This window comes from Platalea leucorodia (genome assembly GCF_965183815.1).
Source record: "Platalea leucorodia genome assembly, chromosome: 9".
NCBI lineage: Eukaryota > Metazoa > Chordata > Aves > Pelecaniformes > Threskiornithidae > Platalea > Platalea leucorodia.
The window spans coordinates 36,585,836-36,654,473 of NC_138831.1; the positions used below are offsets into that span (position 1 = coordinate 36,585,836).

The 68,638-nt window shown below is 43.1% G+C and overlaps 1 protein-coding gene across 2 annotated transcripts; it reads left to right on the forward strand.

Moving 5' to 3' along the window:
• The first annotated feature begins 3,914 nt into the window (after window positions 1–3,914).
• On the forward strand, window positions 3,915–57,915 carry RFX7 (regulatory factor X7). 2 transcript variants are annotated; one of them, XM_082322628.1, is made up of 9 exons: window positions 3,915–4,259; window positions 27,124–27,157; window positions 35,436–35,518; window positions 36,349–36,471; window positions 42,996–43,112; window positions 45,808–45,892; window positions 46,565–46,772; window positions 49,399–49,694; window positions 50,648–57,915. In XM_082322628.1, the coding sequence occupies exons 1-9, from the start codon at window positions 4,114–4,116 to the stop codon at window positions 53,957–53,959; spliced, it is 4,404 nt and encodes a 1,467-aa protein (XP_082178754.1). In that variant the 5' UTR covers window positions 3,915–4,113; the 3' UTR covers window positions 53,960–57,915. The 2 variants fall into 2 exon arrangements, with proteins under 2 accessions (XP_082178754.1, XP_082178753.1); XM_082322627.1 differs by lacking the exons at window positions 3,915–4,259; window positions 27,124–27,157; window positions 35,436–35,518; ... (1 more) ...; window positions 45,808–45,892; window positions 46,565–46,772 and having other exon boundaries at window positions 36,358–36,471.
• The last annotated feature ends 10,723 nt before the right edge of the window (window positions 57,916–68,638 follow it).

Sequence of the window (68,638 nt, forward strand, 5' to 3'; positions counted from 1 at the left end):
GCATAGCCCAGGATACACGGAGACAGACATCCCTAGGGAAGGAGAGTTGCAAAAAGGCATCAAAATGGAGTTCACTGAACCAGCATTGAAAGCTTTTGGAAAGTGTCTTTTTTTAGCAAGCCTTTAAAGTCAATTATCCTCACAGAATATGTTTTATGTTTGTCTTGAGGATAAAGATAGCGAGATTTCATTATTTATCTGCCTCATACCTCAGGTCAGTCTCTGAGCGCGCAGGTCTCCGGCCCTGTGCTAGACAAGAGGTGGCAGATCCCTCTCTATTGACAGGAGAGCGGGAAAAGTGCCTTCCCCTCGGTGTGGGCTGCTAGCTGGAGAAAGGGCAGCGAGGCATTCCTCCTTGAACACGAGACGCTATATTCCCCGACTGTCAGAGACAATTCGTAACAGGGGAGAAAAACCAAAACAAAGCCACACTAAAGTACAGTAGAGAAAATCCTGGAAAATAGGTTAGACAGTATTTAAGCACAACTTTTCCCCGCAGAGAGGGCTTGCATTAGATCCTAAGCTCCAGAAATGGAGGAAAAATAAACACAGCTTTTGGAATTAACCTGGCAAAATGGAGTTAGCTCCTGCCTGTCACAGGACCGCACGGTGGAGATTGTCTTCACGCAGACAGCCGGCTCTTTCTTTCCCCAAAATGGCTCTTTCATTCTCTGTTGAAGATCATCCTCTAATGAATATATCTGTCCAGCACAGCAGGCTTCAAGTGCTTTTGAGGTAGAAAAGACAGGAATTTTAGCACTAATACAGCAACATCAGTTTCTGGATGAGCAAAATCTGTCTGCAGAAAGGGAGAGGAGGACAGGAAGCCCCCAGCCTACCTGCTCTGAGCTCAGCTGCTGCGCTCTTCAATAAAAACAGACATCTGGAAAATGGGAAAGAACAAGTAAGATCCCAGTCCTGCAAACACTGGTCAGGTTTCTGACATGCTTAAACTTTCACACGTGCCTTTGTTTACAGCAATGGGACTTAAAATTAACTTCTTTTTATTACTTTTTGTGTGTTTTTTATACAGTGCTGACCAGGAGCTCAATCTCTGCATCAAACTAAGGTGTTCAGAGCCATTAGGTACAAGAACTCAGGCAGATGGTTGTAGTGTGCCTCAGTGGATATTCCCTGGAGGTCTCCAGTCAGTCCATCTGAGTTCAGGTTCGTCTCTTAGCTGTTAAATAGTTCCCCTCAGTGTCTTCAAGTTAATTCTGTCAGCACAAGCTCTTTGTTTACACAATTATTCTGGATCTATTTGTTCTTTTCTTTAGTTGTGTATAATCATGTAAACTGCATATAAGATGCTGCCATTTTTCTTTCACCCATTTTGCACAGGTGCAGACACCATATGAAACACAAGGCAAGTTCAGCTGGTTGTGTAGGAGTCAGCTAAAATGGCCTCCATTTATGGGCCTACCTACCGCATAAAGGAAAAAATTCCTCACTCGGTGTTAAAACAGGCGTGTAACGAACATGCACCAAACCCCGCACTCAGTCGCACTGAGGGAACGCGAGGAAAGCGCCGAGGGGGAATTACTCCTCATATGAAAAAGGCCCTTGGAGAGCAGAGTGTGGACCTCTCTGCTGTAGGTATGCACGAGGCAGCCCCATTTCTTTCAAGTATCATGCTGGGAAAAAATGTCAAATTCTTCTTTACTGCTAGGCCTGAGGAGGAAATCTCTTCTTGATACAAAATGGGACCTCAATCTCATTTTGGGCCTCTGTGCAATCTCATTTTGGGCCTACTACTCAAACCCAGCAATAGAAACTGGCTTGCAGTTGAAAGGCTTCACACCAAAAAAGCACAGAAAAAAAAAGTGGTTTTTTTAATAAAAGGTGAACTGATGGTGAGATATGGGAGAACAGACATAGCTTTTGAGGCCCACTGACCATTTCTACCACAGAAATGCAACCTGGGAGTCTGGCCCACTTATTTAATCTCTGTGCCAATTTAATCACATTCTGCCCTAAAACACCTGCTGTGATTACAGGGTGGCAGTGGCAGTCCTGGGGTACCAGCCTGTGCCCGGCGCGGCAGATTTTGTGGAAGAGATGTGACTAATTTATTTTTTTGGTCATATGATGCCCATAGAGCTGTACATAAGCGTGATTACAATTTGACATGGCTGGGAACTAAATTAAGGAGGAACTAAATAATAAATTTGTCTTCCAACTGCTGGTTTAGACTGAAAGCAACACTGAAATGATGTATATTTTTCCAGTTTATTGTAATAGTCTACGATCCTGCAAAGATGATGCACATCTCTTGAACTTTATTCTGATATGTAGGCCTATCGATTTCAATCTGGGACTGATGATAGACGTGCATTGGCCAGAACGTTTTTATGGCTGGGATCCCTGTGGGTTAAGCTCTGGACAGGCAGATGTCACAGGGTCCAAAAAAGATCTCAACAGAGGCAACCCTGGCTGTGTTGATACAATTGGCATTAAGTGGAAAGGGCCACAAAACTAGAAAATATCACCAAGGACATTCACCTTTGTCTTCCTGTGCCAGATTACATGCATATTGGTGTAGTTTTCCTGCAAAAAGCATAGCGGCTAGGGATTTTAAATTGATTACTTTTCTGTTTACTTCTGATTACAATTTTTACTTGTATTTTTCTCTTCTTTTTTTGGATGCCCTTCAGAAATTTCCAATTAAAGTTAAAAAAACTGCTTTTAATAAGAGGCAGGAACAAGAGAGCTTAGTTTTTGTGGTTCTGATGAGAGGTTTTATAAGGAAAAGAAAATCACCATTATTGTCATAGCCATTAATGTTCTGATTTTGGAGCAGTGGAAACGTAAGCGAAGATTTATTTTTGAAAAGTCTCGCTTTGGTTGGTGACATAGTAATTTACGAATACTCATCTCCTAAATTTAGCAATGCCATGTCTCCATGTGTGTATTTACATTATTAGTTGTCTTTAGGCCCACGTTTTCTGCGATCAGCGTAGGCTAGGAAGTCACTCCTTTATCCTTGCGTACCACCGTCAGAAAGGGTACCTGCGCGTCCGTCCTCCTGCCAAGCGCTGCCGCGGCGGGCCGAGCGTGAAAATTGTGAATTCCTGTCAGAACACTAGCACAATTGGAGTGGTTGGGAAAAGAGGGGCAACAGAGCGGCAGCCTGAGCCGTGTTTGCTGTTCATAGAAAGCTGGGGGTGAAGGCCCGTGGGGCTGATGGCCCCACGGCCCCACTTACGCCCAGGGGACACGCGAGAAGGCTGAGGGCGAGGGACGGCCCGGCCTGCCACCGCCCGGCGTCGATGGCCGGCTTCCACGGGGACGTGAGCAGCGAGGAATTTTGTTGTTTTTTTTTTTTTAACAAACGAGCGTTTCGGGAGCGCTGCCGGCGCGGGAAGGTGCGGGGCGCAGCGCGGGGAGCCGGGCGGCTGCGGTGCAGCCAGCTGATGTAATGCTGCCGCCGCCGCAGGAGCGGGCTTCACGTGTCTCCAGCGCGCAGCTATGCGCTCGGTGCACCCTATATAAATCAAGCACATCTACGTGTATTATATATATCTCTCTCTGTCTATAAAAAACATGCACACACACTTATGTGTTATTTTCGCCGCCGGCGCGCAGTGGGGGCCGCCCCCGCAGAGCCGGGCCGCTCCGGGAGGAGCCCACCACCCCGCGGCGGGGACCCGCAGGCCCCGGCCCGGGGCTACCGGAGCGGCCGCCCCCCGGCCCCGGCCCCGGCCCCGGCCCCGGCTCGCCGCCGCCGGCCGCGCCCCCGGCCCCCCTCCCCAGCGGCGGCGGCGGCGCGGGGCGGCCCGTCTGCTCGGGCAGCGCCGAGCCTGCGCACTCGGCGCCCGGGCGGGCACGGCGGCCGCGGGGCGAGGAGCGGCGGCGGCGGCGCGGGGCGGGCCGGGCCAGGTGCTGCGAGGCGGGGGAGCGCCGAGCGACCCTGCGCGGGGGTGGCGGCGGAGGCCGGGCCGCCATGCGCCGTGCCGCGGGCCGGGCTCGCCATCCTGCGGCGTAGCGGCGGGACGCGGCTCGGCTTTCCGCCCGTGATGTCCCCCGGGCAACAGGGGAAGGCAACTCACTCGAGGGCTGCGGCAGAGGCCTAGTGCGGCCAGCGCCGCTCCGCGTCCCCGCCGCCGCGCCCCCATGGCCGAGGAGCAGCAGCCGGAGGGGCAGCCGCCGCGGCGGCTCGCCGGCACCCCCGCGCCCGGCGGGGCCCTGCCGGCCCTGGTCCCGGGGCTGCAGGGCGGCGAGGCCAGCGCGCTGCAGCACAAGATCCGCAGCTCCATCTGGTAAGGGCCGGGCCCCGCCGCCGTCGCACCGCGCCGCCCGGGCCGGGCCGGCTGCGCCCGGGCCGCCGCTGGGGTACGCGGGGGGAGCGGGGTGGGGGGGCGCGGCCCCTTTGTGCCGGGGAGCGCGGAGCCGCGCGCGGAGCCGCCGGCCCCCCCCGGCCCCCTCCCCTCCGCGGGGCTGCGCCCCCGGGCGCGCAGGGCGGGCGGAAAACACGCGTGTCCGTGGGCAGGTGTGCCCGTTAGGCGGCCGGGAGGCTCGCGGCCGTTGCCGTGCCCGGTGCTTGTTATTTTGCAGGAACGAGGCAGCCTGCCGTGCGCCGGGGTGGGCTAGCGGTGCTGCCTGCCTGGCGCCGCGGTAAGGGTAGCTACGGAGCGGCTCTGTCCGGGCGGATGGGTGCAATCCCACCTGCTGAAGGCATTTTAATTAGTCGGCATCTTATACGGCCCTCTGTTTTTACGTCTGGCTTTTTTTTTTTTTTAACGTCCACATGAGACCCCCAGCACAGCGGGGTTGATGCAGCAGGGAATGCAGAGCGTTGCAGTAAGGGTGCATTTTTCCAGCCTCCCTGTAAACCTCTGTTCTTCTGAGTTTCCAGTCTGGCAATTAAAATGCAATTTTGGCTGAAACTTGTGATGATGGTTTGCAAGTTCCTGCACAGGAATCCAGGGGTTTTTTTCCTAAAAATAAAAACAAAATTCATAGTAGACCAACATTTTACTTAAGAATATTTATTTTGTGTGCATGTCAGGGAAAGAGATAAATTGAGTTTTGCTTGCCCTGCAAATAGAATATTCTGCTTTAAAAAAAAAAATCTGCAAGAGGCTGTCACTTGCAGCATTTATACTTTGTGTATGTTTTTGAAAGCTGCTTTTGGCTGAGGGGGCTGATAAAGTATCATGAAAGTTGGGAGCTGTAAATACAGGTTACTCATATATACTGTTTTTCTTTACATACGCACCATATATATACTTACATACATGTACTCATCCTAATAAAAACATACTGGTCTAGCTTGCATATTACTTCATATTATATTTAGATTTTATGGTTTGAATTGATGTAGCTGGAAAAGAAAGAGAATCTAAATATAATTTTTCCTTCACGTTTTTATTGTATGGCATACTGAAATTGCATTTATTGTTTGGTTTAAACAGTAAATAATAATTCATTGTCCTTAATCCACACTTGCTACCTTTTGTTTTGGTTTTCTCTGCAATGTGACCTAGAGAAGGAATACAAACTGCAGAATTTCCTGTCTGTTTAGATCACAAAATCTTCACACCCTTCTAATTTATTATGGTATTTAGTGATGGCCTTTTTATATTTTCTTCTCTTCCCATAAACGTGCTGTTTGGAAATGAGCCTCAGAGAGCATGTTTACATTGCATTCAGATTAGGTATCATGTCCAAGTAGAAGACAAAATGGCTACTAAGTAAAACCTCTGCTTTTATTATGGGTTTTCTTTTCAAGGAAAAAGAGCACATATGTTGGCCTTTTAAATGAAGGCTGCTTATTTGATTCAGGTAAACTTGATGAATAGCCTGAGCCCACATTTGGTACAAAGGAATGCAGTGTTTTGCCCAGTGTAAGTGGCTCGCCTGGTGCCAAGTGCCAGTGACCAGCAGAGGTTTTGCCAGGACCTCGCAGCCCTGTCTGCTGGTACTTTCACAGACGTTCCTCACCTGCAAGCAAGCGTTCCGCCCTGGCTACCTGCTTCCTGCACTGGGCTGGGACTTCCCTGCTGCTTTCAGGCAGTATCCATTCCCTGCGGGTTCTATGGTTGAAATGCAGTGTTTGAAGATAAGGTTATTTTTTTATAATAAAACCTTTTCTTTGATATCTTCAAATCTTTTGTCTGGGACTACTAGAAATTCTGTGTTTCTGTATTGTGATCAAGCAGTGTTCATTTGAGGCAGGAATTTGATGTTAATTTGCATCTTCATGTAGATGCGGTGGTTGTTTTTGAGCAGCAAGGATGAGGAGCATTGCCAGGGAAGTTGTGCACACCGCACTCGGAGTAAACAGTAGAAAGTCTCCTTCTGTAGTTGCAGACTCAGATCTTCTCTTCTGTTCAGTGGGTGCTGCGTGCTCGTGATGGATAAACAGTGGAGAGATTGTAGAAGGCTGCTTGTGAAAATGGCAGTGCTCTGTTGTAAACAGTACTAGGTGTAACGAGCAGAAGAGAGCTTCCTCTTTTCTGCCTTCCCTCCTCTTCCTCCCCTCTTCCTCTGCTGTGCCAGTTGTGTGTGCTGGCAGGTTGGCATGTTCAATTCCTCCTTTGCTTCCCAAAGGGTTTAGCACATCTAGATTAGTACTCTTCTGTATTGTTTCCCCCAGCCTCTTTTCCCCTACACATTTGTGCATAGTGGATGTTTTTAGTTGGCTGGTTGTTGTTGTTTTGGTTTTTTTTTTTTTTTTTTAAAGGGTTTCAGTCTTCAAGTTGTATTGTCAATGAAAATAGTAGTCTAGGAAAATATAGCAGCTACTGAAATACTGGACTTGAGGATCACAAACAAGTCTGTGCTTGTCTTTCCACTGTACAGACAAATATAAATATAGTGTGTGATGTAGGCCTCGAGCGGGACAATGAGTTATTCATTATTTCAACTCATACTTAATTTATTCTGTTTATTAAATTAAGATATAGTTCAACAAAAGTAGCTCAAGTAATTGTGAACACGTGGAGTCCCTTAAAAGGAAACAATAGGTTAAGTCCTGCTGATTAAAATTGTAGACATGGTCAATGTATGTACTGAAGACTTAAAAATGTACTTGCTAGAAGTGCAGTCTGTTGGTTTTTGGGTTTTTGTTGGTTTTTTTTTTTTTTTTTTTTTTTTTTTTTTTGCATATAAAGTGATCACTAGTTTGGACTGAGGAGGGGAAGATAAGAGTTACTTAGCTGTGCTTCAAAACAAATCAGGAAGTATTTATTTGCATTACAACATCACATACAGGTATTTAACTGCTGTTTGGTTACAATAATTAAAGTTCATCACTGTCTTAACTGTATTTTTTTCCTGTCTGCCCCACTTGAACACATCCAGCAAAGTGGTGTCCGTTTTTGTTTCGTGTTGCGTGTGTGAGTTGCTGAGGCAGTAGGATGTGTTCTTATGGTGTCGCTGAAACGGGCAGAAATAATATTAGATGTCTTTTCCCATTGACGGATTAGAAGTCTAGACAGGGAGAACACGTCTTTGGGAGCCCAGCCTGGCTGATTAGTGTCAGGTTGGGTGGGTTTGTAAATTGCCCTGGTCTTCGCTGGATACTGGGCCTTAATCTGCCTGGTTTTATTTCCCTTTAGATTCATTAAATCTTTCATATTTATTAATAGCTTTTTGTCCAGACGTTAGAGCCTGAGGCGGGAAAACCTCCCTAGTCAGCTGTCTGAGCATATAGACTAATGGGGTTTCAATTATTTTCTTTGGGTGAGGGTACTGTATTACCAAATGTGTGTTATTTGTATATGATGTTTCTGTATCCAAACATATGGTGGTGAAGACAGAGTCTACTCAATCTTACCTTAAGCTGCCAAAGAATATCCTATAGCTGAAGACAGCCAGCGATGTACGTATGTAAAAGCAGTGTGGCACAAGGATTGAGATGCGGAGATGACCAAGGGAGGAGGGTGTCAGCTGAGGGTCTGCTCTCACTGGCGTGAAAGAAAAAGACCAACAGTTTTAGGCAATTTAATCCCTCTGCTCACTGTATTAATCTAAAATCTACTCCGTAGCTGCGAACATTGAAAGAAGGGACGGGTTTGTTTTCTTGTTCACTGTTATGAATAACTGGTGATGATTCTTCAATGAGTACTTGTTTACTGTTGTAAATAGTAATCTGGTGCTTGCATCTGTGCATGGGTTGGCCCCAGCTTCTTTCACCTTGCCTACATCTCGGCTCTTTTTGTCCTAAAGGCATCTGTTAGGATTTGAATATAATAATTCTGCTCGAGAGATTAATTTCTCTCCTCCCCCTCCCCAGTATCTCATGTGTTAACGGAGCTGAGGACAAGGCAGCGTGGAATGGCAAACACAAAGCATTGCTTTTGCAGCCATTTCAGTTGGACATGGGTGTGGGTTTCAGATCCATAATTTTTGTCCTCAAATCACTCTTCTAGCTAGAAGTTGTATTGGAAAACCACATGAGCTAGGGCGGGCAGTGCCAAAATTATATGTCCTAAGGCCCAGTTTGTCTCATGTTGAAGGGGGAGTAGGAGGTGAATTGTGCCCTTGTTAGTTTTGGGCTCGTAGTATCGTGCTAGGAAATCAGATTAGCTGATTGTAACACCAATATTTTCTAATCTTTGGAAGGCTCCATTCTTTCTTATGACTTACATCATTCCTGCTCCCTCCTGCAGTTGCATCCATCACTCCTCATTAGGCATTGTCAGCAAGTGTGAATCGTCACTTAGCTGTTGGCAGAGCAAATCTTCTGCAATTTGGGAAATACCATTGAGATTTTTCATAATAGGAATTGCTACTTATTTGTATGGTTAGGTCAGCAGAAAAAATGATTGACAGTCTTGATACTTTTAATGAAATATCTGGCAATGAAGAGGGAAGCTCAAGGGGTATGCGTTTCAGGCTCTTTGCAAATGCAGGTGCAAACACCTTTTTGGCAGTTTCCTTCTGCAGTTGAAATTCCTGTAACACCCTTTATGTATTTTTTGTTTAAAACAGATTTATTGAGCCAGGTTGGATTAATTGGTAGACCAATCCATCTGCATTTACTCTTTTTCAATTTTCTGTAGCTCAGGAGAGGGAGGCACGGAATAAGGGGCGGGGAACAACCCTCTATGTTTTGTTAAATGATCTGTCAAAATTGAGTGGAGAACTTAAAATTTCCTGTAACTGGTTACAGAGTCTTTGTGGTTATTCTGTGCCCCCAGCCCAAAATGCACCAGCCACCATTCCCTCCTTCGTCCTGGTTAATTCATTGTTGGAGATGGGAAACAAAACTTATAATTCTTTAATAAAATATTAATGACTATTGTGAGGAAGAGCTAATAATTATCATTGATAGGCATACAGGCTGCACTCATTTCACTAAATCTATGTAACATCAGAAGTGTGTTTACCTCCTTTGAAAAAGTACTTTGAGCTCCTTGGCTAAGAGATGCTGTGTAAAACTGCAAAAATTTCTTGTGGCTAACCCAGTTTTCCCTGGCTTTATGGTTCCATTGTTCACAGGTGATGGTGAGACTTGCCTGTCCTGAATGTATTTCCTGATACGGTGTATAAACAGTCAAATACCTAGATGAAGATTGAGCTGTGGACCATATTTTAGAGTAGTTCTTGATGATTTCAGGGAAGGTCAGCCTTCCTTGGGCAAAGCATTTAGCAGCATGTCATTCTCCTTCACGCTCTGCTTCACCAAATGGGTAGGAACAGAAAGTGGAATTTGTTTAATTTGACTCCCATCTGTTTCTGTATGAGTTGGTCAAGGTAGCTGTACCTTTGTAGCTGTTGTGGAGAAGAATGCACTTCTGAGGTGTGGGCCATCTCCTAGGGAAGATGTTTCCATAAAACAATCCATCTGATCATGGCATGTGCCCATTTCTCTTTGACTGTAAACAAATTTTAAACTCTGTGCCAGAGTGTAACCATCTGTGGTGCAGATCTCTTGAATTGGGCGAAATAAATCCTACACCATTTGTCACTTTTTCAACTCTACTTCTTTTCCTGGAGGATGGCCGCTCCATCCCCTCCGTGGGTTGTTTTGGAGATCTTCGATTCCCTTGAACAAGGTCCAGGTACACCCTTTATCTATTACTACACATTCCTGTATGGAGGAAACCCTCCTTTTGGGGGGAAGCCCCCTTGGAAGAATTCCTTCTCACCAAAGTGGCTTAAAAAAGCATTTACTATTCTCTGCTGAAATGCATTCCCTTGCTATTGGGAAAGCCTTCCTACATGGCGCCGGGAGCGGGCAGGTCAGCAGCGCGCAGCAGTCAGTGCCAGATTGGCGTGGGAGGAGAAGCAACTTTCCAAAACGGAGCACAGCCACCACGGTGGTGGAGTTTCTAGGTCAGCAGGTGTGGAAGCCAATTTGGTCTGCAGGCATTTTTACAAGGTTAGAAAATAAACCTGAATAAAATGAATGCTGACCTTTATGTAACCTTTTGAGAATGGAGTTGAGGTTTTATTGAATATCCTGGCTCTAAGTTGGATGGAATAGCTTTGCAGAAAAAGATCTTTGTAAATCTGCTTTTAGGAAGAGTGGATTTTTCACTCTTGCTCGTGGGTTTTGTTTGTCTTTGTTTCTTGAAACAATAGGATCTAATAAAGTATATGGGGGAAAACAATATTCAAGTAATAAAAGATTTGGCTAAGTTTTACTGCTGTTCATTTAAAATGCATAGAAGTGCATTAAATTGTTGACTTCACAGCATCAAACATATGCAATTTGTTTTATCATAAACATTTTACTTTCCACCACAGGAGTTCTCTTCGTTGAAGCAAGTCAGATGGTGTGACATTGTGATTCAGAGCAGCATTTCTAATGAGTTCTTAATAAGCACAGAATTGCGGGATTGTCATCCCAGGCCTCTGTAGCTGGGTTGCTTGCCATTTGGGGCAGTTCTGTTTGATTTGCATGTGTCTGCATGCCATTGGTGAGTAGGAATCCAAATCTCTATCTGAAAAGAACACTTAGGACATTCCCCCCCCCCCCAATTTTCTGGATGCTGTATAAATTAATCAGAAAAAATACTGTAACTGGGTGAGATGACAGTACTGCTCAGGTTTGGGCAATCAGATTTATACTGAAGCACTGATTAATCTTTTAATTAATTGGGGCTTGGGGTAGTTTTGTTAGTCTTTTTGTGTGTATGTCTGTGTAGTTTTGAGAGCAGGGGTTGAGCTCAGTGTTTTTATACAGATCCCATAACTTATGTATGTTGCCTTCTCTTGTTACTCTACTCTGCCGCTTGCCAAACAGAAGTATTTGGAGAAGGGCCAGAGCTGCAAAATTCAGATCAGGATCCAAATTTGGATTTTTGGTTCAAGCCTTTCTAATATCTAATATTACAAAGCCTCATATAGAAATAAGGGACTCCTTATTTTTAAACTGGGAAGACGAGGAGATGGAGGTAGCTTTCTAGCTTGCCTCTGGAGCAGTCCAGGTAGAATGCTGCACTGTATGTTTGAAAAGTTATCAGCAGATGATTCAAAAGGTAAATTGAATAGATGAAAATGCGGTACTCCATCACCCAGAAAGAGCCCAACCAGAAGGCCTGCACAAATTGATACTTTCAAGCCAGTGAGAAGAGTCCCCTAAATACATCTAAAAATTCTGAAAGTGTTGGGGTGTTTCGTTGTGTTCCCTCAGATCTTGGGGAATTTTGAGGGTTTGGTTTGGTTTGTTCTAAATGGAGTTAGCCAATGTCTCAATTTTAATACTTTCTTGATTTAATGGAAAAAGGATTATCTGTCATCAAGTAGGATGCTCGTTATCGGCTGCTGTGCCATCAACAGGCTTTCAGTAAGCTGCCAAGTGTTTTCTGTTGTTGAATGTTTAATCATTAAGACAGTGGAAAAAACATTCAAAACTTCCCGAATATTTTCCCTGTTGCTTGTTTTTAATGGCTTGTGGTTGCTGCAGTGACATTGTACCAGTCAAAGGCTGGGGAGGCTGGGTGTTGCTGCAGGCGGGACTGGGGATGGTCTCTGTGGTTGGGACCTGCACCCTGGGAGTCTTGGCGGAGGGGCCTCCCGTGGGTGGCAGACCTGCCAGACTCTCCTTTCGGACCTGCTCTGTACCGCACCCAGTGAGTGGTGTAGTCTTTGTTGCTCAGGCTATGTGAGCTGCTATTTTTTTCTAACTATAAAACCTATAAACACACCGCGTGGTGCAGTGCGTGGTGTTTCAGAGGCAGGGGATGTGCCTACAGACATGGGTTTCTTGGGCGTACCTGGGCTCCTCCAGAGCGATGGGTCCTGTTTAGCTTTTCCCTGGAGCTGGCTGGAGATGGTACCACTTACTGATTGTCAGGTACTTCAAGTTTGGGAAGAAAATCTTGTTCCTGGGAAGAACTTGTTTATTAAATGGAGCATATTTGTATCTCCCCCTGAGAGGAAATTGGTGGTTAAATGTCACGGTCTGTGATTTATGGCTGTCCTTTTTGATGGATGGTCTCACAGGCATGGAGGCAATCCGTATTTCTTAGTCAAAGATTCCTAAGTGCCATTATAAGGTTGTTGGGACTCCTGCCAGTGAAAAAGTTGGATTGCACTGGACAGTGGGAATTACAGTTCATTACTTTGGTTGCCTATAAAGCAGTGAATTAAATTATTTTTAAAGCTGTCAGCAATACAAACAGACTGTTGGAACTTTTTCTTAGTATGAGGTTACCTGAAGTGTCTGCCTCAAGCATCCCTTGGACAAACAAGAATTAGCTTGTGAGCAAAGTGTGCTGGATAGTAGGATGAGAAATTTGTTCTGCTGCATTTTCCTCACCACCTTCTTGTCCTTGTTCAGAAATCACCTGAAAATACTTGGAAGAGTCTTTGTGACTTAAGTGAAAATACCCCTGTGTACTTTTTCCCTTCCTCTTCAGAACCGTTGCCATATTAAAATACAGACTTCAAGGATAGTTACTCAGTACCACAAGTGGTAACTGTTTGAAGGCCTGTAAACTGAAAAGTTTTAATATTTATTTAATATTTTTTGTGGATGGAATTTTAAGTCCTTTTTTAATCTGCTTTGAAAAATAGTGACAACTCCTTTCTCTGGAACCATGTGCTAGTTTTACTGCTAATTCAGTGGAGAAAAGTACTCAAGAGGCTTGGATGCTTATTAAGCCGGGGGAAGAACTGGGCAAGGTGCTTCCGAATGCTGTGTGAGTGCTGTGCCCAGAGGCACTCTGAAATTGGGACTCGAGGCTTCTACTCTGGGGCTGGACATCCTCTGGCAGGACCAGTTTATTGTCCGTGCTGGTGGTGTGCAGGCAGTAGTTTCTCTGGAAGAGCAGGCTGGCGGCAGATGCCTGTTGGCATCCCTGCTGCTCCCTCGAGGGAGGCTCCCTTGCAGGATGGGTACCCTGCTGAAGCAAGCTGTGCTCGTTGGTACTTGCACAGCATCGTCCACCACCGACTACCATCTCCCACACTATGTTCAGATTCAGACACTTTGTGCTTCTCACAGTGTTTCTCAATGAAAGGTACATGATCGCTCCGTGGTCTTTGTGCCGATTATATGAAAGTTGGTAGCTGTGGGTGAGGCACCTGTGAGGCCGGCTGGCTGGTGCTCAGCCCTTGTATGAAAGCTGGAGCTCTTTCTGCTGTGATGGGACTGTCTGAAGCAAAGGCCAAAAACTGTTTTGAAATAATCTTGCAGGAGTCACAGGCTGTGCCACAGGAACCTTTTATCCAAGCTCTGATAAAGTATGGTGTTTCTTTCATTAAAGGTACATAAAAAGTTTGCCTATTTTTTTCTTTACAGTTTGATTTTATTATTTTTTTTATTAAGCCTCTTAGCATTATAAATGATGAGGTGTGTTAGGGTCTACAGTTGCTATTAGTGGTCATGTAAACTAAATAAGTTAGTTGATATTTAAAAGACAGTCAAATTACTCACTAGCAGTAATCACAAGCTGCACGTGTGGAATGACAGTGTGCTGAAGAACTAAGCCAGCTTTTGGCTCCAGGAGCCCGCTCTGCAGAATTACCTTCATTATGCTTGATTCCAGTGGTATAGTTCAATGATTAACTCATAAAAAGTTGAGAAATTAATTGGCAGCTGAGAAAAAAGTGTATTTGCCTCTTCCATTCAACAAGTGAATGAAGTGGGATTTCCATTTCATGGAAAAAAATGCTAAAATGCTGACCCTGAAGATTTGGTAACGTATAATTAAGTCCCTGGTCCATGAAGATATTCAGACAACTGTCTCTCACTGATTACTTCCGAGTAGAAGCTAGGTGTCTGATTACCCTGTAGGTATATGCCTGAATGTACACTGAGTAGTCAGTTTTCCTGGTTAATAATGGCTAAAAAAATGGTAATACTCTTGATCTCTCAGGCTGAGAATAAAAATGAAAAGCAAGAATTTTTTTGTTTTGTTTAGTGCTAGTAAGTTTGAGCAGTCCCCACTAAGTTTTCATTGCATATATCCCCATGGACTGCATCTTTTTCTTGCTAGAAGCTTACTTCTCTTGGAGGGATTAAGAATGTGAGGTTCACGTACCATCATGGTTTGTACATTCAAGATGGTGACATTTGTAGCTAAAATTTAGATTGCGTGTATGGTGGTTCAGTGTGTGGAAGCCCTCTCTCTGTGAACGCTTAGACACACATGTATGTACTGGGATGTTGTCAATCAGTAGCTCCAGATGTTCAGCGTGAAAATATTTATAATGGGTAAGTGTTTGCAGTGCAGAACCTAATAATTGTTATTTGTCACTTCACAGTGATTCGCATCACTTCAGTAAAGTTCTTAGTTACCACTGAATACTTTAAATACCAGTAGCTTTGTGGCAAATTGGGCCCAATGTAGGATCAGGAGATAGCTCAAGTACGTTGTATTCCTCTGGAAGAGATGGTCCTTCCTAAACTCATCAAACTTGGAAAGGTGAGCCACAGTTCTGGCTTGATTAGTTCAGCTGCTCAGTAAGGGAGTGGCAAAGCAGCATATAGTTCACCTTGAAAATGGAAATCAAACCGTGTTAATAATCAGGAAAAGACTTTTTCATTCCCTTAATGCAGCCATCTGCTCTCCCACTGGCATGTTTACACATGGTGTGGTTCACGGGAATGAAAATCCAGACGGATCAATTCTGTAGTGCTCTTAGACAATGTCTCCTTTTGGAAGAACCCATCAGACAAGTAATTGTGGGTAACATTAGTGTGAGACTTTATACAAGCATAGCTCAGTAAATTGTTAGATGGTGAAAGATGTTAGCCAGTTACGTGCTGCAGCCTACAGGTGAATTTCAACAGTGCAGTTATCTTGGTGAATATTGCTTTATAGCTTTCTGTCTACATCCATCTTAAATATAATTCTCTGGTGCTTTGATTTTTGGAAAGTCAGAAGTTTAATGCAGCTTTTCTGAAATCTGTTCTAGATTTAATCAAGGACAGCCTTTTCTGTTTCTGACTATTTTACTAAGGAAGTTGTGATGTAACTTTGCAGTTCCCTGGGATGTTTGAAATGGACATATTATGAATAATGAATCCATGCAGGTGTTCCAAATTGTCTTAATAGGGTGCTAAACTTAGTGACCTGCATGGCTGTGGCTTCAGTACTTTGTACTAGGACAGGTCATATGCCCTCTGCTATATTTTTAAAAGAAAACCATGGTAATATGAAAACTTTTGAAATAGATATCGGAATGCTTATGGACAATGCCATGCCTGCAAAGCAGGTGTGTTACTTGAGAAGAAAATGGCTAAGTTCTCAGTTTTTTGGGTCCCATCCCCGCCCAATTGCCTGCAGAAGTAGGATGGGGTGGCAGAGCCAGGCATAGCACAGTCTGCCTGCAACAAACTGGCTGCATACATCGTCCTCTGCTCCGAGGAGATGGAGTACTGAACCCTAAAGTTCTGGGGTGTTAAGTACTGGTCAGATGCCTGCTGTTCATAATTTCCATTCATAAATTAGGTTTTAGAGGAAAGAAATTATCTAATAGACTTGCTTGTTCATTCATCATGGCTGCAGAGGCAGCTTAGCAGTGAAGGAGGCAGTGGGTGGAGTGAAGGTGACTGAGTGAATGATGCTTGTCTGCCCTACGCTTGTAGTTTATGCAACACTGGCAGTGGAATTGTCTGTTCTGGCTGCTGTGAAGCTGTACAGGCCTGATGGATGCCTCAGCCCGAGAGCTGGAAAACGTAATCTTGGGTTGGAGCAACCGGTCCTGCAGTGCAGGCTCGTGTAAGATGCTCGTTTGGCACAGTTAAGCTACCACCTAGCAGCGAGTGCAGTTATGTTCAAACCCAGCTTTGTAGGTGCAAACTGAAATAGATGCATGCAAGTATGAACTTACACGGCTTTAACTTAATTAAATTTTTTTGCAGCTTTAATTTTAAGCAAGTGTAGCTTACAGGTTTAGACAAGCTCTTGAGTCTGCAAGTAAACTAAAGTTCATCTGGGTTGCAGGCTAGGGGAACTCAAACCTGCCAAACTAAATCCTTGAGAATTGGAGTAGCACATGTTTGTAACTTTTCTGAAGATCCTAGTTTAGGGATTAAAACCATTTTAAAAGATGCCGTTAGTATTATTTTTTTAGCCCCAGAAACAGACAGTAGAAAACTGATGGGTTATACTGCTTTAGTATTCAGTGAACTGACCTTTGAGGCAGGCAAGAAACTTGTGGTTACTTGCAGCTTTTTATTTGTGGAGACCAGAGAGTTTCTGTGCCTGCACTGGGTTGAAGCTGGTAAGCAGAACTGAGTGAGAAATGGCCCAGGGTGCAGGTGCAAGGCTGAAGGATGGAGGCCTGAAAGAACCTGTGGCAGCCGAACAAGAAGGATGAGTTTTTTGAGATGGGAGGTTGTATGGCTGTCACCATCAGGCAGCAGTGCCGTGTTCATCCTGCATACATTCAGCTTCTAAATTTTCACCTCTACAAAAAAGTCAAGGACGGGAGTAGGGTTATAGGATATGCTAGTGAGCAGTGTGGCACAGGTCAGGGAGAGAAGTTGCCTTTCCTGTGGCAGTGAAGCCATGCCCATCTAGCATGAAAAAAGTGACCCTTTTAGTAGGCAGATGCTTGGAGAGTGCTTGCAGATACTCAGGACATTACTCACACAGGGAAACCTAAGAGATTGCAAGGATTGCATTCCCTGTGAGTTACCAAGGTCAACACTCGGGTACAGGTTCCTCAAGTGGAAAAAAGGGTGCAGAGGAGCTGTGTGGTGGACAGCCATGAGAGGAAAGGGAGCGAGGAGGAGGAATGCCAACATCCAGAGATTGGGGCAGAAGCAGAGGTAATAGGATATTGCAAGCAACATCGGGAGGAGGGGGCTGGATTTGTTTGCAGAAAGACAGGCTGATGCCTATGGGTGAGCTGTTCAAGGCAAAGGGGAGAGATGGATGTCTGCGGCATGGAGGAGGGACAAAGCGTGTGTCAGGGAAGCCCCGTGGGTTAAGCTGAACCTCCCCGGTGCAGTGTCTGCAAAGGGCTAACCAGCCCCACTGCAGCCCTCAGAATGCTTCTCTGCTTCCTTGCGTGTGTCAGGCCCCAGGTAGCACTGAGATGGTAGCATGGTGTGAAGGCTGGGGCTCCTTTCCAGGCTGACAACGGGACGCCTGCAGCTGTTGACCCTGCAGGGTTTGGAGAGGGGACGGCTGTGTGGGACGTCTGAGTGCTGGCTTGGCTTGGTGGGGCTTGAGCAGTGTGTGGGGCTCAGTGCTGGGCTTGGCAGCGCAGGAGGGTCTGGTCTGCTCCACAGCCTGGCGTTCGCTCAGGGTAAAGCCACAGAAGAGCTTGGATAGGACCGGGTTATGGCACGGCTAACCAGATGATACCTCCCTGGGTACCAAATGAATAGGGTAACAAAGAGGTACAACCGGTAGCAAACCTGTTTGTTAACAGAGAGTAACTAGGATAGCTGTGAGTCATGGAGATGTTGAAGGAAATAACGAGAAGTAAAGAAAAAGAAACACGCCTTTTATCAGCAGGCTTAAATCTGCCATCCGGGCACCTGCACCAGTGTTGGGAAATGCATATGGTAGGAAAGCATTGCTGTAGAGCTGCTAACACTGGAAGCTTTTATACTGGATTCAGCTGAGCTTTGTGTAACTATGTACAATAAACATAGCTCTATGCATATTTGTACATTTATGGGTGTGTATTAAACGTAAGCAGAGTGTAAAATCATTCCTATTTTCTCGTGAGTATGAGTATTGTTTCACTTTGCTGTCAGCCGTCTGTACCCACCGTTTCTCAAGGGAAAGGCAGCGGAGGACCAGGTCTGTGCCCTGTGGCAGGCTGCGATGCACAGCGAGGCGCTGCCTTCCTCCTCCTCGTCTTGTTGGCACTGCAGGCATGGAATTGAAACGATTCTGTACACATGTGTTTTGTAGGTGTGCTTTTTTTTTTCCTGTTTTTTTCTTTGTGTGGTTTTTTTTTTTTTTTAAGTGCTGCTGAGAAGTGTCACCCCTTTAGTTTCACTAGTTGTCCTTTCTTAGAGCCATGTGGGACAAAGGCTTGAGAAAAATGTCATTGTGCTTTATAGCATCTCCAGTTCAGACCCCTTAGAAACAGTAGCCTTAAGTAATAACGTTGTGATTAGGCTTCTGCTGACCATGGCTGAAAATACCACAGCAGATCTCTTACCTATCTACAAAATTCAGAAGCAACCAAAGATTGATTTGTGTTTTCATAATTAGTTTTAAAACTAGAAGTTTTCATTGTGAAATGCATGAGCCGTTGTGATGGATGATTTGCCATTTAGCCACAAACCTGCCTATCTGGTGACTGTATCCGTTCTTTCTGCTTTTAGTGGGACATAGTTTAGATTAAGTTCCTACTTGAGCAGTCTTTTTTTCATGTCACTTTATTGAGATCACCCTGTGCTTTTTGTATTTAGCCTTTCTAGGCAATTGATCTTTGCAGACTGATCTCAGAACAACGCCCTGCAGTGCCCCGTGTAGATTGTTAGTAATAAATATAGGATGCAGCTCCTCTGAAGTCATATTATCTTCCCACGTAATGTACAGAGGGCATTGCATCCTTGGAATAGAGAGTCCTCCCTGAGTATGACAATATGCACTGATTTTATTTCAGGGCAATGCTGAAAGAACCAGGGTGAGAGCTGTGTAAAAGCATTTTCTCTGTTTCTTCTAAGAGTTAATTAAAGTAACTTGTGGCAAAATACTGTATTTAAATAAATGTAAAAAAGCCCCAGGAACTTAAATGACTGTCTTGTTGGTGGAATAGAGCACCTGGCAGTGTGTGGTTGTCGCAAGTTCTTCCCAGTTATTTTAAGAATTGTGGAACAAACCTTTAGCATTGAATATAGCTAGATTTCTTCAGAGAGCTAAAGGAGACGTTTATAGACCTAAATTCCAGGCGTAGGTATTCTGATGTCTGCTGGCTAATTATGTCTTGGTAATTCATTACAATGGGCTGCGGTTGAGACTTGGGTGTTCCATTAGCAGCCTTACCTTCTTTCTTTGTTCAGCTGTTTGTATAGTTGGCATTATTTAATACTCATAAAATCATCATAGTGTCAGAAATAGTGAAGGGATTAAATTTTTATCCTATATGAAATATTTTAATTGCTTTTATTTTAGTAACAAGTGTTGAAGTAATGCGTTTGACCAATTTTAACCTGTGCTAACTTAAAATGTTGTGGCATGCTGAACTACTGCGTTTTTCAGCGCTGTGATGCAGCATTGCTCCTTCTTGTGTCTGATGGAAAACTGGTCTGGCTTATTCTCTTCGGTGAGTGGAAGGAGGTAGCTTAGGTTACAGGGAAGATGAAATGGTTGCAGCTCGCCCTTGTTGCAGTTTTATCAGCTTGCTGTGCTTGTTGCTTCCTTATTTTGCTGAGAAGAGTCGTTTGACTTGGATTGAGGAGGAGTCTGCCTTCAAGCTGAAAGAGCCAATATTTACAAACTGGTGAATACTTGCTTTGTTTGCTTTTTGAGGCCTGAGAGTTGGACACTTTTCTACATTTCCAGTGGACACAACTCTGTGGTTATTTTTATGCTTTAGGGAAATAATACTTCATGTGCTTCCAAGATGCAGTTATGGTCCCTGTAGCTTTTATCTGGAGTAAGAATATATCTGCATTTGAATACTGGAAGATTTAATTTGTCTCGTATGAAATGTTTTGCTTGTGTTTGTGCTAGGTTCAAGTGCCTTGTCTCTAAGGCATGACATTGAATTATCCCCAGGGCAGAGAGAGGTGCAAGCAGGCAGAGAGCCCCTAGGTGGCATCAGAAGCCACCTGATTTTTGGCTCCGGCATGCCAGAGGGTGAGAGGTGCGGATGGGAGGGGAGTCCTGCGCTCTGGGGTGCCAGGGTTGGCTTGCGGACGTGCCCGGCTTGGGTGTGCTTTCCTTTCTCGGAAACCTGTACTAGCAAAAGCTCTTACTCCATTAGCTGAGCAGTATATATCGTCGTCATTTCACTAATTCAAACATATTTCAACCTTTTGCAGCTCTGCTTTCTAAATATTTAATTGAAATGCTTTTACAGCCATTTTACTTCTTTATCAACGTGAGCCAAGCCAGACAATGTAACATGGCATATGTTAAGATGTTAATTGAGTAGCAGCACACATAGGCGGCTGTTTCATAATTTTCTCCTTAGATGATCCTTGGCTCCAGTTTAACATTTCTTTGTGCTTCTGAATGGAAGGTTATATAAAGATATATTTAGAGCTGTTAGTCTAAGAAAGAGAAGCATTAATTCAGTAAGATTAAGAATTAAGGGCTGAATCGTGCAGGCACCAGTGGGACACAGTGCTTGTCGTGGTAAGGATGTGATAATAGTACCTTTCTGATAGTACCACTTACTGTAATAGGGCTGGTAATCCTTTTATTGAGTGGTTCCTCACAGCATGCAGAGTAAATAGGTATTTTTTTTCAGTGTCGCCTGATGTTGTCAGGGTTGGGGAAGAGATATCAAATCTTTCCAAAAGGATGTGTGGTCAGTTTAATAGTGACCCTCTCTATTTTAACATGGCTTTTAGAAAGATGACTTTGCCAGAACTGTCACTGTTGGTATTTGGTAGTGGAGCCTAACTTGCTTTCCTTAGGAGCTAACTGTGGTTTTGCACGAGGCAGAGAGGCAGCAGGACACTGCACAGGAAAAAGAGCTCCTGGGTGCTGTCAGCACCCAAATACCTCCTGTGCCTGGGAGACGCAGGCCTGGCAAATGCTGCTCGCGTGGTATTGCTCCCCATAGAAGCAGCCTTTCAAGACTACCCGTAGACCTTGTTGTTACAGTTTGACAAACAACCTTCGGAGATTGTATGGGGGAACGACTGATGCAGTGGGAAATGGAGGCTTTTCAAAGCTGAGTAATTTTTAAAAGGCCATGTGTCCAAAATAATTCTTCCTTGGCAGACAGCTCTAACTATTGCCTTGGGTATCCTTCTCATACGGAAGGCTTGTTTTCAGGTATTTGAGTAAAAATATTGAGGCAGCAGTGTGTCACGATGCAGCGTTAGGGTCGTGCACATGGGCTAGGAGCGAGCAGGTGGGAGGGTTTCCCGTGGCCCTGAACAGCCCCTGCTCCTGTTCCTCTCTCGGAGCTGCGCCGAGTTGCTGGTCTTGGGCTGAACTGTCAAAAGAAAAAACTTAGGGTTTTGGTTTTTTTTTTTTTTTTGGTTCATTTTGTTTTTTCCCCTTCTCCAAAGACAGCTTATTTTAGAACTTTATAAACCTCCTCTGTCTCTTTGTTAATTGTCTGAGAGGGTAGGTGGCTTACCATCGGAGATGGTAACTAGTTACCAGTGCTGATGATAAGTAACTATACACTGGGGTTTTCCTTTCTTGTTGCAACTTTTCTTACTGCGTCCTGTGTATTGGGTAATAATGTAGCGTAATGCACCAGTACTGGAAACTGGGAGCCCTGCAGTGGGGAATGCTTGCTGTCCGGTCAGGAGTCATACCCTGTCGTCGTGATGTATGGCACAGCTATTAGCAGTGATGGAAAGTGGTTCCTTTTCATAAATTGCATTAGGGTTTGGCAGAAATAATGTTTTCCCTAGGCTGTCCAAAAGGTACCAAGAACACGAAACACAGCTACAGAGGCGGTTTTTGGGAGGGTGTTCCAGTTTATGCAAATATTTAGTCTTGGGCCAAAGGGGATACAGAGTAGCTGTGGCAACTTCACTGATGGTATGAAACTTATAGTGAAAAAGAAAAATCACTCTGGGCTTCCTGGGTTTGGCCACCTAGTCAAACTATTACAATATTTTGCACAATAAATTGTGGCTCCAGTTGTCCCCCGGATTTTGCTGAACTGGACTTGTTGCTGTTATTGACATCTTCCTCCATTTGAGGATTGAATCCACTGCTAGTGCCTGAATGAGGAGAGCTGTCTCCCATGTGACTTTTGGGGCTGGGACGTCCCCTGCCTGAGCAGAACTGCAGTGTCCTGGAGGTGCTGCTGTCCCAGTCCTGCTGGGGACACAACCGGGAGCCCCTTTGCCAGCATCCTCCTTTGCACAGCGTGTCCCAGGACAGGAGTTGTGCTTCAGTGGATGGGTGTTCATACAGCGTGTTCGCTGTGCACGTGCTCCCCTGGTATTTGTTACGCTGCTAGCCTTCATAGGGACTGAATGATCTGCAGTTGGAAAGCTGATAAGGGTTAGTTTCAGTGGCTGTGGAGGCTTTGAGAAGGCTTAGAGTTAACTAGGCAGTAGCTAATAAGTTCTGGGGCTTTCTTTTATCCCTCCCAACCACCTTCCTCTTTCTGGTCTCACAGGCATAAGGCTTCTCATATCCCTTGTGGTTGTATGGCTTCTACTATTTGCAGCATTAAGGAAATACTCTGTGTGCTCAGAGCAACTGAATTCTGCCACCTCCTGTAATATGATAGTCACATATGGTTCAGCGTAGTTCAGCTACCTATTCCTGAAAGTAAAGTATTGCTTAATTAGAGGAAGGTTGGCAGCATCTGGTTTTATGCCACTTCGAAAAAAAATACATCTCCTTGCCTTGTCCCCCTGCTTTTTTGCCTCTATCTCCTTCGGTGCAAAGCAAACCCAGTTGCACACCTGGGGAGAGAACACACTCCTCATTCTGCCCCTGCCAAGTCAGGGCTCTTAAAATGGGGCTGTTTTGAGTAGAAATACATAAATAGGTCAGGGAAAGCAGACATGCATACTTTGGCATAAGATAGAAGAGCAGCTTGAGGAAATGCTTTAGTCTGACTTCCCCCTTTCCCATCCTCCCCAGGACACTTTCAGGAGTTTGTCAACGTGGCTTCAGCATTTAGGAGCTTAAATTACTGCAGCCTTCGAAAGTTAGCTTCAAGATTCTCTCAAAGGTCTTGGGCCTCAAGGCTGAGTCAAAAGCTGAGGCTGTTAAGACGGACTGGAGGCTTTTCAGTAAGGTTTTCCGCTGCAGACCCAAAGCACCCAACGCGTGTTCCCTGGGAGGACATAGGACTGGGGGTCTCCATGAAACACAGTGGCTTTTGCAGGGAGCCACCCTGCTACGCTTCTCTAAACCACAGGCTAAGAAACACCCTTTTCGCTGCTGTTTTACCAACTAGTAGAAGCTGGGCTCTTGTTTTTGAGTGGCTGATGGTAGTTCTTCAGAGGCAAGCAGGTTGATCCAGACTGGTGGTGTTTGGGGCAGAGTTGCCGTTTTTGAGGAGCATTGCTGTAGACAGTAGAACAGGACTACGTCCCTCGTGAGTCACTCAGTGTGCCCTAACGTTGAAACAGTCTGCTGGTGGTATCCACCCAGCAAAAGTTTCATTGTTGGTTATGATACTGTCATTGATTGGGGAGGGGGGGAGGGGGGGGAGGGGGGGAAAGCTTTGATATATCGTTTTATGCTCCCAGGTTCTTGCGGTGGGTCAGTATCTGGTGCAAGCTGGTAAATCCAAGGCAGCTGTAAAAGCAGCCACCTTTGTTATCACTCGTAAGAGACGGCTACCCCCAGAATCAGGAAAGGCACCTTCTTGTCCTGGGTGAAACTGCTTGAAGTAGCAGAATCAAGTTTTAGATCAAATAAGTGAACTAGTTTAACTTCAGGGAGACTGTCAGCATGAAGAGCTACGGAAGAGAGTAACGTCAGCTGTGCTTCTAGGTGGGGGTGAGTCACAGCGAGCCCCCAGGAGCCACTCTCCAGGAGGAGCAATGCTGGTTGTTGGCTTATGGTACGGTTTCTAAGTTTAGTTTTCCAATGGGCTCAGGTCCCTAATAGATTCAAACGGTTCTTTTCATTAGCGAGAACATCTATCACTCCCGCTGCTCTCCTGCAGCTGTTCTAGACATGTAGCAAAGCATGTGGGTAGCAGCCTCCAAACGTTAGAAACGGCTGGGTGTAGGGCCTGATTCAGCCTTGCTCTTGGGATTGCTGGTTGCAGTTACTGTAATTGCAGTAGTAATTAGGTAAGGGATGCATTTGACAGAGACAGAAGCAGACTTATTTATTTGTAAACCAAATTTCAGCTTTCAAAACACATCTCTCCTGTTAGTGAAGGAAGAAGTGGGGTGAAATAAACAAAAACGGCAAATACATTGTACCCGAGATGGCCGTTCCTTTGTCACTTGTCCTTTTATCTCCTGATTCGATGGAGATGGGTCCTGCAGTGTCACCAGATGGAGATTTTCTGTGTGGTGCTCAGGACCAGGAGAAGGTCACTGTCCCAGCACCTTCCCAGTCAAAGGGCTGGTTCCTCAGGGTTGCCATTGCTTGACTTTGACATGGATCAGCTCCACTGGAAGGTAAATAAGAAGCATTTATGTCATTAGGCACAGGCTTTATAGAATCAGGCCATGTTAGCCTGTGCTCTGGTTAGGATGAAAGAAGCCTTACATTACCACTAACAGATTTTAATGATGCCTTCCCAGTATACTAGGGAGCATGGAGCAGGAGATGAAAAAAATTGCTGTTAAAATAGACATCACGCTTATCCCTGCTGAAGCCGTAGGACCTTTGCCTTTTAAAACGTCACAAAATCTGCTTGCAGGTTGGAGGACATGAACTTGACTATCCTTTTTGTGCCACCAGTTGATGAAAAGGAAACATAGAGAAAGTGTATTTGCTAGCCTTATTATTGCTCTTCTGCTGCAGCTTCTTGACACTGTTGATCGGTGCTGTGGGAGCAGAGGTCACAACTGGAAAAGCCTGAACTAAATTAGAGAGTTTACATTTACTGACTCAGACTGATATTTGGAGATAAAAGGACAGCTCTAGGGATCTCCTGCCCAGCTGCCTCCTGGCAACTTGCCTCTTTCTCTTTGCAAGAAGAAAATATTAATGTAAACGGGCGTGCTTATGCACAGTTTGGCAGAACGTAGCAGGACGGGAAACCGTGCTGACTGAAGCACGTTCTTCTGAAAAGCCTAGCACACGATGTCGTCTGCAAGTCTGTAGAGTAGAGGCTGTATTTGGACTAAGTTTGATCTGCCTGTACCCTGTATCCCCTTATCCTCCATGCTCTTTTTCTGCATTAAGCTATTACATGAAGCCATAGAAAAGGTTTAGGTACAAAAATGGGCATATATGCCTGAGCCCTGTTGCCCGCTGCCATGAGCAGGGCTTTGCAGGAGAGGCTGTGGATCTGTAGCAGCACAGGGATTGTGGGACCCTGCTAGGGGCAGGAGGCAGTGGGGTGAGGTGGAGTCCAGGGTGAAAGAAGTGCTGCTGGAGCAGCTGTCTTGTTTCAGCATGACTTTGGCCAGCTTTGGGTCAGACGCGGTGATGACTCTTAGCAGCAGCAGCAGGTTTCCATGCTTGGTGTCCTTTGACTTTTCTAGTAAGACGGTGGTTTTTTGAAGAGTGAGATGACATTTGAGTTCCCTTCTTAAGTTGCTACGGTAGATGTGAGTGTCTTCCCTAAGGCAAGGAAAAGCTCCCATTTTACCATCCTTAGCATTCCCTGTTCTGACAAATCCCCAATGGCTCTGCTTTACTCCCGCCTTGGTATTCCCGGGTGTCCACCCATCTGATTGTCGTCTTCTACACAAAGTCAGCTGAAGTGGATGTCTGCTGATGTATCTATTTCAGTGGACTTGTCATATATTCTTACCTGTTGAAATTTTTTATTGTATTCTGTCACTATAGCATATGCAGTTCTTGTATGGGAAGGGGCATCAGTACTAGCAGCTCCTGCAGAACAGATTTTTAGACCGTCTGGTTTCAAAACGAGGTGTTGTAACAAGATGCTCTTTGAGGATCTGATGCAACAGTAGATGCTTGTTCAGTAGCTTTGGTTCCTATCACCACCAGACACTAGAGACGTTTGTTTTGCTTGTTTCTTACTTATCATTTTAGTATATCCATCAGATACCTTACTTGGTTTTTCTTTGTATGTGGTAGCACCTGTGCAAAAGTAAAATAACTGGAAATGAGATGTTTTGTTGTGTTAACAGGAGACTGAATTATGTTTTATTCTACTAGGAAAAGAATCACTCCCTGAACTCCGAAAACGGTTGTTCAGTGGTTGTTCTGTAGGTGTCCAGCAGTACAGACTATTGTTTTTTGCATGTTAAAACTCCTGCTCCTCTTCAGAGTAATGATAAAATGCCTTCAACTAATGCAGTCACACCAAGCACGTGAAATAGAGCACCCTTAAGAAACACAAAAGCTGCTTATGGGTGTGTTTATATGAAGTATAATAAGTTCCATACTGTTTGCACTCCTTGGCACATGTACTGAGGTCATTTACAGCATACTTTAATTCAGTCCCCACCCAATGTCTTCTTAATAAGCCAACTGGGAGGTAGTGAGACTAACACGGAAAACTCCTCAGTTGCCAGTGGGGTACCAATTGTCTGCTTCGTAGCAGCTCTTTGGAAACTTAGAAATAAACGCCTTGAAGTGGTGGGATTTACTGAGGTGTGGGGAGAGGGGAGTGTTAATTGTGTTTACAGATGAACAAATAAAATGTATCTGAATTGTGGAAGAGCTTACAATAAAAGTAGTGACATCCATCCTGGCTACTTTGCAACTTGGGGTAATAGCTCCCAGTTGCAATGATATTTCATTAAAAAAAATACAGTTCTTTTATAAAAGAGCAAAACTGCAAGAATTCTAACAAACAGTTAAATTTGGGGTGACTTTCTACAAAAAAAATAGCTGGATGAGTATTCTTCCATAGACTAGCAGGATATTTCATAGCAGGAGATTAAGCCTGTAGTACAGTGATAGAAATTTTAATATGTAATATTTTTGTCATTGCTGTTTAGATTAATTCAAGATTTCTATTCTCTCTTTCTTCCCTCACGTCTAGCAAAACTGTACAATCTAAAGTGGACTGCATTTTGGTAAGTACAACTCCAGAATGCTTTTTAATATTTAATAAACTGCAAGACCAAAATAGATGGCTCTGGAGACTGACAGCTATTATGAAGCCTTTCCTTAGCAGTGCTTTAAGGTACTACCACTAAACATGATCAAAATTAGTTCCCATTGCCAAAAAAATACATGATGTGGGTTTAGCATTTGTTTTCTGCGGAAGTATTGACCTCTCATTGCCAGCAGCAAGTGGCTATGATTGCCACTTGTAGAGCTGTCAGTATAGATACAGCACAGAAAGGTGACTTACTGCTTTTGTAAACATGATTTTATTAAATGCAAGATTATGTATGGCACAGACCAGAGTATGCAAGAAGCTAACTGTGCCTTCAAATTCCATTGCTCTTCAGGCCTTTAATGACAATGATTATTGCTTTTGTTGTTGTTTCCTTGAAACAGTTAATTCATGGGCAGTACTACATTTTAAGGAAGGAACTTGATTGAACTGCATGTTTGCATAAAACATGGCAGACTAATGTTCTGGTCTGAAAATCTTGCAGGTGTCGTAATTACTAGATTTTTGGTTTGTTTTATTAAATCTTGCTAACTTCAGAAGTTGCACACCATCTCAGGTACCTTCCCAGAAATGTGCAACGCTACAGGTCCTGTTAGCTCCGCTGTACTACTTAGGACAGAGAGATAACGTCATTTTTTGAAGAAGGAAAGCCCTTGAAATGCATAAACATCATCTTCCTTTGTGCATTAAAATAACAGGATCTAGACAGTGATACGAGATTATTTCTGGGAAGCAAATACGTAGCACTAACTCAGAAAGAGGTTTTATTTGTTTGTTTTTAATAGCGAGCAGGTTGCAAGTTTCTTTAAATCAGAATCTGAGTTCATAAATCTTAGGACTGGAAGGGACTGCTTATTCTGACTTTCTACCCTCAGCATTTCATCCAGAAGTACCAGCGGGTAAGATAAAAAGATGACATAGACAACCATCTGGGGACTATCAAATAGAATCTGTTCAGCTGTATGGCTGAGCTAAATAAGAATACTCCTTAAAGTCAAATTATCAAAGGCTAATTCAGATGGCACTGAATTCTCTTTCCTTAAAATGTTGTCTAAATTTATTGTGGTAAGAGGTTTAAAGTAAGCTGTATTGTTGTATTGCAGACAAACTTTGGACCCAATTTTGCCTATGCTTAAAAATTCTTGGATGCATCCAACTTAAAGAGCAATGCAAAGTGTCATTTTTGTCCACTTTATTCCTAGTTGACATTTGTGGACACAAAGCAGGTGTCTTAAGATCTTAATTTTTTTGTATGTGAGTCTTCAGTGGCAAAAGGGCAAAATTGCACTTGTAAAACTCTTTTAACACCAGACTTTTCTGTGGTGAAAAATGGGAAGTGGGATGTTTCTAAGTAGCATTGGGGAGGGAGTAAATAAATAGGAGGTTAACCAGTTGTCTGCTTCTTGGAAATCCATTTTAAGAAAATAGAATTACACTAGGACTATTCTTGCATTAAATTCTGCAGGTTTGTGGGCCTAGGGTACTGAGGTAGGGATTATCAGTTTGTATGAGCCCATTCATTTGTGTAGGTCTCATCCATTTGATGGACAAGCTGTTTTTCTGAACAGTGCTCTTGGATGCAAAGCAGTCTCCATAGCTTGACTTGGAACAGAGCAGCAGCGTCCTGATAGTCTAATTTTCTGTTCCAGATGCCTCCTTGTCTGTCCTGCTGATGAGTTCAGAGGAGTCCTGTCAACAGTGGAAAGGCCACTCTAGGTTAGCAAAGGTAGATCTAATGGTGTTCAGGTAGTTTAAAAAAGAAAAATCCAAGATAAAAATAGTTTCAGGAAATAAAAGTTAAGCTGAATTCTGGCAAAATGTTTTCTGCATTTTTACATGCTTTGGGGAAGCTGTGAGCTGCAAGACAGTATGTTAGACTAAAAGGCCGTGGCTATATAGCTCTAAATAACTTGTTTGGAGCTTCCTTGCAGGCCTGTCCAGTTTTGTCCTGCAGAAGGCAGGTGAGCAGGTTGCCTCTTTGGTGCAATGTGTATGGATGGGTTTGTCAGAGCGGTCCTGTGACCGGGGTACTAGCTGCCTGCAGAGAGTCCGACTCTAAGCTTATGGGCGGGTCAGAACATTTCCTTTAAGTGCACGTTCTTACATGTTTGGTTCAGAGAGAAACCTTTTCAGGCCCTTTGAATCAGTCGCATGAAGCATAAAGGGACAGTCTGTCCCTTGTCTCCCTTCTTACTGTAAGGAGGAGATTCGGGATATAGCTTTCAGTTATATTGGGAGGTGCTGATGATACCTTAAAGCATTTAAACTTGATCAGTTTGCTAGCAATCTTAAAAAACACCAGTAGAGAAAAATCAGGCTATGCCTGTTGCCATTTGTGTTTGGTATCACCAGTCACAGCCGCAGTGCACAGAGCCACACATAAATGCTCTTTAGCACTTAGACTGCCTCGTTCAACACAGGCTAGCAAGAGAGAAATAGGAAGAAGAAACAGAGGTGATGGCAATGGTCTTTGTTGTGGAGGTAGCTAGCAGCAGAGGACTACAGAAAACAGCTAGTATAAGGGCACTAGAACTGCAATTACTCGTACAGGACACCAAAGTTATCTGCCTTTTACTTGTTATACCGCACCACGTATATTCTGACATACTGTCAGTTTCTGGAAGATCATAAGAAAATCATTGTATGCTGTGCAATCCAAAAAAGATAATTAGCAAGAATTGTGTTGTAAACATCCATTAAAAATTCATTATAACATCTTTTTAACTGTAGTAAACATGTCTAGCAGTAGATTCTCTTATGACTTCACTTGTTATATTTTTGCCACGTACTAAGTGAACTCTTGAACCTGATGTTTAAAACGGTATGCTCCATATAATCGCTCAGCAAGAAGGTAAAGGTTTCTTTCCTTAGCCCTCTGAAAAGAGGTCAGTGCTGGTGAGAGAGTGCTGGATCGATGGCCATGAAAACCAGAGCTGCTGATGGCTGGAGCAGTTACAGTGTGGGCAGCAGCTGTGTGTAAGATCTGTGGAAGCAATGTGTCTCGGTCCTGCTGTGGAGAAGGTGGTAGCTTGTCACTTTTTGGCCCTACAGGAGACAGGCAGAAGCTCTATGAAGCTTTGGCAGCTGTGCTTGGACACTGTCAGTACAAGGCTGCCGTGTGTTTTTAGGGCTTGTTTGGCATATTTAGCACCTGAAATATGCTTCTGTTCAGATAAAGCATATTGAATGTATTTATTAGCAGCTTTTTAGAATAATAGGTTCTGTTTCAAGTATTAGCTATTTTCTGTCTTGATTGTATTTCCAACAAACCATCTGACCTTGAGCAAATTATTTAACCTTTGCTTCTTGTTTCTCTATTCACAAAGTGGGGAGATGATTGCTTGACTACTTTGCTATTCTTAGTCTGGTTGTTAAATAATAGATGTTTGTTCTGCTGAAGTATGACAAGTTTTAGAACCAGTCTGCCGGTAGGTGCAAGTTAACATTGCCATTGGCATAGCCTTTTTTACTTCAATTAGAGTATAGTTATCTATAAATACTCAAAATGTGGAAAGAAATATTAAGATCCATCCATGCTCTCTAAAATAGTAGTCTTGCAAAAAGCTTGCAGCAATGCCCCTGGCCTTCAGCTCCTCTTCACCAGAACTCGAGGACAGAAATAACCTATAATTCTGCCTTCATTGTGGAAATATGAAATAGTTTGAATTTGAATGCCATTTTTCACTGTGTTCATTAGAGAAGATGTAACTCTGCTAATTGTTCCTTAGTATAGTCTTCCTCTGCCTTATTTAAAGTTTGGCCTGACTAAATATTTTCTTCTTCAAAACAATCCAGAAAAAGCACGTTTCCTGAAGTTTTTCCCTGGTAACCCCTTTTGACAACTTTCGGATGGAACTTCACTAACGTTTGTGGTCTGACAGTAGATCAGCAGTCAGAGAAAACCAGATAGAACCAATCCACCAAGGTCAGGAAACGTTAAATGGTATTCTGTGATTCTGGAGACTCGTGTTCAAATCTCTAGGTTCTCTAGTTCAAGCAGGACCATGAATAAACTCGTGTTTCTTGTAACACAGATTAAGTCCTTAACCACATTCTGTGTTGAACTGATCTTTGTCTCTTGTGCTGCGAAAAGTTTCAGTGTCTAGCTAGTGTCTCTCAGAATGGAACCAGATGCCAAAACCTGCTATTTTCATTAAAAAAAACAAAACAAAACAAAACCCAAATAAAAACAAACCACAACATTTTGGCCATCCTGGTTTATTTCACAGCTGTTTATTTGGTCAATCGAAATGCCTGTTAGAATGAAAAAGGAAGTTGCTTCTGTTTCTAAGAGATCCTTGTTCTGTGTCTGTCTTAGGCAGCAAAAGGACAGATTCATTTGGAGCAGATCTATGTGGCCACTGATGATGCAAATATAAATGGATCTCTGGTTTAATTTCTTTGCTACATGTTTTTTGCATTTCTTTAGTGAACTATCTATATTTGGTAACTGTCAAAACAAAAATATGAGAGATTTCTACTCCTTTTTGTTACTAAAAGTCTTTGCTTAGCTGTGACTGGAGGCTTCTAATTCTTTGTCCTTAGTTCTTCTGTCTCAGAATACAAGTTCACTCAGATATTTTGAGTAGTTGAAGCCATGTTGTGAAAATAAGTATGAACACTGCTTGCTCCCCATCTTCACTGAATCTTCCTTAATGTGGTTCTAATTACAGGAGATAAATATAATGTGTGAAAACCAAGAGTAACAGAGGTGGTGCTTTGTGATGGTTTTACACCTCAGTCCTGCAAGCATGCTCATGCATTTTTTTCTAATAGAGCTTCAAGAAATATGGCTTATAAATAGCCTTCAGAGAATCAGACAGTCTTCATCTGATTTGATAGAACCCATCAATCAAGGTCAGGAAACTTCAAGCAAAATTTTTACTTGGAACCTTTTAAGTAGGAGAAAAGGATTCCCCAGACATTTTACATTCTGTAGGGGTTTTAAAACTGCTGTAGCATAAGCTTTAACGGGCTATGCAAAGGGGAATTTGTCCAAGATGATGCCAGCATCGCAGTCTTCCTTTTGATGCTGTGACTCTTGACCTATTTTTTTTCCACACTATTGACCTATTTTTGGGGTAGTGGTGGAGAAAATTTATAGTATATTTTGTGTTCTTGTTTATTTTTACTCATTTCCATATGCATCCAACTTAGCACAAAGAAAAACTTGGTATGAATGCATCTTTTTCTTCTTGGTCAGTAGTCAGTAGGCCAGCTGAAATGTTCCTCCACTTTCCCAAATTGTTTTCTGATTGCATTAAGAAATTTGAAAGTTTTGATACTTGGAACAGTTGCAGTAACAGAGTTATTACTGAATTCACCAGACCTTTAGCGCTGAGAACTGGTGGATGTCAGCTGAGGTTGAAGAAGAGATTGTACTTACTGTGGTTGTAAACAAAGGTTTGAGAGTTTTAGAAACATTTAGAGAAAACACCCTAAACAAAACATAAAGTTGAACAAATTTTTAAACTAAACACGATGTTTCCTGAATCTGCTTGCACTGACTGTCACACTCCATCCCTTTCCTGCCAGTTTTAAGATGATTTTCTCTAAATAGATTCAGTCTCATCTAATAAGCTTAGGTTTATCTAATTATCATCCAGGTAGGATTACCTCTGTGAACTGCCTGGGACTCCTGGCTGCCTGTTAACTCTCCTGTTTGGAGGAGGTCCTCCCTCCCCGGGGCTTCCCCACAGCCATCGCTGGAAGCTGGAGGAATTGTGCAGAAAGTGCTGCCTGGGGCCAGGCATGGAGAGGAGTGGGGTTTGGGTGAAAACAGGGAGATAACATCACTGTCCGGCTGCTTCTGCTGAGGATGTGAGAAAGCCATAATCCTCAGCTGCCTCAGCTCTAGAGATGCAGGCTTGCTGACAAGAGAGTCTCTAGCTTGCTTGCATCCTTTGGAAAAGGCTCTGCTAACATAATCCCAGTCAAATTTTTTCTCTACACATATATCGTTGGGGTTGGGGTTTTTTTGTTGTTGTTTTTTTTGTTTTTTAATTAAGGGGCTTGACAGATGGGGCCTGTGTAGCAGAGCCTCCACGGCTCAGGCAGGGCCACTCCACACAGCCCCTTCCTTCTGCCAGGACACAGCAGAAGTTGCTTCAACTGCAGTGGGCACTGAGACCACTTCAGTATTTTTTGATGAAGGTTTACTGTTTCCTCTAAAACCTTGCCCTTTATGTTGCACCCTGGCACATTAGATTTGGAAGTGAAAGGTTGTCTTCTACCTCAGCGTTAGAGTCATTGGGAGTTGTTTTGTTTTGTTTTGCCTGGGATGCTTTTGTCACATGGCTTAGTGTTTACCATGCAAGGTAATCTCACCCGAACCGTGTCCTTCAGTGTGCTGCTTTGGCATTTGCTGTTTAAAAGAAAAAGCAGCTAAGTTCCTTGAAGAAAAGGAGGTCTAATAAACAAGTGCAAATTTTCTTGCAGTTGTTAAATTTCTATCTTTTCATAAATGAATGATTAATTTTCTGTAAAGTCTTTCTTGGAAGAATGTTGATCTTTTCAATAATGGGTTTGTTAAAGGAAAACCCACCAGTCCACATGGTGTGATTTATGCAGGAAAGGAAGAACAGAGAATTTGACAAAATGCACCTATTAAGAAATACCTCTCTGGATATTTGGTGGTCTGAGCACCACTGCTGTGTAAGCTGCTGTAGAGCCACGCAGAAATTGGTGTCAGCAAATTTCAGGAGTTTGTCAGAGGAAAAAAAAAACCCAAATGTTGTGGTTTGCTGCAGCTTATAAAAGCAACAAATCCAGTGTCTGTTACCTGGCTGCTGCTGGAAGTGTTTCTCTTGGCTCTGAGAGCGGCTGTCACTTCGCTGGTGGCCCAGTTCTGCGGAGCAGTTTTGCGGTGGGTTTAGACAGCGGGGATTGGCGAGCCCCCGTGCTCTCCCAGCGCCCTTCCCCGGGCAGCGTGTCCCACCGGTCCTCGCCCAGCGCCTGGGCTCAGGGAGGGGACCTGGGCATTGGGCGCAAAGCCAGCAGAGGGGAAGAGGGAGCTCACCTCTCTCGAGTACTGCTGTTAATTTGGTGCCAGCTGAAGCGAGGTGGATCTGGACATGACTGGGGCGGGTAGGGAGCCCTGGTTTGAAGTGAAGTTTAGGTTTTTCGTTTCCCCGCGCTCTATTCTGCTCATTGCTGAAGTAAACAGCCAGGTCTCACTACCTGTCGCTCCCACTCTCTTTTCTCTTCCTTTTGGAAAAGGTTACATTGGCACTAAGACACCAGTAAAGGAAAAGAGAATTAACTGTAATCCAAAAGCTGTATTCTGACTTAAAAAGGGATCATGGGAGTCTCTGACTCTGTACTGATGGTGCACCACCTCATGCATTGCTTCTGCAGCACCTTCCAGAAGGAGAACCCATTTGCTCGTTGCATGGCTTTACTCACACTGCTGCCGAGCAGGCCTGAGCACATTACCACAACTGATTTTCCTAGTATTTCTAAGTCCGTGTAGCTGGTTTCAGGTGACCAAAACAGTTGGACTTGATGATCTTAGAGGTCTTTTCCAACCTAAACGATTCTATGATTCTAAAAGCTAGCAATGTAGCAATCACTGTTTGCATACACCAGGTAAAACTCCTCCGTGTATCTGATCCTCAGCTGGTATCCTCTGGAGGAGGAGTCCGGCATCACTGAGATTCATGTTAACTGAACCACTTGTCTTCAGTACCTGTTCAATAACTCTCATTTCCAAAGGAAAGAAAAAAATACATATGTATATAGATAGATTTTAAAATGTCTTCATTGAAGTCTGTGATGCTTAACTATTAATATATAATGGATCACAGGATCAGGTCTGGCATCCTGCGTTGTTACAGCATAGCTATTTTTTAATGCTGCGTTTTCAGAGGTGCTTCATGTGTGCTCTGAGAAGATGAAGTTTTCATATTACATGTCTGGTTACAGAAGCGGTCTGTTATTGACATTTTTCTAGATTCTGCTTTTGTTGCATGTGAATTTTGTAATGGTGACCAGCGCTTTCTAGTGTGTGATGGTGTGCAAATAAAATAGAAAATCACGTTTCTAGTCCCAGAGAGCTCACAGTCACATTCTTTCACATAAGTAAATATTGTCTTGTTTAAAATTGTATTATTTAGGAATACACTGTCGGATGACAGTTTTTAGCTGTCAAGCTCAACTCTTATTGTTTGCCTTTTCTCCCTCTGCCTCTCCCCACCCTTTTTATTTTTAACCAAAACACTTTTGTTATCTAGCAAGAAGTTGAGAAGTTTACAGACCTAGAGAAACTCTACCTCTACCTTCAGCTGCCTTCGGGTCCCAACAACGGAGACAAAAGGTATGTGTGTTGAGTGTGGAAATGTGAGCAGCTAGTCCTGAAAAGTTACTTTACCTCCTGTGGCACTTACCTGCTGAGGAGCCACTCACATGACATGTTTGGTAGCAGAGGCAGCCTTTATTAAACGTTAAGGACTCTTCTTTTACTGAAGATTTTTTTTTTTTAACTTCTGAATCTTTAGTGCATGAATAGCTTGTAAATATAAACCTCCTAAAATGCAAGAGTCATCAGAGAAAGTGTTTTGCAGCTTAAGTGTGATCATTCCTTTGCTTTTTATGTAGGAAGTGATAATATAGCAACATAAATGTGATGGTGGGGGAAAGAAGGAACTACTGGTATTTCTGGTAACATTTGTTTGACTAAAGGAAGGTCTAGAAAACCAACTTGCAGATCACAACATCACAAAATTAGTCTATGTTCCCAGTAGGATGATTATAGGCAGACAGGTGCCTACGGGAAGCACTCTGAGCAATTGCTGGGAGAGTTGGGTGTTTCCAAAGGGCAGCTGGCAAACTGAGTGGGCAAAACCTTAGAGGTGGTCAGTAAGGAACAATAAACTTAAGAGGGGAAGTAGGTGAGCTCTCACCCATCGCTGTCTACTCGCAGCTGTATATCAGTCAAGAACTGGAGTGTGGAGTCTCTGTTAAATTGTAGATGAAAGACAGAGATAACTGCTGCTCACGCCTTAAGGAATAGCTAAATGTGTGAGGTACTGGCCCTCGTTGTCTCTGGTGTCTCTCCACCTGTGTAGGCAGAGAATTATTAAGTCTTGTAACTGAGGAGGAGCTATGGAGGGAAGTCTTCATTGGCACTGCTTCTTCTTTCACTAGCGATCAGATCTCCATGTCATCCAGCCGTGCCCAGCAGATGCACGCCTTCTCATGGATACGGAACACCTTGGAAGAGCACCCTGAGACATCCCTTCCCAAGCAGGAGGTTTATGATGAATACAAGTGAGTGCTCCCAAACTGGATCCATACATATGGCTTTAGTGAGCGTAGATAGTTCTGTGACACTGGCTTCTACAGGTACTCCACTGATGTACATGTACAAGGGCTTGTAGCAGAACAAGGCCTTATGTACTGAAGTACCTGAGAACGTACTAGCTACAGTAAGGCAAACTGTATTCATTATTTCTGCCGCTGAAGATAAGACTATGATGTTTAAATTGCACATTACACATGCTGAAGGAAAGGTACGAGTATTTCTTAACAAGTAAATATCTGTATGAATGTTGTTTTTGTTTTGTGGACAGAGCGGCACAGGTAAAAAGCACCAGTTACTATCTTACAGTACGTTTTGGTCTGCTTGTATATACATACATATATGACTGTCTTAACAAGGATGTTCCTTCTGGAAATGCAGCTATTTTGCACATAAGATCTAGCCCATCACACCTTTCTTTCCAGAATAATGCATAAATATTGGACCTTCCTGCAGCAAACCTGATTTCTACAGAGGCGCAATATATTTGAATATGTATGAAACCAGTAACCAAGGCCACTGTGAGTCTGGGTTGTCAAGTCTCAAAGCTACCATGTAACGAGAAAGCGATTAGAAGCGAGGGAGAGGGACCTGTCTGACGGAAGTTGGATTTGAATTAATTTACAGAACATTCCCCATGGGGCTGGGGGGGGGAGGAGAAATCATCCTCAGCCCAGTTGCCTGAAGATGAGTAACAGATTTATGATCTAGTATGAATATTTCCATAATCTGAACGATTACAGTAATTTGCAGCGAGCTGAGTCCCTTCACCTTCTAAGTGCCTACAGGATTCAGCCCTTAGTAATTGTTGCTGCAGGGTTGCCTTCTACGAATACCTCCTTTTAATTAGCTCTGGTCAAGTTTTTTACTCTGACTGAAACATGATGTCATTCGCTTGCCTGGGGTTGATAAACATGCACACACCTATTTCTGAAATCTCGCTATTGACTGGAGTGGTGACGCAGCCTGGAAATATAGCCAATGGCACAGACGTGCCGGGGTGGCCAATCCCCGAGCAGCAGCCGCTCGCGCAGACACAGCAACAGCGGCAGCTGCTGTGCGGGAGAGAGATGGAAGCGTTATTCTTAAATATATTTCTTATTAAATAATTTATGGCCTGCTTCAGCAACAAATCTGCTTGGCTTCCATGCTGTGCCAAGCTGCAGATGCCCAGAAAAATCATCATCTACAGATTGTGGAGTGTGAAATTTGGATGGCTTTTGTATGTAGCTGCATCAAGTATTTGTGTATTGTATTTTTTTCCCTAACAAAATAAGGGTGGTAAGCAAATATTCAGGAAAATATCAAATGTTTGGAATCTGTTCTCCTTTGAAAGCATCTGTTCTGTTTTTAAAACATTCAGTTTCTTTGAATATTTTCATGAGTTATTCTTGCACACCAAAGAGTAGTCTTGGAGTGGGAGGTGGGGAACAGGCATATAAATAGATAAGAGAGTTTTGATAAGTCATTTTTCTTTACCTAAGGGTGTTAAGACCTCTCAAAACTCACTTCTGCCATATTAACAAGTTACCATGTCTTTCCTCGATGTGCAAAGATAATGTTGCATGAGCTCGCAGTGAGCAAGCTTATGCACTCTGCACGTATAAATCAAAGTTATAAGGCTTCAGAAGAGTGCAGCATCGTACCAGCATCTCAATTCCTGCTGTAAATTCTGGTCAAAATAAATCTTGCAAAAGTGCTGGGCTTCTGCATCACCTTTCATGTGTTTTTGGTTTTCTTTTGTTTTTTTTCTATGAAGAGGAAAAGATGGAAGCTTGCACTCCACACAAGTCCACCATTGGCAAGCGTTGATAGTGTTTCCAGCTCCTCCATGTTTCAGTAGCCTTTTCTTGCTGAGCTTGTTCAGCATAGTGACTCTTCTTTCTGTTTTCTTACTCTTCTATTTAATTGTGAATTCGTGTCTCTAACTGGATAAAAGTGAATGGATTCATCTCCCTTTTGAAAGGAATAAAATACATGAAAAATGCGCCATAATATAAGGCAGCAGCACTTGGGAAGGTTGAGAGCTTGCAGCTGAATTTCAGAAAGGAGGTAGATGGGAGATAGTTCACCTCTCTTGTTGATGCTGTGATGCCACTTGCACTGACAGAATACATTGGGCTGTAAGAAGCTGTGTTTCTGTTGGGCACATGGTTCTTCTGCCAGCTTCCTCTGGGAGTTATGGGGGAATGCAGTCTGGAAAATATGGGGACTCATGGGGAGCTGCCTAACACGTTATCTAGCCTGCAGAGAATAGATGCTGCTTCCCATCAACTCCTTTCAGTGTTTTCTTGTAAGTCAGTTTTACTTGGATATCTTCTCCCTATTAGTAAACGCCCTTCTGGAGCCAGCCAGGTGTAGATTTGGCTGAGTTTAGAGAATTATGATTTCAAGCCTTAAGTGCAGTCCTGCAGTACTTATGCAGACAAAATCCCTATTTGCCCATGAAATGATTTGTTGAGCCTTCAGTAAATGCTTGGGTCCTCTTATCTTGTTTCTACTACAGTGATGCAAGGAAAGAAATTAATTCATATTTAAGTTTGGTGCCCTGAAGATTCACTTGATATGCTTAATATAGGTCAGGAGGTCTTTTGAGTCAGCCCGTATCTCTTCCCTTTAGTCTGTAAATCATTAATCTTTGTTCTACTGGCTGCTGGGCCACTTGATGCCACCTGATGCATAGATTATGTGCGCTAGGTGTTAAGGATGTTAACCAACAAGTTAGAAGAATAATATTCAGAAGCTAGCACAGAAGAGGGCAGTAGGTCTAGGAATACCATGTCTGTTAAAACACACAAGATACATGCTAATCGTGTTTGATAGCACTTAACTTTTATATAAAACTCCCTGATAGGAACAGGATGGGACCTGTTTTGTTGTAAAGTCCAGTCCTCTATCATAAGCAACTACCTCTATATTCCTTTTAAAAGCTGATCAAACTCCATCTAAAGCAGATGTTTCCCACCTCTGCTGCTACTCTTGGGAGTCTGACCTGCAATTTCATTTCTCTGATGGTTTTCAGACATCTGCTTTCCATCCTACCTGATTTTTAGGACTCATTTCTGTGCCAGCATTGTTCATCAACTTAATGAGAGCCTACATCTTCCTAAGGTTCTTTGCTCTAACCCATTTTTAGAGACCAGTTGTTTTGCTGGATTGGATAAGCCAAGATCTTTGTGTCATTTCATGCAATAGGTTCTTTATCATTTGCCCTTCAGAATGGTTTTTCTGCCTAGGAAGCTATGTAAGCTGGGCTGCATAGCCTGACTGTCTTCATTGGCTTTTTGGTTAATCTTTTTTGTGGTTTAATTCAGGTGCAGTCCCAGTGTTTTTGATGTCTTGAGTACATTGAATTCGAAGATCTTACCAAAAAAAAAAAAAAAAAAAAAAGAGAGGCCTTTTCTCCTTATCATGTAGGGGAGCTCTGTACAAAGGAACATAAGTAACTGCGTGTCCATTGTCATTCCTGTCTCCGCGTAGACCTTCCCTCCCCCCATCTGTTTCCCACCCACCCTTCAAATAAGCAAAACAGCTCCTGGGCTCAGCGATGTGCCAAGAGTGCAAGTAGTAGAGAGAGGAGCTTCAGGGAAGAGACTCCTGGTATGTGTTGTCAACTCAATGAGAGACCACAGATGGACATGGAGGGTTCTCGGCCGAGCCAGGAGGAGGAGGGGCCATATGGGATGATCTGTCTGAAAACTGAAATTACGTGATAATAATAATAGCTCAGAAATAACAAGCTTGCAGGAGGTGCCAGTATGGATGCGAGGGGACCATGTAACTGTCTGTTTTGCTGCTAGCAAGTATCTGTCTTGAAACAGATGTGCTAGACTTGAAGAACTGATTTTTTTTTTTTTCCTTTTCTGTTTATTTATTTTCTCCTAGAGAGGGAATAAATTTAACTTTAAAGTTGATTGATTGGTAGGTCCCTAATCCTCTTGTTTTGCTGGATGATTTTATTTATTTTCTTTTGCTGACATTGTTGAGTTTCAGTCAAAGACACTGCTGACTGTGGCAGAGAAATTGAGAGAGCCCTCCTTTGCATGCTAATTGAGACTTGAAGTCCCATAATCGGCATCAGTAAGCGACAAAGACCCACCTTTTAGAAATTTTCAGAGTAAAGTTAAAATCCGCTGGGGCCTGACAAGATGGACGGGAAGAAAAAGACGCACAGAGATCTATCTATTACGCGTAAAGCAATGTCTAATTCCTAAGAGGGTGCAGCGAGGCAGGAGAAGTATTCCTTTGTATTAACTTCAAAGGGACATATCCAGAATCCAGATTCTGTGACTGACATGTATTGAAATAAAATATGTTGGTGTATAAATTGGATAAAAACCTTCTTGATGTCCCATACAGAAACTAGACTAATGGCTAACTGTATACCAGGTTGGAGGCAACATCTCCTGGTTTGGACAGAGGGGCCCGGTAGCTGGGGGAAGCGGGTGCACACAAGCTCTGCAGGGAAATGTCAGAACCAAATAGCATAAAACTTGTTGTTTATGATCGTCAAAATCATTACATTTGTGGTGGTGCTTTCGAAGTGGAGGATACCTACATACAGCCAAGGTTAAAGCAGCAGATACTTGCTCTGTAATAACTAGTATTTTTACAGAGAAAATAAATGCAGTGGAAGTATCTCAAGAAATATATACTGCTTTCTATAGAGCTACAGTTTTCAGAGAGGACATTTTGACTGGCGTACTTGGATGCAAATGCCATTGCTAATTGTTACTGTTTTTACTAGGTGATGCTGGGAATGAAAATCTGTTTCAGGAGTGCTGCTTTCTCTTTGTTCAGCCTGGAGAAGAGAAGGCTGCAGGGAGACCTTATTGCGGCCTTTCAATACTTAAAGGGAGCTTATAAGAATGATGGGGACAGACTTTTTAGCAGGGCCAATAGTGATAGGACAAGGGGGAACAGTTTTAAACTAAAAAAGGGTAGATTCCGACTAGATATAAGGAAGAAATTTTTTACAGTGAGGGTGGTGAAACACTGGAACGGGTTGCCCAGAGAGGTGGCAGATGCCCCACCCCTGGAAACATTCAAGGCCAGGCTGGATGGGGCTCTGAGCAACCTGATCTGGTTATAGATGTCCCTGCCCATGGCAGGGGGGGTGGTCTGGATGACCTTTAAAGGTCCCTTCCATCCCAAAACATTCTGTGATTCTGTCTTTCTTAGCAGAGACTTGTTTATATGTATGTACCTGATTAGAGCAGCAGGCAATGTGGTGTATGAAGTTACTGTTTTTCTGCTCTCCTGCTGATGCCCACGCAGGACCGTGTACAGTCACCTCTTCTTTTCAGCGGCAGGTTGTGTTTGTGTATTGCTGGTAGGACTTCTCACGGGTGCTGGCTCTGTGACTGTAGGAAATTTGCATGAGCATGCTTTAACGCTATGTTTTGGGCCTTAGCACGTTATCATCTGTGAAATACCGCAAGACTCTTGAACAAAAGGCAATATGGCATTCATATCTTTTGGGCAGCCGTAAGCACTTGCTGTGTAGGTAGACCTTCCAGAGCAGTTCCCGGTTTTCTCCTCTGCTTTCACATGCTTGTGATTTTCCAGAACATTCACCTTTTGCAGCGAAATCAAAGATTCTTGGTCTCTGCCTCAAGGAGATATAATTTAAATATCTTAGATGTTGAAACATCTGAACAGATGTTGAAACACAATTCCTTCTGCTGTTTTTGAGAACTGAAGACAGATAACAGTGTCCATTTTACTAGAATAAGTAAACTTAGCAAAATAATTACCTTTTGTTGCGTTATTCCCCTGTATCATCAGGTTGTATACTCAGTTGCATGAAGATCTACATTTGCAGAGGCAGTTGAAATCTCTGTTAATTTAGGACTGTTAATGAATTATGTCTACAATTAAGCAGCTCTCAGTTCAGTAGTGGTACAGTGGTAAGAGGAGTAGGTCCTCAGTACATATTTATGTTACACCTATAAAGGTGAAGCTGGTTCCCTGGGAAGGTATGTTTTATTAAATTCAGTTCTGTTAAGCTCTGTTAAATTGAGGTTGTGTAGGCAGAATCTTTCTCTGGACACTGACAAATCTCGTACCTACTGCTTTTCAAATATTCCTGCGGGACTTCAGGCCTTACCACACTCAGGCTATACTTCTGGCTGGAACAATGTCTCTGCTTTTCTTATGTTCTAAAATAAGTGAATTGAAACATATGCTTCAAACTATGTTGTGGAGTAAATCTTAACTGTGCTCTAGATAATGCCACTACTTGTTATGTCTCCACATGACTTGTCTTTGAACTCAGTAGAGAACAAGGCAAAAACTATGGTATTAATAGCTCTGTTTATACATTTTTAATGCATTCAATTCGTTGTGGATAGCTTCATTAATGTTAAATGTGGTTCTAAATATGGATGGGTATAAGTGTGTTCTTTTGAAAACCTTTGATGGAGTCTAGCATGCAGGCTGGCCTCTCGTGTTAACTTTGATTCCATTCACGCTTTCTTTCTCTTTGTTGCAGGAGCTATTGTGACAATCTTGGCTACCACCCATTAAGTGCTGCTGACTTTGGAAAGATCATGAAAAATGTCTTTCCAAATATGAAGGCCCGTCGTCTAGGCACAAGAGGCAAATCAAAATATCCTTTGCTAGAACGCTTCTCAGTAACTTCTTCTGCACTTGCCTGGAGAACATCTGTCATTATGGCTTAACTACCTGCTAAATGTAGAAGTAATGTTAAATAAAAAATGCAGACACTTTCCCAACGTTCTTTAAAAATTACTGATTGCGGTAGTGTTAGGTTGCAAGATATAACTTCAGAAACAAGTACTTAAATTTGGGTTCTGATGCTTCGTTGTCACAGCAGTGAGGAATCAAAGAAGCTTTATCATTTAGTGCAAAGGGAGATATTGGAATAAAGGAACTTGCCTTATATATGTGCAGTAACTAATATTTTATTGGTAGTACAGCTCAGAATTACCAGAACATTTCTTGCTTTTATATTATATGCGTGCACACCAGTAATTTAAAAGTTAGTTGTAAAGCCAAAGACCTGTAAGCTGTGCTACAGATATTTCATAAAACTGCCTCTCCTCAACCGTTAGTATTGCTTGAAAGAGAAGAGGGAACTGGGAAGTCATCACGAAAGCTGACTTCAGGCTTGGAAAGCATGATCCGAGGCTCGTCCTGCCGTCAGAGGCGGGAGACTGCTTCCTTCACTGCATGGTGCAGACCTCCTGAGATAGGAAAGACGATTCGGAGGAAGAGCTTCTAGGATGGGGAACACTGTCTCTCCCTCTTGACTGCAGTCTTGTTCCTTGTGCCCAAAGTTGGAATCCGCTTCCTTCCCTCCTTCCCTGCGTTAGAGAAACAGTCCATCCCAGAGGGCGTGCAAAAACACTGCCCCATTTAATTGTAACTTAATACAAACCTTAAAGTGCTTAGAAAACTGCTTTTGTCGTAGTGTAAGTAGACATAATTGTTACAGGCAGAACTATACGCAGTTAGATCTTGGGACAGATTAGTTTATCAGTTAATAGGCAGCCACTGTGAAGAATTCAGCGCAAATGCTGTGCAAAAGAATCTGCTTGTACTGCTGGTGGTTCTGCTGCTTCAGTGTAGGGCTAAGAAGCTCTGCTAGGAAAGAAATGCAGTAATCGAGTCTAAAAGCTACAAGGATGTGAATTTTTCTCAGGCTGAGCTGTAGTTTGTCTGTAGTCTTTAGCATGCTGAGGTGTTCCATTTAAAAAAATGAAAACTGTTAGTGATTTTCAAAGTCAGTAGTTTTTTCATCAGCAAGAATTTTGTCTTTTCCAAGTTGAGAATTACACCTTGCCTTGAAAATCCTTCAAACCATCCTGAAGTGATGTAATGCCTGCTGCATGCCCCAAGGTCGTCTCTTGCTCTGACGTGCTGGGTAGGCTAAACCACTGCAGTAAGCAAGGGAGGGAGAGCATTAAAAGGCCAAAAGGCATCAAGGTACTTGTAGGCTCTAATTAAAAACCACTGAAAAGAACTCTCAGTAATGACATGGACTCACTGTAATACTGGCCTTTGCCAAGGTCTCACTTGAAGCATGCACTTACAGAGGGAATTAAATGCTAGCGGGCAGCCCAGAATTATTTGTCTTCCATAGAGGGGAAAAACCTTCCGTGTAGTACTAAATGGAGAAGTTATGTGTCAGTTAAATTGTTTCATAAAATAAAGTGTTGGATTATCTAGCAGTGGAGTCCAAAACTTAGTAGTGATGTTCTGGATAGAGCTAGAGTAGAGAAGTTTTAAGGAAGAAATCATATGATGTAATTGTAGCTTGACCCAGGGGATCTCTTTCAGTTCTGTTTCCTAAGTTTCTAATTCAGAATGATTAAAATGTGACCTTATCTCACCCTTACCTTAATACCTAGCCTCCTTATGTTTATGTTACTGTAATTATGCTCTGTCCAGGTTAATGCAAGCAAATGCAAACTCCATGGTCTAGGAAAGAGACATACAGACATATTTACAGAATGTGAAAAATTAGTGATCCTGAAAAGGATTTGTGTGTCACAGAGAAGAGACACTGTATTTGAACTCCCAGAGTAATGCTGTGGAGAGGAAAAAAGGCTGATTTGATTTTTAGACCTATAAACAAGTGAGTAAGAGTAATGGAAGGTGTATATTTTTGTGCACTGATTTGATGAGATCAGTGTAAGAACAAATCTGGGTATTTGTGTCCGTATTTTTACAGAAGAATTATCATGGGTGGGGAGAGAGCCACAAAACTTGTGTGAAATCTTAGGAAGAAATGTCCTAATCAGTCACTTTATCTTGTCATGGGGGACTTCTTCAGTTTGTGGAAGTCCCTTAGGAGAAGGAAATGTCAGGAAATTTAGCAAAAAGAGGCAAAAAAGAAGAACTCAAAATAAAGCCAAAATGTGGGAACGCATTTTTTAATAGTGATTAACTTTTGAAAATGCATTCCCTATCTCGTTTTAGGCCTGGTTTAGGAAGGGAGTTTAGTCCAAATTTATGTTAATGATTTAAATATTGAGTAGCTAATGGAAACTACTTGGCGTAGTTTAGTGGTTCTTCTAAGTCATCAAATTAAATTCATCATGCCCAGCATCACTTGCTCCTTTGCATGGATGGAGAAGCCCAACGACCTGCCCAAGAACACAGCCATTTACAGGCTCTTGATTCTGGCTGGCTGTGGGACTGTGTTAATGACAGCGATTCTGAGATCTGTTGTTGAGTTTGCTTATAAAGCTTATGAGGGGTATCAGAGGAATTATTGCCCTTCCCTCCTATCCCCCAACTAACAAGCAGAGATGATTTAGACCTTAATTCTTGTTCACATATTGCTACAGTGGACTGAGGAAGAAGGCTTTTGTGCATATGCCAACACTGCCCAACCTTGACTTTCATAAAACTGGAGATGGGGTATGATATATACTTGCTTATTTATATATATTTTTGCAAATTAACATTTATTATGTTGTTTTTCTGTGTGAAGTTTTCAAAGCAAAGTGACGAGCTGTGTAGTTTTAAAGATTTTTTTGATACTTGTATTCTGAATCATTGTTTGATGTTTTTCTGTAAAGCTCAGAACGAATTGCAGTGCTAGTAAAAAAAATAATTTAGGAGGTGAAGCAGACTTTTACAGTGTTGCCACCCACAAGCTATACTTTTCAACTCTGATTCTGTTTTGGTTCTACTGTATTTTTTTTTTTTAAAAAGGGCAATGCTAGGGAAGAGGAAGCCCAGTGAAAGAAGCAGATCCTGGGTAACTGAGTTGACAGGACTCTGGATGCAGGGAGCATCAGTTGTTGGTCATCCAGATATTAGGATTCTCTCTGCGATTTTCTTCCAGAAATGTCAGCTCCATATATATATAATGCCTTTGGAAACAACCAGTAGATTAATTTTAAGACGTTTCGTTTTGAATGATACTGATGTTGTGATCTCATTCTCCCAGTTTCAAGAAAAGCTGTGAATATACTTACTCAACTTTTTGTGTGTTTCTGATCATCGTTTGCCGTCTATTTTTGTTTTCCTGCCTTAATGACCCTTAATAATTAAAGTAACCTTTCCTCCTTTGTTTGTTTGTTTTAGTTGGATGGGGCAGAGCCGGCTGGGCAGCTGCAAAGTGCTGATGAGGAAGTTGTCTCTGCGGCCTGCCGCCTTGTTTGTGAATGGGCCCAGAAAGTGCTGAGCCAGCCTTTTGATACAGTCTTGGAATTGGCTCGTTTCCTTGTAAAAAGTCACTATATCGGTACCAAGTCAATGGCAGCTTTAACAGTAATGGCGGGGGCACCAGCAGGTAATGAGATAACTTAATGCTGAATGGATGAAATAGGGGATCTTTTTTTAAAGAGTAATAACATCTTGGTCTGAGGAAGCACTTCTCTTCAGGGCAAGCTTTAAACACTGACTCTGAGTGTTGAGCATGCACTTACGTGATTTTAGTCCACATTGCTGCAAATTACTTTTCTTGCTGGCAGTCTGGGTAAAGAGGTCTGAAAATAAGCAGTGGTCTCGGGTTTAGTTTGTGATTCTCCCATTCCTCTGATGAGGACCCTGGTCTTTTAAAACGCTTCAGGGCATGTGAGTAATTGTGCTGAATTTATGTACTTTGCTAGATCAGGAGTTTGGTGCCGGTACAGTGCTGGTTTGTAGACAAACTGCTGGTGTAGCTGTGTTTCTGTCTGATAACTTGCCCTAATATGGAAACAGTTGTCTGTCTTAATTTTCTCTCAAGAGCAGATTTTCTTACAGGCATTTCTGATGTCAGATGCAAATTTTCTTGAGATGTTTGATCAGTGTCAGGTAGTACAAGCACGTCAGCTGCTGTTGTTATTGATCACATTAGAAATAAGGGCTTGAGGGGCATTGGGAGGGACAGGAGAGCCTTCTCTGGGGGCAGCTGTGTGACTGAGATTCCAGCACTTGATTTCAAATCTTCATTAAGGATCAAGGTAAAGAGAAGAGTTATTTTGTATTTTGCTACATCAGATGAATTCCTGTTCTATTCAGTCTGTGGGAAAGCTTACATTCAATGTGGTTGGTTGTACATCTACTTTTGTGTTCTTTGTTTCCCTCTTCATGCTCAAAATCAGTCACTTAATCATTTAAAGTGGTTTTTTTTTTTTTTTTTTTTTTGTGGCTGTGGATGAAGTAAATTACAAAAATGAAGGATGAGGAAGGAAGTGCAGGTGCACAACATTTCCCCCAGACTTCCCTCTGGGAAGTTCTGCCCAGGCCTGTCAAGCAAAATATGTTTGGATCAAGGCAGATCTCTTGAGACAGGCAATTTCAAATGGAAACTGGTGGCCAGGGCTGTAGGTTGGGGCGATCCCCTTCTGGATCACGTTCTTTCTCCTTCCAGCTCTCTTTCCTTTATTGTAACTTGGAACTGATGGGTGGCAGTGGCAGGTTTTGCTGCCTGTATGCTCCTCTTTTACCTGTCATCGCTTGGCTTCATTGGTTCTGCTTGATGTGCTGCTGGAAGGAACGCTAGGAATACGTACAGCTCTTCAACTCATGTAGCTTCTCCCCCTTACTTCCTTCAGGAGAAGGTGGTTTCCTTCAAGGAAAAGGGCAGTTATTTCCAGTGCATGCCTCTGTGGCTTGGATAGTCATTTCAGGAGAGGTTCTTTCTAGAATGGCAAATAAAATATTCCCATTCCTCTCTGTCGCAAGGAACTAGTGTCCCTGTGCATTAACTGAGGAAAAAGCAAACTTTTACCCTCAAAGAAAAAGTTGTTGAGTTTGTTTCTCATAAATGTTACTTGCCTTCGGTATTCAGCCCACACAGATGACTTGTTTTCCAGTAATTGCAATATATTTGGGCATTTCACTGCTCTGTGAAGAAGGAAGTTGTCTCCACTTTCACAAGTGGAGACAAGTTGTGGTGTTCAAGCTCTCTGCTGAGAGGGTGGGCTCCCAGACCACAGTTCCTAAGCATGTACTGGGTATCTAAAACCAAATACTTGCCCTAAAATGGTGTCGATTAATTTATAACTGTTATTTTTAAAACTGTGAAACCTGAAAGTGTAAATAAAATGGTGCTAAAGCATTTTTAGAGGGGCAGTTCAACAGGGTTAGTTGGTCACTGAGAGAGCATGCCAATCCTCTTGACTGTTAATAAACAAAAGGTCATAAATGGGATGTGATTTTTCTAAGGGAAATTGGTGCCAGCTGCACAGATGAGACTAACTCCCTGTTGTTCTCCCTGGAATCACCACTTGCTTGCTTGTGATCAGCAGAGACATTGTCTCCAGAAAAAATGTTCTCCCATTCTAATTTCCATAGTTTTTTCACCTTTTCTTCTTTTTTTCTTTTTCCCCTGGACACTTTTCTTCTGGCCCTTCTTCACCATTATCCCTGATCACACACAGGTTGTGATCCATTCTGATATTGTATGCATTGTGTTTAATGCCTTGGCCATTAGATAATATAATCTGCTCAGAGTTGCTCCTCTGTGACACAGACCCACAGCTTTCTGGAAAGATTTTTCATTTTTAAAGCTGCCTTAGACATTGATAACAAAACAAAAACACAGCAGATGATCAATTTTAAAGGTTCATCTAAAACATACCCACTGCCCTCTACCGTCAGTTAAATAAAATGCATTGTTTTTTAGATTTTGCTGCCACAGAAGTTGCAGTTTGGGATTCCTAGAAACAAGATGCCAGTACATAGTATTTTAGCAGCTAATGCCCAGCTTGTCTAACCTAACAGATAGAGGTTTTGCTACAAATGTGGAAATAAGCTGAAACACTGAATAGATTTGAGCATGAAGTGGATGGGAGCACCTCATGGAGGAGGTGTTCCCAGAATGGTTGTGGACATGCCTGCCATGTGTTCTGTGTGGTTAGATGCAGAAGTGGCACTACAGCTGACAGAGTATGTGTGGTTATAATTAATTCTTCTTCTTTTGTATTCAGGAATAAAAGGGATCCCCCAGCCCTCAGCTTTTATACCTACTGCTGAAAGTAATTCCTTTCAACCGCAAGTGAAAACTCTGCCATCTCCTGTTGATGCCAAGCAGCAGCTGCAGCGTAAGATCCAGAAGAAGCAGCAAGAACAGAAACTGCAGTCTCCTTTGCCAGGAGAGTCTCCAGCAAAGAAAACGGAAGGCACCGCAACCAACGGCGTGACCAGTATATCTAATGGAAGTCCCGCGATTCTGTCTCCTCCACCTATTGGCATTGTTGTGGCAGCTGTCCCCAGCCCGATACCGGTAATGTTCTCCAGCAAATCTCTAGAGAAACCACCTTATGAAAGGGTTGTACATTGCCAGTAACTAAGCAGTGGTGTCAGTGGGATAGAAAAACGGTTTCAGTTCAAAGGCTTGGGTCCTGTGATGCTTTTCTGTCCCAGTGACTGTGTTATACCGCATGAGTTACGGGATCGATACAGAGGCAGCAGAATTCTGATCACATAGCATAGGCCCAGTTCATCTTTGAAGTCATTGACAGTGGGATTTCAGCAAGCAATAATGAAGGTTATATGTGGGAATAATTGCCCTTGAGATGAAGATTAACCAGATGAGAGAGCTGACACCAGTTGTGTGGGTTGCTGAGCCCCTAATATGGAATCTAAATTGCCTTTCATTGGCCCGACGCATTTAGTGACAGCAACAATTTTATTTTTGCATGGATGTCTGTAGTATGGAACATCTTTGTCTTTCAGCCATACAGAACTGGGCGGAGCAGGGGGAAGGTTATTTGTTTTTAAGATGTTAGCTGTGTTGTCATTTTCAATAGGTAAGCCAATTTTTCTGCTTGATAGTGGGTTTGTATTTAACCCGCTTTTGAAACCTTAACAATGAGCAGTGTTTTGAACACATCCTCTCCTCTTTAACCTTTGTATGTCTGTCTTTTTGTTCCATGTGGTGAAGGATTGTATGAGAATGACCCTTCCGTTGGCAGAAGAGCAGACTAGTGTGTAGACCAGTGCCTCATGCCTTAAAAATTGAGGCCACGTATCTGTGCACCAATCCTTAGGCAGACAAATAAAAGTTGTCTTGTATATAGTCGAAGAGCTTGTTTTGTTTCAAACTGGCATTCACTAGCTTTGGTGTATTGAGCTGTGTTGTCCTTTACCTTTGAAATGCTTGTGGATGAGGTGGTCTGTGGGTGTTGGAGACTTCCTTGCTGCATCGCCACACCTTTTCTTTTTCCTTCTCTCCAGGTGCCAAGGACCAGGCAGTTGGTGACGTCTCCAAGTCCTATGGGATCGTCTGATAGCAAGGTCCTGCCACTCAACGTTCAGGTGGTCACTCAGCACATGCAATCAGTCAAGCAGTCACCAAAGACTCCCCAGAACGTTCCCGCCAGCCCAGTTGGTGACCGCTCTGCCCGGCATCGCTACCCGCAGATCTTACCGAAGCCAGCAAATACCAGTGCTCTCACCATCCGCTCTCCCACGACGGTGCTCTTTACCAGTAGCCCAATCAAGACTGTTGTGCCAGCTCCACATGTGAATTCCTTAAACGTGGTAAAAATGACAGCAATATCTCTTGCCCCGAGCAGCAGTAGTGTGCCCGTCAAACAGACGCCTGCAGCTGGCGGAGGAGCAGCGGAAGAAGGGAGGACTGGTCCACAGATCAAAAATGGATCTGTTGTTTCACTTCAGTCTCCAGGATCCAAGCCTAGCACTGTTGTAGCTGCGCCTGCAGTCAAGATCAAAATGGAACCAGAAGCATTGCTGGATGAGAACTCAGTACAGGGCCAAGAGAGCTCCGACGTGTCTAAATCCATAAAGGCAACCCCTGACCTGCCTCCTGCTCAACTAATTAATTTTGAGGTTGCAACCCTGAAGGTTTCGGCTGATGATGTTGCGGAGGCAAAACCAGTTAAGGGCTGTGATCAGGGAGCTGAAGAAGCAGGGACCAAATATAAAACACAATCTAATGAGATCACACCAGTTTCTTCAGCAGGCAATAATCAAAGCACTCTAAAGCTCTCGATTGCCAGTCAAAATTTGTCCAGCACCAGCATCGGTTCACCTCCTACTGGTGAGTCTACGATGAAAGACAAAACATGCACTAAAAGTCCAAGAAAGCGACAACCTTCTACACTTCAGGATTCCCAGGTACCACCTGTAAAGAAACCACTGGTGGAGCAGCTTTCAGCTGGTAATGCTGTGGAGAGCCAAAAAGCAAACAGTGTTAAGAAGTCTCCAAAGGCTGGATCGCTAGCTAACAGTGACAATACAGCAACGCTTGTTCAAGTTCCCAGCAAGGTACCTGTGAAAGTACCCGTACCTTCTGCAGCTGCAGCAAACTTAGGAACAGACCTTTCTGTGAGCACCAGTTTAAATACCAGTGATTCTACTTTAGGACAGCAGCTTGCATCATCAGCATCATCTCCAGATATAAAAGTGAAATTGGAAGGAAACATGTTTATTATAGAAAATGATTCAAAATCTGATGGCAGCTTTAACCCAAATACATGGCACCATATCACCAAAACCTCTGACTTTGCATCTGTGAATTGTGAACAGCAGCAAGATATCAGTGTTATGACTATCGCAGGGCACTCTGGCTCTGGTGACTTACAGGAGTCGGCATGGGAGCCGGTGCACTGCGAAGGTATACAGCAGGACGCATACAACCAGCAGTTACAGAGCCAGATGCAGGACTCCTCCTTGGGTCAAATACAAGCACAGTCTTCAAATCAGTTACCTCTGCAGTCTGAGCTGAAAGAGTTTGAACATACAGTCCCTCAGTCAAACGAAAACTTCTTTTCATTCGATGACGACCTTACCCAGGACAGCATTGTGGAGGAGCTGGTGCTCATGGAGGAGCAAATGTCTATGAATAATTCTCATCCTTACGGTGGTTGTCTAGGAATGGCACTTCAGAGTCAGACCGCAGCTCAAGGAGCTCCCGTGTCATCTCATCCAAGCAGCGCGCACTTTTATCATTCGATCCATAACAACAGCACTCCGATTCACACTCCCACTCCCACCCCCACCCCGACGCCCACCCCCACCCCGACTCCAACACCCACCTCCGAAATGATTGCTGGATCTCAGAACATGTCCCGAGAGAGCCCTTGTTCGAGGCTGGCTCAGACGACTCCCGTAGACAGCGCTCTAGGAAGCAGCCGGCATACCCCCATCGGCACACCGCATTCGAACTGCAGCAGCAGTGTCCCTCCAAGTCCTGTGGAATGCCGAAACCCGTTTGCATTTACTCCCATCAGCTCCAGTATGGCTTACCACGATGCCAGCATTATATCAAGTAGCCCCGTGAAGCCAATGCAGCGGCCTATGGCTACCCATCCTGACAAAACCAAGCTTGAGTGGATGAATAACGGCTATGGTGGTGTTAGCAATTCCTCGGTTGCAAACCATGGCATCCTTACGAGCTACCAGGAGCTGGTGGAAGACCGCTTCAGGAAACCCCACGCTTTTGCAGTTCCTGGCCAGTCATACCAGTCTCAGCCGCGTCACCATGATACCCACTTCGGTCGCGTGACTCCCGTTTCACCTGTGCAGCACCAGGCAGCCCCTGTCAGTAGCACCACCAAGCAAGAGGGCTTTGCTGTTCCCGCTCCTTTGGACAGCAAAGGAACCGGTTCCTCTCTCAACAACAGTCTGAGATGCCGGAGCGTGAGCCCTGCTGTCCATCGCCAGCGTAATCTCAGTGGAAGCACTGTTTACCCTGTTTCAAATATACCACGCTCTAACCTGACACCTTTTGGAAGTCCAGTGACCCCTGAAGTTCACAATGTATTTGCTAATATCCATGCAGACACCAGTGCCAATAACATAGCGCAAAGAAGCCAGTCAGTCCCGTTGACTGTGATGATGCAGACGGCCTTCCCATCTCTTCAGAAACAAACAAACACTAAAAAAATAACCAATGTGTTGTTAAACAAACTTGATTCCGATAGCGATGATGCAGTGAGAGGTTTGGGAGTGAACAACATGCCCTCAAATTACACAGCCAGGATGAATCTCACTCAGATTTTAGAGACATCTGCCGCTTTTCCTAGTGCCAACCCACAAAACATGATCAATTCCAGCACTTCAGTTTATGAATTCCAAACACCAAATTACCTCACAAAAAACAGCAGCACCGATCAGATCAGTTTTTCTTCTGGAGATAACCAAGCACAATCAGACATCGGAGAGCAGCAATTAGATTTTAGCAGCACTGTAAAAGACCTTTTAGGGGAGGACAGTCTGCCAACAAACCAGCAGCTGGTGAATCAGGTGGCATCAGATCTCAATAACGTTGCATCTGTCTTTTCCAGCGACATCAGGTTGTCTTCCGAGCTCTCAGGCAGCATTAACGATCTGAACACTTTAGACACAAATCTACTGTTTGATCCAGGTCGTCAGCAGGGACAAGACGATGATGCTACACTGGAGGAATTAAAAAATGACCCCTTGTTTCAACAAATCTGCAATGAATCCATTAACTCAATAACTGCATCAGGTTTTGAGTGGATGGAGAGTAAGGATCATTCTGCTGTTGAAATGTTGGGTTAATCTTGTTTTATAATATGTATGTAGCACACTGTATCTAAAAGACAGACGTATTGTATTTGTCTTAATGGAAGTGCCTCCCGCAGCAGAAACACCTGCTATGTATTGTGGCATTTTTAACAAAGTTTGCTGTACCCGTTGCTCATTCTTCAGCAGGGAAAAGGCAGTCTTACCAATTTTAAACCAATCTCTGAAGGTGATGGGCTATCGAAGAGCCAGTATTAAAATCTGAATTTTATAGTGTTTCCCATTCAACATTTCTTATTGTAGCAAATAAAGAAGTGGTTAATAGCCAGCCAGCAGTGACAACTATGGTTGAGGCTTTGGGAAGGTTTTAAGTCGAGCTCGTTAGTGGGCTTTCCATACTTTGTATTGCTTGTTACTTCTTAGTAGATGATCCTTACTGACCTTTGATGTTCAGGTCTGAAAAGCAGGGTGCCTGCAGGTAGGTGGGTGGTGGGGAGCGGGTCCAAGCGAAGCAGGTGACACGCAGGTGCCTGATCATTGTGTAGCTGTCTTGAGCACTGCTCAGTGGTGAACTGTGGGAAATCTCTGCAGCGCTGGTGCCATTGACATCTTTAGTAAAACGCAGAGAGAGGAAAAACTAACAGGAATGATCAAGGAAAAAGAAAGATGCACTAAATTGTTTATTTAAGAGAAATAAAGCTATGTAGTTATTTTATCCATTAATATTCATGACGTACTTGATATTTTAGTTCTCACTTCAGTGTTTTTATATTAGGTAAAATTCATGCAAAAAGATTTTGAGCACTGAGATTTAATCTAGGCATAACACCCTATTTTAAAGTGAGAGGTACTGTTTAATTATTTATCAACGCTAGAGAAGGAACGCGATATTTCCCCTCTTTTTTTTTTAAATAAAAGAGCTGCTGGAGCTTATTAAAGTACTATTTTTTAAAGATTCATTTTTTTTAAGTTTGCTCTTTCCTAACCTAGTGGAGGGTGTAGGAAGATGTTATTTTCTCTATATTTCAGTAGGTTGAGCCTTTCTGTCTTTCTCGCTCGGTCTCTTTCTCTCAAGCAAAAGATGATTAAAATATTAGAAAATGTGGTTGATCTAAAAATATTTCATATAGAGCCATAATACTGCCAGGCACTTTACAGATACACAGTAAGACATGTGATCTTTCTTTTGGTAAAACTTCTTTTAAAAGTACTTACTGTTTTAGAAGCCTGAATTCCATTTTCATAAGTGATTGACAGGACTGGCGAATCTAATTTTTTTTAGAAGTCCTTAGCTGCCCCTCTGGAAAATGAGATTTAGACTTCTGCCTCACTCGTTCACTTGAACCAAAAAAGACCTTTTGTTTTATCAGCATGGCATGGATCTCTCTAATGGTGAAAAGAGAGAGGTACTTAACCGGGCATGGCCCTGATGCTAGAAAGAGGATTTGCAGAGGCAAGCTTTTACAGAAGTGGTGCACTGAGGATGCTACAATACCATCCCTTAAGCTTAGCATAAAATTGATTATTTCTCCCGTGAACTGACACTTACAAAACAGAAAACGGAGCAGAAAACATTTTCCTCTCTTGCATTACTTCTTTGAATGAGCAGTCGTGAATTTATGAAGGGGGAGGCACAATAAGCCCCCCTGGATTTACTTAAGGGGAGGATGCTCGGATTTTTCGAGCTATTAGTGGTTTTTTGTTTAAGTGTCTAGGTGGTCTTCTGTTTCTTCAGATTTTGCTAATGACTTGAGATCCCAGTACTGGTCAATTTTTTTGGCAGTGCTGAATCACCTTGTGCTGCTGCATTGCCACTTGAGGTGCTGGTGTACCACGGCTTCTCTTGCTCTTGCCCCAGTTCATCACCAGTCTGTGGCCTCTTCTGCAGGGACAAACACTCGTGCCAAGCTATAGCACCTTATGGGGGCCTGACTTCACTGTGCTTGCATCAGAAGTTTTGCTGCTTTGTCAGGAACAAACTGGGAGAGTTCAGTTCCCTCCTTGAAGCACGTGGATGTGCGATGGTGTGGTTTGCTTCGTTTAAGACCAAGTGACCCTGTTAAGTTTTGTTAAGGAAATGGGGAGGAGACTAAAAACTGCATGGTAGCCTTCTGCTTGTTATCTTGCCAGGTGTCTGTCAGTAAGGCTTGAACCATTTTTCTTGTAGACTGAAGTTGCTGAAGGCAGGGCTTGAGTTGTGTACCTGCCTGTGGCCTTTTGCCAGAGATCTGCTGAACATCCTCTTACCTTGTTGACTTCACTGGGTCTGAGAGACACTCGGCACCTCTTTTTTTTCTCCCGACCCTGCGTGAAGTGCCAGCACTACTGTGAATAGGTGAAACCTACCTTCCGATGGAGAGTGATGGGGGAGGACATGAGCGCCGGCGCTGCGGGGAGAAAGCCGCACACGTGCTGCAGCAGCCCGTGCGTTTGCGTGACGTGCTGGCCTCACCTCCAGGTCACTAACAGCAAGACTGACGTGGGCTTGGGGGAAATAAGTTTTTGCCTAACTCCACTAGTTTTTTAAGAACATTTCTCAGAAAAGCAAGAACAGATTTAAAGCTGATGCGTTCTAAATTATGCAGCCGTCACCAAAGGTTTTTAAAAGTGCGTTTAAAATTATTTTTAAATACAAGCATTACATTGGGCCTAACATGTGACTTAATTAGCAGAAATACTCTATAATCAGTGGATTTAAAGCAAAAATATGTTTAAGAAGTGTTAAATTCGATAAAGATTGTTTCGAGTAAAATCCAAGGCACAGGCACAGCTTTGTACATTGGTATGTATTATTTTAGAGGTGTTTGTGTGTTGGTGTTATAATTAATAATGTTAGGTCCCTGTACTTAGTGCTAGTTAGTTCTTTACTATACATTGAGACAGAGCACTACTGCACACCAAAGTATGCAATACCCAAAGGAAAATTCTGTGATTCTAACAAATGGAAGCCTGTCTGTGTCAGATACTCCAAAACTAAGAATTTGAGACAGTTCTGACCCCTTGTTTACATTATTGGCTTCCTACTAATATGAGAAATAAATTATTTTGATAGCAGTTTTTGCTAAAGTATACAAACTAGTGAATTTGTACCCTGTGTACAGTATTGCAGCAAACACTTTAAATTTGGTTGGTTAGTCCAGCAAACTTTCTGGGTTCATATATTGCACTAAAATTCTGTTGAACCTGTGGCAGGCACATTCCTTAGGATAAATGCAACAAATACGGCCCACAGATAAAAAAAAAAAAGGCAAAACAAAAAAAAAGAAACTTTTTAATGTGTTTCATTATTAAAAGGCAAAATGTCATTAAAAGTGACAGGTGAAATTGTCTTATGTAGCAATGTGCATTGATCTCAATGAGATATTTCTATTTCTTATTCTCTTACATGAGAATATTACAGCAGGAAAAATTAAGTTTAGTTTGCTTCACCATGTTAATACATGATCACAAAACGTGCATGAGTGTTAATGACTTAATCTTGTACAGTACTAGATATATTCCTGTAACCACTTTTATTTTTTTTATTCTTTTGCTGTATTGAAACTGGTTCAGTGTTAACCAGGTGAGCATAGTTATTCACAAGTTATTTACTTTTTTATGTTAACTAATTCAGCTTAGTTATTGTTGAATATATTCTTTTCTTGGATTATTTTTTATTGTTCTGGTGTTGAAAAACATTTTTGCATCGTTTTATCATGATAAGAATTCATGAAGTAAATAATTTGCAAATAATTGCAATAAGCACTGACTTCTGAACTGAAAAGAAGGAAAGCGTTTCTTGTGCAGTGCATCTGAGTTTCATATAATAGTCTTGTACTATACTGTGCTTTACTTACTGCACCATAAGGAAAGAAAAATCCCTGTTCCACGTTTTCATTTAGTGCAGGAAATCCAGTTTCTCCCCTCTTCCCCAGTGTTTTGTTGTCTGTTGTACTGCTGAAACTACAGTAGTTGAATATTGCAGTAGCATTTCAGTTATTTTTTTTATTGAAAGTGCTCAAAAATTGTTTTTTAAATGTTTTCAAAAACAATAAAAACATTTTATATTAAAATGACTTTGGGATTTTTTTTCTTTATATGGAAAGTCTGCGTTAAGGTTGACCTAAAATACAGAGCTTTCTAGTTTGCGTGAAGACTGATCACAGCTGCCCGGCCATACCAGCTTGCTGCCATTGCTGAGCCCAGTCATACACTTAAAGCTGAGCATGAAGGTGAATCTTCCTAGCTGGGATGCCTTGATCAGTCTGGGCTCTCAGAGTAATCTCTTGAGAGAAGCTGGTGGTAATGGGCTTCTGACCATTCACTTTATATTCCATTTCCGTAGGCATCCCTTTCAAGTGGAAGGTACCTGTGTGGTGATACTGTTACATTTGGGGGATAAAAACAGCTGCAGCTTACAGTTGAACCTGACAGTTCAAATTTACCATCAAACATTAAAATAATACTTTGGCCGCGGCTTGTACTTCAGAACATGGTGGTGATAGTTGTGCTGGTTAGAGTTGTCATCACGTGCAGCTCCTCTGTGCTGCATTCATCGCGGTGTGGGTGCTGGTCAAAGTGTTGGGTTTGTGTCTGGGTGGTGGCTCTTGGTGTGGTGGCATACACCAGCCCATTGCTGGTACAGCCATCCACGGTGGCGGTGCTTGGCTGGTTTTGCTTTTCGACACCAGTAAAGCACTCTCAGAAGACAGTGTTATGGTGCAGGTTGGCTTGCTGCCATAAAGAGGGAAAATACACTGTTTTGATCTATGGAGTCCTTTATTTGGGTCGTAAAATTGTATGTCAACCCAGCAGTGTTCCCAGCACAGTCTATGTGAACACGATGGAAAAGCATGGCCACAGAGCAGAAACTGGCTATGAGAAAATGAGGGTGAGGACAAACATTCAGGTTTTCATGCCAAAAAGATAGCACTGGTTAACAATTAGACTCCATCCCAGGCTACAGAGGTGCTGAGATGAGCTGGCAGGTGGCAGATTTCATGGTGGCACAAAATCACCTTAGGTTTGTCAACAAAGAAAAAGAATCATCAGGGAGACATAAATGAGGCAGTGTGAATGAAAGAGCATCAGAAAGATTAATTTTAACATGACATTGGAGGGTGTGCTATTAATGTATCTATCTCACTGGATTCTAAATTAACCTGCTCTAAACAGAGTTCTCGATAAACAATTCACGGACATGCTTTCTCCATGTTCCACAGTCATAAAAAATGCAAATTAAAAATTCCCAAGGAATGAGATGGACTACAATGTAGGAGATACAAAAGGCTATTTTAGAAATTGATAGTTCATCTGAAGTAATAATGGGTTTTAATTGGAACCTCTCAGCTGTAGACTGGAAAGAATCGGCCTTAATAGTTAATAAAAAGGGTCATAAGAGCAAACAAATCTGTGAATGGAAATGGAAATGGAATGGAAATGGCCTAATAGGAAAGACTTAAGAAGGCAGAAACGTCAAACTAAATGCATGATCAAAATAACTACCTCAAAATGTTGAAGTCATGAGCTTTGTAGGTTTCAAAAAGACTCGACATTTATATGTTTAATAAAGACATCCAGAGTAAATTCTAAACAACTGCTTAGAAATATTTTTACATTTCCAGAAACATAAATCTGCATGTATGAATGCCGCTGGTACTCTGGTAAAGAGAATTCCCCCTCTAGGGTCATAAGGATTGCTGTGTTGAATTAGCCAGTGGTTCATGTAGTCTGTACAGTGTCTCTGGCAATTGATACCACCATCTTCTCCAGAGAAAGAAGCCCTGCATTGTTAGGTGGTCGCAGAATAAATTGCCTCCGCGAAAGCTGCTTTCCTGTACCCAAGCAAGCAGCTCAATCTGAACCCAGTGCATTGGAGCTGGGGGGGATGGACTAGGTGACCTCCGCAGCTTCCTTCCAACCTCACTGTATCAGCATGTGCATCGAGGCTGGAGGGCTCAGTAAACCTAACTGGATCTGATTGCGTAGCATGGCCACTCTCACTCAGGAAAAGTTTAAACATAATATTTGATGATCATCAAATTCATTTGACAGCAAACTTTTAATTATCTAGGCCGCCTCTGATGCGTAAGTCAGAGATAACCAATACTTGGATCTTGCTGCCTTCCTCCCCCTCTTACAAATAGCGGGAGTTAAGCTTGGATAAGGAGAGGAAATACGAGAAAAATGTATAGTGAGGCTTGCAAATTGTGGAATAACTCTGGAAAGCAATTCCAAACTTAAGAAATGAGCAGTGACCTGACTGTACGCTTAAGATGAATAATGCTTATAAGGGAGTGCAATAAAACTTGCAAACTTTGTGGTTCATGTAAAACTTTTAATCTGCATAGTGTTTCTAATAGTCACCTGTAATCATCCAGACCAGAAGACGGTTACACATCAAGCAGTTAGTGATCCACATAACAGTTAACAAATAACCTGAATATGCCCAGGCCTGTGCTGCGCTGTGCAGTTCCTGCGTTGTGCTGTGCTTATCCCCTGGCTGCAGGGTAAACTTGGCCACGTAACCATAGCGGAGGAGCCTGCAGGCAGCTCCCACTCGGTGCCAGCGATTACGCCACCTCTGTGTCCTTGCCTTTATCTAAAATGCAGCAAGACGTTCTCATGTGAACATCCTTTCTGCTTGGCAGTAGAAATGATGAACAGAGTTGTCTTCTTGTAAGAAAATGAGTGAAATGGGGTGACCCTTCCATGGGCAGGATCTGCATGTGGCTCGGAGGCCACACGGGATGTAAGACTCTACTGTCCTCTCTTTCTTCATAGTGCTAGCTCTAGCAAATGGCATTTTAAGCAATGCTTCACAGAATATGAGTGCCTTTTTTTACTGCTATCATAATAAACCAGCACTTCCTAGTACATAATTAGCATCACCTTATGCAATTGCAAATCATAGAATCATAGAATGGTTTAGGTTGGAAGGGACTTTAAAGATCATCTATTTCCAGTCTTTTAGTCTCTTTTGCTTTTCCTGCTCAACTTGTTAAAAAAAGAAAAAAGGGTAAAATATGAACGAAGCAAGGCCAGATCAGTTAAGTCAAAAGTAAACTGAGGACATGGAGAAATTTGCTTAGAAAACATACAGTGCTAAAAAGACGGCAGTTTCATTCTACAGATTGCAGTGTTTGAACACCCAAAATAGAAGACCACCTTGATATAATGCAGAATATATAACCAAGTGATTTTAGTTCCTGATAGATCATAACGTTTCTGCTATGTGTTTTGAATATGTAGGAGAGACCCTACTAGTGATGTAAATACTCGAGATGTGTTGCCTTGGAACATTTGCATATCTATTCTCCAACGGCTTTGTCGTGGCTCCTCCCGAGTCTGTTCTTCCTGGGCCTGCCTACCCATTTCCTCTATCTGGTAATGCTCAGCTCTGCAGTCCTTAAAAAGGTCCATTTTTGTCCTTGTGGTCCATCTTTCCTCTGTTGTCAGCTTCCTTTTAATAAACTGGGTATGGATAATACATGAATTATGATAAGTTATGTATCATTGGACCTTCGGCTGGGGCTGCACGGCTAGAAGGCGCGTCCTCTGGGTGGTGGATAGGGGATCCCTCTCTGGAGGGTGCACCGAATAAAATTGAAGAAGGTGCCGCGAACCAATGCAGCCTAAGGGAAGGCCACCCTGACAGAAAAACCACTGGCCCTCCAAGTCATGGGGGTTGGGCAGGAGGCCAACTACCTCCTCCCGGAAAAAAAAAAAAAAAAAAAAAATTGCAGAAACGACGAGCATCAACTTTCAAAAAACCGAAATGGCGGAGATGGAGAAAATCAGTAATGAAGTGAGGAGGAGGAGATGGAACGGGATCGGTCATGTCCTGAGGAAGAAAAACCAACAGAAGACTGCGCTGTGGCCCTTGGGACTCCAGAGCACGCAGCCGCAGACCGATCAAAGTGGAAGAACGATGTTCGCGCCTTGTGTGCCTGCTGGCACTGAGAGAATTCAGATTCAGAGATCAGATGTATCATTGGAACTTTGCCTATCCACGCTACCTAATTAGATTATGTCCATTAGGATCAAATTTTCAGTAGATCTCAAGCTGCTGTTTCAAATAATGTTAGCAGTATGCTACTGATCTGGAGCATACTCTGTTGCATATGTGGGGTTTTTTTTACACGAACGTTAAAATTGTACTTGAAAAATTGGCCCGAAGATGGAAATGAGTCTCAGGAGCTTGTGAGAAGGTTCCATTTTAACCTACCTATGCATACGAGTATCCACTTTTGGTAGAAATACTTTCAGAGTAGTATAGAAATTATACCAAATAATCTAATCTTCTTCTTAAAGCCTTCATGTATCTTAAAGGTAGGAAAAAGGAGATGCATAGGAAGCTGAAAATACATCTCCATTTATTCAGGAGTTGATAGCCTGATGTCCAGTTATTTACTTGGTGCTAGTGGATTTTTCTGAAGACTAAACTGAACCTGGCTGCTGCTGGGCCTGAGTCCATATGCAGCCTCAGGTTTTCTGAGCACCGTGTGGAGGACAGTGGCTAGTAGGAATGAAGAGAAGTAACCGTCCCTGCAGCCTTCCTTGGGTGGCTGACCTACCCATTGCTACAAATCTGTGCTTCTCAACACTCTTACTTTAGAGAGCTACTGGGCTCCCTCTTCTCAAATATCCTTCTATGTTTTTTAGGATGGATGGGAAAACACAGCTGTATAACTGTATTGCATTATAAACTAACTGATTAGGACTCACTCATCTCCTTTCTCTATCAAAAATACCCTTGAGTGTTCAATTTGCCTGCTCCATATCAGTACTTCAACAGGACACTTGTTCCAAGGGCTGTGATAATCAGTTCCCGGAGAGATCAAGCCCAAGACCTCCTTGCTCTGAGACAAGAAGAGGCGTTTTGAAATGTGCTGTTTAAAAAGCTGTGTATTAGCAATGGTTATTTCTGACGGGAACAAAATGCTACTTGATTCTATTTCAAACCGCTTTGAAAATCAGAACAATTTCTCATAGCTACATATGTATAGATGAGAGGGGAGATGAAGCACCCGTGTCCAAGAGGCCCTGCTCAGAGGTTCTTGTGCCAATGGCATAACTAAAATCTACTCTGACAAGGCCTACTTGTGGAAAGCAAAACTAATGCTGGGGCCTAAAATGGCTGTCTCTGCAAGAGCAGAATAGGAGACCTCAGTGCTTACTAATAAGGAATTGCTGAAGATCTGTTATGCTGCACATAATTTTAGAATTATTTTGCTGCTTTAGGAATTATCTTAAGTTGCATTTTTTTATAAATAACACTTACAAAAGGTAGCTATGTAATACAGGAGGACATTTGCATTTCCCTTTGTTTGGCAGAGGTAATAGTCTTCTCACTAATAGGTCTCCTTTTATGGCATGCACAAAGCCCTACATCCTTGTCAGACATCATCCTGTTTTTTAGGAGTACTTTCTTGTGGGATTTCTTTCTACGCCAGCCAGACCTGCAGATGTGTGGACACTTCTTGGACGGTGTGCTATTACATCTAGTTTGGCCTTATCGGTAATTAATTCCCCGTGGCAACGCTTTCAAGTTCATTGGAAGCCAATCAGTGGACCAAGGACAGCACATTGAAAATCCGTGTACTCAAAAGTAATTGAACACTAAAAAAAACCTTGGAACTAATTAAAACCAACTGAAAATGGCAATTACTTACTATTCCCATTTTCCTAATGGAATAAGGGAGAAATACTATGAGAAGGAGCATCTCATGTGAAAATGAGATAGGAGTAAAGACAGGCGTGCATGAGTGCTGCTCGGTCCTGCGCCCAGTCAGAACAGTAGCTTCCTCTGGTCTTAGCTATGTTTTAGGCACTGGCAAAGAGCATATAGCACGTACTACTTCATACACATGTGGAGAATGATAACCTCAAGGTATTTAAAGAAAAAAAGCCCAAATACATCATCCCTGGAAAGATCTTACTTCTGTAACATTGCGATGGGTTGAGCTGTTAGCAGAAATATCCACAATAACTGCGTTAACCATGGGATCACTGGTGGTGAATTAAGCTGGGAACAGCGTGACAGCAGTTGACTGGAGCTCAGCACCTCCGGATTTCTGTTCTGGCAGCTCTCCTCCCCCTCAAGCTGAAAATAGGGAGGGAAAGATGACATCTGAGTGGTGGTGATTCAGACAAGTGTTTACCACTTCATTCAAATGCATATGCACAAAATGAGTGTGACTTTCCACCTCCACCACAGTTGCTCTTCTTACTATGCAGGTTTGCTCATCAAGCCACAGAGATTTCCAAAAGAAATTGCTTTTAAACTGTTATACTAGTCACAGAAATTAGGAAAAACATTTCTTATATCTTTCCCTTCTCACAGCCTCTCCCTGTGAGAGCTGGAGATCTCAGCAGCTTTCCTGGGGCACAAGGATCTCTGCGGTGGGGAACAGAGGGAGCTGGCCCAAGGCAGGTGTTAGTGCCTTGGGAACACAGGCCCACGCCTTGAGAGCAGTGTTAAATTTTGCCTGCAGGCTGCCCTGAAAAGGAGCTGCTTGAGTGGAGAATTTCTGATTCACATCTGGTCTCTCCCTGGGTGACAGTCACGCCTTGCTGTCATCCCACAGGGACAAGTAGGGCTGCAGGGTTTGAGACAGCTGGAGGCAGTGGCTTGGCAGCAGGCAATGCAGAAGGCAGCACGTGTCCAAACAGAAGATGTGTTGCTTTTAAGGGAAAGAAGAAAAGTTGAGGAAAACAGAGCCAGTGACTTTGGAGAACTGAGAATGAAAAGGAGCAGCAAGAGGCTGGTGAAAACCTGAGCATGAGTTAACGGCAGTGAAGTTGCAATGCAGAGACAACAGTCTGTCTGGGGTGACTTTTACCAGACTGAAGGTCTTGCTTACAATATTTAAGCTTTCATCTTTGTATCAGTTTTGCATCTTGTTATCACGGTCTTTGAAATCTAGTATTAAGTGCCAGGATCTAGCACATATTTGCACGTAACTGTAGAGCCAAGAAGAGCTTGAGTGTTGAGTCTTGGGCTCTCAAGTGTATCTCTGGCATTAGTCTCATTAGTGAGTCATTGCCATGGTAGTAGAGAAATTGAGATTACTAGGCTATCAATAGGTATTTACTTCTCTTAGTCATAGCAATGACTCACTAGCCATACAAATGTTTTCTATTCATTCCCTCTCGTATGTAGTTTTCCATTTACCTGCCACTGTGACGTTGTGAGTGGTTCATCATAACATTTTCTATTGTATGACTCAGTAGAACAAAAGACAATAGGACAAAAATCTGTATGTGTCATTTGCATCCCGATTTTTTGTTTAATTGCAGTTAAAACGACTTCTGATTCCTTTGGTTTAAAGGAAGAGCAGTGAAGATAATTCATCCAATTTGATTTAAAATCCTCTGTAGCAAAAGCGTATCCTATATTTAATAAGATAAAACATACTTTGATGTCACTTGATGTCCTAGCTTTTGTAACTTAACCATGACTATAGTTAATATATATTCTTAAGCTAAAGATTATTTTGTTATGATAACCCTTCGGAATTCTGAAACAAATCTCCTTTTCCCATATTATTTCCTCCTTTAAGAACAAACAGTGCTTTCTTTTTTTCAAAGCAGTTCCGTATTAGAGTGTATGGATTCTCTTCAGCTTATAAGAACATTTATGATAAAGAAAGATGCAAACCAAATATTGTAAATGTATATAAAATTCAAACCACAAATTTGGTCTATCAGGCTGAACGCCATCATCTAAGAGATGGAAACTATTTTTAAAGTTTGTAATTTTTTGATCTTTCATGGGACTGAAGGTTAATTTAGATGGCAAGAGAAGTCAAACTTCTTTGTTACCAGATGAGAACGCACTATTGGGATGGAGTAATGAGATAAAATATTAATATGTTTTTAATGGTCTTGATATACAGTTAAAGAGTTCCATTCCACTCAGACGATCCAAATGCAGGTTATTCTCTGCAACTGAAAATCGATTATTTGCAGAAAGAGGAAGAGCTCTCGGACGAGCGCTCTTCCACTATTAGTCTGTAATTGCATAAGACCATAAAATATTAAATGCTGGAGATATATATCTTACATAAGAACTGAATGTTTGTTAACAAACAGATTGTGGTTTCTTTTCCCCTGTTTTTAAGTAAAAGAATACTTTAATTTAAAATTCTTCTATTTTGAGTGAACTGCTACATGTCTTGCTGGAACGTTGAAGATAACTATTGATCCCATTGAAAATGCACATAGATCTTATCTTAGCATATGGATGCCTCTGGGTAACAAACCCAGAAACACAAGCCTTGTTGATAGCAGGTCATCTACTTATGGATTTGGGATTTGACTGTGTTGTAACTCATGTTCTGGATAGCCAGTGGTCTTTCCACACAAAAAATGAATCAGTGAGATCTTATTTGGGGCTGCGTTACACTCTGCTGCTTAAAAAATGTAATGTAACAAATTGAATATGCTAATGCCCAGTTGTAAGTTTCAAAAGGGCATTATTTCAAATTTCAAAGTTATTGAAATGACACGTTACTCAGAATTTAATGTTTCAGTTTTGATGTCTTACCAAAAAACCCAATAACTAATGTGCTAATACAATATTCACAAACAAAACCTTTGTTAAACAGGACTTCAGGATGCTTGAGGGTGCTTCTCCTGATAGCCTTCTAGTGTACAGAAAACTGAGACTGCGGAAAAACAGATGAGCAGAGTTCAGGCAAGTGGCAGTAATGCTGTAGTAGGAGACTTATAGGGAGAAATAAACCAGTATCTTTTATTAGACTAACCAATACAATTTTGAAAAAAACACCATAAACTTTTGGGGGTCTGATGCTTTCTGTCTGACATGGTTCCTACACTCTAGTAGAGTGTAAGAGGCAGGACTGCAAAACCAGGTATTGACACTCAACAGCCACAAACCCACATGCTTTTTCTAGCAAGATGCAAGAACAATTTACTAATAAACATCAGTCTCAATCACAGAAACAAGTGCTTCACAAAGTAACTGGACCTGGAAATCATGCCTGCTGTAACTTAGGCAAGTTTTCCTTGCTTGGCTGTCACCCAGGAACCTCCCACTTACATTTGGACAAGCCTCTAAACTCATGCTGGGAGAGTGCTGTAGGCAAGGCTGAGTGAAGGGAACTGGAGAGAAACATCGGGTGTCCAGAGGCTCAATCCAGAAACAGAAGGGGACTGTTTCTTTTGAATTACCCAAAAGCTTATCTGGGTCTTTTTTCCAAACTTTATCCGTTGGTCTAATAAAAGACATTGTTTCACCATGTAAATCTAGCTGTTCATATTCATAGACAATCATGACTATGAAGACACTTGCCCGAATGGCACTTCGCGTGTTTCTCAGTCACTCACCTGATTTTTCCTAGATAACACACTGCATTGATTTTTGGAACATGCACAAACTGATGCTGCTGTTGAGATTGCTTTTCCTTGCAGCCTCCAGCTAGCCCTAGGACGAGAGTGCAAGTGTGTGTGATAACGGGCACAGGCTTGCCTGAGCTCTGCCGTGGAGGTGTTAGTTACCTGGGTGTTTCGTGATCTGCTTGGGGCACAGTTCAAAGAACGGAGCCTGGGTCTGCATTTGTTTTGGAAAGGGTAGTTTCTCACCTGATGATGAGAGAAGTAGGTCACCCAAGTTGTGAGGGGCCACGAGGGAGCTGAAAGATGGCGAAAGACACTGGTTCCCTGCTCGTACAGGTGCTGCTACACTTGTTCGGTGTTAGCGACACATGTGATTTTCCACATGTTCATCCTAAGACGAAGGTACGTTCTCTGCACTCACAGGCTGTGCAGTGCCTGGAGGAGTTTGGCTCAGGCTTGTAGAAAGGCTTATGGCTATAAAACTCAGACTAGAACACCCTACTTTGTAATTTTTTTAGCACAGTTCTTCCTGTTGTCCTCTGATGGCTGGGAAGGCCGGTGGGCAGGCAGGGGCTCCCGAGTGGTTCACGGGCAGCTGTTGAAGGCAGCGTGAATTCAAGCCATTTACAAAACCATCATGGAACCAGGTCCTTCCAATGGGAGCGTGGGTGATGGCTGGGAAGCACCACTGAACGGCGATTTGGGAACGACCTGAAGCGTTCAGCCGAAATGTTGTCATGCTCCCTTACTAATGTGCTGCTATACCCCTTGTAAGTTTGAAAGGCGTGGCGAGGCAGAATTTTCTTTTGAGAAAATGGGAAGTCTTTACAACGTTGTTGCTTTGATTCAGGCAAGGCTTTTACAGTTTATCTTTCTCTCTCCTCTGGCATTCTCCCTGCTTGGGTCTTATGTCAGGTCAGCTCCTTACACAGCGGGGACTTCCTTCCTCCTCCCAGAACCCTGGGAGGCAGCACTACCTCCTCCTGGCAGGCAAGGTCCTTTCTGCACATTGACAACGATTATTTTTTCCTCTCAGTTTTCCCCAAATTTTTGCAATTCCAGAAGGTTCCCTGGATGCAAGGGGTTTAGGCAAGAGCTCCCACAGCCTGCGCCTGGCCCTCAGAGATGTGGGGAAGACCCGGGCGATGTAAACCACAGGGAGAATTTTTAGAAAAACGATTTTATTCGCCCCATGACCTGGCGCCCCTCGAGCAGGACAGGGGGCAGGCACGGCGCCGTCCCCGCGCCCCCCGCCGCGGGCTGCAGGCCGCCCACAGGCGCGGGGCGCCCTGAGGGGCGGTGGAGCTGAGGGAGGCGGGCCCGCCCCGCCGCCGGGGGCCGCGCGCCCCCTCGGGCTGCCCGCGCGGCGCGTGT

What these genes read in the sequence shown, in the direction of transcription:
- RFX7 (XM_082322628.1), top strand. Translation starts at nt 4,114, where the DNA reads ATGGCCGAGGAGCAGCAGCCGGAGGGGCAGCCGCCGCGGCGGCTCGCC. An exon ending in CTAAAGTGGACTGCATTTTG is followed by an intron (nt 27,158 to 35,435) that starts GTAAGTACAACT and finishes TTTGTTATCTAG; the next exon opens with CAAGAAGTTGAGAAGTTTAC. An exon ending in AATGGCGGGGGCACCAGCAG is followed by an intron (nt 46,773 to 49,398) that starts GTAATGAGATAA and finishes TTTTGTATTCAG; the next exon opens with GAATAAAAGGGATCCCCCAG.